The sequence below is a fragment of the Salvia hispanica genome, chromosome 3, assembly GCF_023119035.1.
Source record: "Salvia hispanica cultivar TCC Black 2014 chromosome 3, UniMelb_Shisp_WGS_1.0, whole genome shotgun sequence".
Classification (NCBI taxonomy): Eukaryota; Viridiplantae; Streptophyta; class Magnoliopsida; order Lamiales; family Lamiaceae; genus Salvia; species Salvia hispanica.
Genome location: NC_062967.1, coordinates 6,985,350 through 7,053,690, shown reverse-complemented (window position 1 = coordinate 7,053,690; position 68,341 = coordinate 6,985,350). Strand labels below are relative to the sequence as shown.

Here is a 68,341-nt window from a genome sequence, read left to right as displayed (position 1 = left end):
TGAAACCACTAAAAGCAATATAAGATGAAGATGTAAAAAAATTATGAGAACTGAGAGCTAACTTCATTTCGAATGTTTCACTTTGCAGGTGGAAGTAGAAGTACTTCGTGGCGATAAATTGGAAAAGATCCCTGTTGTCCTTGAACCAAAGCCTGATGAATCCTGATGTAAATTGTAATTCATATTTATATTCATATCGGAAGTGTCTATTGTTCTGTAGTATTATTTGTCCGATTTAGCCCTCAACGTTGTACATAATCTTGGATCTTGAAATGAAGCTACTATATCAGAGCGTTATTTCCGTAGTCTGTGTTGTAAAGCTATTATCCTTATGAAAGTAAAACTAAACTAGCTGATCTTCAATCATATTTGCATGTTTGACTGCAACGTATACACAATATCGCTGTATAGGTAATGTAGCAGCCCCTAAACTCTGTATTGAAGTTAAAGTTGAAGTATTTCGAAGCACGTTTATTTCATTCCACTGTTACCAGAATATGCTCATAAAGGAATTGAATCTCTTATCAATTTTACATAATAGTGTGCTTTGCAGGTAGGACTGTACAACAAACAAAAGGAGGACCACTGGAATTGCATTCTGTAGCAGAAACTACCAGGCAAACTGAGGGATTCACGTTCATAGAGATACAGGTGGAGAAAGTCTGAAATCGAGTATCTATTAAATTTAACACCTTAATAAATTTAAAAGTCAAGTCTCTATTACAGAAAATAAGTTGTGAATGTTGGAAATATCAAAGTATTAGAATCGATTTTCGACGACTGAATACTTGATCTCAACTCGGTTTGGCATCAAAACAACGTCTTAAAAAGTCCTAAGACATACTAATTCTTAATAGTTTGATGCTTCAGTTCAGATATGTATTTTCTTTAGATTGAAATATAGTTGTGTAAAAAAGTCCATCGTCTAGGTACTTGTAAGGTGTGTTTTAATAATCTTTAACCAAATCACTGAGGGTGACACCCAAAATGAAAAGATTCATTATCCCTTTGTTTTATAATAGTAGTTGACAAATGACAATCAAAATGAAATGATTTATGTTCCCTTTATTATAATAGGAGTATGTTTTACCTTGTATAATGTGATAATATATAAGAATGAAGGGGACAAAAGTTTGAAGGTGGTGAAATCCAGATGTAAGGAGAGAGAGGAAAGTATAAACCATGAATAAGACATAACTAAAGATGAAGCATTGAGGGTAACACTAACACATGTAACACAATTTATGAAAGCAAGTATGTCATTGTGTAAATCATGTCCACTCAATCCCACTAAGCAACCATTTTGATCAACCACGTTTTCTAAACTTCGAGAAAATGGATGATTATCTTCACCTTCATCCATTTTTATCAATCACTATAACTGAATAATGCACTTACTATTGGCATATTATGTGCGTCACTCGTCACTTAATTTTATGTTTCATGAATGTTACATCTTAAGGAGTATTTAATTTTACCAATTCGTGTCACTCGTCGTCGCTTAATTTTATGTTTCGTGAATGTTACATAGTATTTAATTTTACCAATTCGTGACGTCTCGTATGATTTTTGTTGGAAATTAATTAAACGATGATAGAGAAACAAAAACCAAAACAATAAATTGGAAAAAACAACTAAAAACTAAATAAATATGAAATAAATAATTAAACAGTAACATGCCATCGCTTCTCACTTAGACGATTTTTTGAGTATCATGCCATGCCTCTACCTCTTCGATTTTTTCAAGAATCATTAAAATATTATAATGTACAACACTCAATTTTGTCTAATGAGTGTATGAAAATTATGGAAAAAAATTCCAACTCATAAGCTATGTTGTCAAGATTGGATTACGTACATTTAAATTGCTCCGTTGTTATCCCACAAAATCTACATCGAAACTTCTTTTAGTTACATGTAAATTGCTTCGTGGTCAAAATACTTGGATTAGAAGATATGACCGTCAATGTTGAGAAATATTAATTAATGGCGGCCTATCGACTAATATGGCGATTCTAAATTAATCATGAATAATATATGCTTAGACGTGACTAATCATTTAATCTCAATAGCGATAGATATAAAATATTACTCCTATGTTTAACTCATTTCGATTACAATTGTTTTGTATATTTATTTTCCTTAAATGAGTGATTATTCTGTATTCAACTCTGGAACAATTAATCTTGAATTGGTGTGACTAATGTGATCTGAACTTAATACGACTATACGAGTAATTATTTACTAGTAGTAATTTTCTTTTTTTCTAGAGTGGAGTAGGGTTTTCTATTCCATGTTCAATTAAACACAATAAAAACATCAAACTAGTTTTTTTTTCAAACACAATTAAAAAAACACATCTCCTGTCAAACTATCTTTTTCAAACACTTGAATAATGGTCTGTCAAGCAAAAGAAATGTTTCAATCAAATATTTGCGTAAACTTTAAAACTAAGAATTTATCGTACAGAGTGGATGTCCTAATCCAGTAATTTTCAAAAAGTAGTGGGTAGATTTGTTAAGTGGGATTTAGTTTTCACGAGAAGTGTTACTGTGTTACAGTATCTGTTGTTGGCTTGTTGCAATAAAATCCTCACTGAGTAATGCTTGACATTATCATTTAAATATTTTGACCCTTTTTACACTACATTTGTCTTATTTTTACTACTTCAAGGGACTATTTTGGGGTGATGTCACTGACAATGTATGAATAATGCAAACAATTGCACATTTTCTTGTGCAAAGTATAAATATTATTGTCAAACATTTATAACCATTGATTAACACAGGAGTAGCTGATAGTGTTGAAAAATCGAAGAATTGATTCAAAAAACTAAGCAATCAATTCATGTTCGCGTTTGGAATCAAAATGAAGTGTGTACTTCTATTTACAATGGTAGATATGAGTACTTGATAAATTTACCAAATCGATGCTATAAATATTAAATTTAATTAAAATTTGTTCAATAATTATTAAATTTATGATATGAATTAATTTATGCATGTTTACACCGACCATTTTGGGAAATGGCAAAGAAAAGAAACTAGCCTTAAGCGTTGTCTCTCTTCTTTATTGCACATGATTCCAAAATCCTTATCTTTCGGTTATTATTTTACAACTAATATAATCGAAACTGTTTGTTTATTGTTTCCCGGATTCTACCTCAATGTAGGAAGGACAAAGAAAGAAAGGCACATAATATGCTAATTATATTTTACAATAAGTCAAGCTTTTCTTGATAAAATTCATAAAATATAAACATCACTACAAATATATTTATTTAGATGTTTAAAGTTGGTAGATCAGTAATAAATAAAATAGGCAAAAATCCTCTGTACAGTAAAACTCCAATTCAATTGGCGTGCAACGTACAATCCTTGGATGCACGCGAGAAACTCGTGCGCACACCGCTCACGTTAGCGAAAAACCCGACGAGGTCTCTCCGGTACGGCAGATATGATTTCCTCTTATCCTCTTCCTTCATCGCTCTGTTCCGCACGTAAAACGCCTCATGCGCTGACGCCGCCGCCGCGGAATTAGATCCTTTACCTCGCCCTTGCTCCGGAGATCGGAGCATCAGTTTCACCGGATTCTCTTCGCGCTGCTTCGGCGTCAGGAACACAAAACTCTCCTTCCCGTCGCTTTTGCTCCGCCGCAGCAGATCTCGGATCTTCCACCGCCTCGAAGCCGATCCAGTCGATTTGCTCTTCTCGCACTGGCTCGGCAGAGGCCTCCACACGCAGTACGTGCCTGCCGGAACGTTCTCCAGCTCGTCAGCCTCCGACGAGGAACACGACGGCTGAGAATCGCGCTCCTCGTTGTCCTCTTCAGCGAAAAGTTTTCTCAACGGAATCAGATTGTTCGACTCCGGCTGCTCGATTCCGCCGCATTCTATCAAATCGCGGTTAAATACGGGGAAAACCGGGCCGTCGTCCGCGGCGGAAACCTCCTTATCTTCGCGTAGCAAAGCGAATTCAAAATCGTCGTCAGCGACTCTGATTGCGATCTCCGGTAATCGATCTGATGAATAGCTGTTGAAGCTAGGACATATGCAAACATCGTCTTGAGCGTTATCCATATTACTGTTGTGAATCTCAATTATCACTATGCAGTCTACTTTTAGGAGTGTGTTGAGAGAGAAAAGTTTAGAGGAGTATGGGATACCAGAAAGAGGTTGAAGAGGCTGCATTTATACGGGATGAGTCAGTTATGGTTTACTTGCCTCGCACGAGTGATGTGATGTGAATTACACAATTAGATCATCACACACGTATGCACTATGCTTCCATAAACAAACCTCTTCTCCACGCCTCTGCACTGTGAACATATCTTACTTTTAGCCCCCCCAAAAATATAAAAATTACATCATGGACTATATATTTCCTTCTAGAAGCGATATTTGGTTAATTAATTTCGAATAAAAGTAGTACTACTACTAGTTTCATCGAATTTTTCATTTCAACAAAAATTTCATTTTTCTACATATGATCAACCTTCATTAAAAAAAGAATACTCCATCTATCCCGAGATAGTTGAATCGTATTCCTTTTTTATTTATCCTAAGATAGTTGAGTAATATTTTTTTTAAAAAAAAAACGTTATTTTCTATATTACTTTACTACTCTTCTTCTTCTTCTTCTCTATTTAGTTACTCCACTTTATTTCCTGTCTTAATGTACTCTCTTTACTTTAACTTTTTAATAAATTAATTTTTTTAATTTCGTGTTCAAAAAAATGCCCCAACTACCTTAGGACGAGAGAGTTTTAACAACTTTAATGCTTGAGATTATAATCGAGATGTTCAAGATCAAACCCTATCATTCCCTCATCCTAAAATACAGAGAATGAATTATTCTGTTTCTCTAGTTACTTGACTTAATGATAGTAACGTATAAATCTAAAATACCAACAGTCTATTAATTAAGAATTTAAGAGAACGTAATTTTCTTGAATTGGGGAAATGCAAATTTCTAGAAGATAGCAGCTAAAAAATACGTTTGAATTTGGAAAATGCAAATTTCTACTACATAACAACTGTCATCGATGATGTTGATTGAGTATTTTATATTTTTTGAACCGGAAATCAATTAGCACTAATAAACTATTGCTTAGTTAAGTTAGTTTAACATACTGCCGGTAAAATCTATAATAGCATATATATAGTTCGTTTATGCTTTTATTTATTTCTTTTATTATGTTTAATCTTATTCGTCATTTTAACGAATCTATATCTACTCACTACTCTCATGAGGTGATTGGTTAGTGGTGTACGAATGGTCTAATGGTCAAAATTAAATTTAATTGCATTACATATATAAAGACTCAATCAATATTTTCTAAATCGAAATGCTTTACGTGCATCTACAACAACGGCTAAGAGCATCTCATATTTTTTGCAAGTTACAACATAGGTATTGGAGTGAGTATTGTTTAGGGTCCAATAAAAAACATTAAAAAAATGAGTTTAGGTGGGTGAAACAATATCTACCAAAAATAACAAAATAAACGGATCGTGCTTATGATTAATTTAATTGAACATGGGTAGAACAAATAAGTGAAATTCGGCCCCATATAATGATAACCTGATTTAATTGATTTCGGGCTCGACATACATTTATCCTTAGCCCTTTTTGCTTCCAATAAAAAAAAAAAGAAAGTGAGTAATTAATTACTTGCTAAGTCCGGAAAACTCTCACCAAGTCGTCATTACAAATGGGTCACTCACCCCTTAAAAGGTCTTATAAAGGGGAGTGTTATCCACACTTATATAGATTAGATTGGATCATCACCAAGTCGATGTGAGACAGAATTTAGAGAATTTAACACGCCGCCTCACGTGTAGGCCAGAACGATACATCGGACTTCCATCGCGTGGGTAGGCAAGAGAAGAGATAAAGAGATATAATCCATCATCGACTTGAGCCCTCTCTGATACCATATTAGAAATGAATCATTCACTCCTTAAAAGGCCTTATAAGGGGGAGGATTATCCACCCTTATATAGATTAGATTGGATCAACATCAAATCGGTGTGGGACATAATTTAGAGAATTTAACATATATCGATAAAGTATGGCTATAGTGCAACTAAATTTTTGTTCAACTTTCATAAATCCCCTTAGTTTTATTTATTTAAATATAAAAAATGAGTGACATTTTATTAGTAGTTAAATAGAAAAGTTAATAATCTCAAAAACATGAGAAGCTAGGCAATGTCTGTATTATACAGATACTGAGAAACGTGAGATTTGTTTACCAACTATGAGGACTGAGGTGAGAGTGAGAGACACTAATTAAATTATTGAACTAAAATTTCACTTTCATAATTTATGGGATAAGTGTAGTTTCTGTTTTCAATTTACAGAAACCTATTTTTAAAAAAATCTTGAATTACGATTCCCAACTTTCAAAATAGTTACAATTTTATTTTTTATAAGAGACATTAGTACATTATAATAATATCCTAACTTCAAAGATAAAGATTTATTTGATAATTTGTTCATAAATTGTTGGATATTTTAGTGTAATTGGAGTAACTTGATTGATCGGTTATTGTTATAATGATACATCATTTAAGTATGGAGGTGCGGAGTGCACGCTTATTTGAATTCATTATGATGTTAGGGGCGGAGCTCCTGAATAGATGAACGGGAGTCCGGGGGCAGCGCTCCCGGGTAGCGGGGTCCAAGGGGCGGCAGCCCCGCTTGGGGTCGATTTGTATTAGAAATTCATCCGAAAATATAATTTCTGAAAGTCAAAAGACTAATTTGCAATTTCGGAAACCTTTTGAAAATCAGTTATTTTCGGTTAATATTCCCAACGGATGCACTGTTTCGTCAACAGCTGCACCGGTTCGTCTTCTTCAAAATCTGATCAATTCTTCTGGTTCAAAAATCTCGAATACACATGAATTTTCTGATTTCTCTGAATTTTATCCGATCAAATAAGTTTAATAGAACCACCAAAATTAATTTGATTTGAAAGTGATTATCACGACTTTAAGATATCTGTTTTTCTGTTCAATATATTGAATCTCCCTAACATAAATTGAGATTAATTTAAATTTGCAGCCTAAAATTCTACATGTAGCTACATAACATCAATCATTGGAAGTTGACTGTAGTCAGCTATTGGTGTCCATACTAATAGTTGACCAATCAATAATCATATTCATCGTGGTCCCTGTCACGTGAATCTCTCATCATGTCACTATACATATATAGAGTTACTCCCTCCGTTTTCAGATTTAAAAAAAAAAAAAAAAAATTAAAAATATAAAAATCAATAAGAAAAGACAGTGGAATGTGGATCCTATTTTTTTTTTTCTCTATTTTTTTCAATTATAAAACTCTATGTCTAAAAGAAATGTCTCACATGTAATGAGATGAAGGGAATAATGTTTAATAATGGTATAAGTTATAAGTAAATAATTTGTTGTACAGATAATAAACTGGGATAACTTTAAAAAATAAAATATATTGTATATATTTTGTGACATGGACGAAAATAAAAAATGCATGTATTTTTATGAAATTTATGGATTACTTTTTTATTTTGCCTTTCAAATTTATAATGAACCCAAAGAGTTTGACAGATGTACTCGTGCTTGTGTGTTGTGTATATGTATGTGTATGTATAGGATTATGCTTTTAATGCATTTTCAATAATTAAATGGCGGTTTTGTTTCTTTCATAATTGAATCGTGTAGGATTATATGCCACACAAGCTCAGAATTGAAAAATTAACCAAAAAGTAAAATAGGATTATCTTAGTCCTTAGAATTAGTTAAAAATAGACATTGTTATCTTTTGTGTTGCTTTTTTATTTGGTTCATCAAAATCTTACTCCTACATTTTTGTTTGTCTTTTGTTTGTTAGGATTAGTCTTAGAATTGAGTTCTCCTCATGGATGAAAAGTATGAACAATTTTATGTTTACCATAACTTCACGCTATATTATGTTCCTATATTTTATTTTTAGGAACACTTTTTGTTTATGATAGTTATGTTTTACGTGAGTTAGATGTTTGATTGAGTCATCATTTAGTTGTAATGGGTAAGTTTATTGATGCGTTAGTTGTTTACGATAATTATGTTTTACGTGAGTTAGATGTTTGATTGAGTCATCATTTAGTTGTAATTGGTAAGTTTATTGACGCGTTAGTACAATGTGTACCAGTTTTGCAATAGTATAAATGTTTAATTATATTATAGGAGTAGTTCCTAATATTCATGTACATCAAAATAAAAAAAAAATAGTAAAATTTACAGGTATCATTTTTGTCAATTAATACTCTATAAAACATGACAGTTTTAGAACATGAAAATTATAATACCAATAATATATTTAAAAATAATTTATTAATATGTTACATTAATATAAAGATATTATTTTTCAAAAACTGTGTATTACGACTGTTGTTAAATCGTTGCCAAAAGAATATGGAGTACTTAAATTTTCTACACTAAAGTATAGTTTTTACAAAAAAAATAGAAGATGATTTTTAGGTGAAGTTTGGAGAAATGTGACGTGTAAAATGGAAAAGCAAATTGATATCTAAAAGGATATGAAATGTGTCCATATATTATACAGTAAAATTTTGTTGATTAAAATGTTAAAGGTCCCAAACAATTTATTACTACTAGTTTATACTGGTACTATATTTTGTATATATATTTAACTACTCTTACTTCTCGTCATATTTTTTCACGAAGTATATTACTCCCTTCCGTCCCAATTTAAGAGTCACTTTTAGAATTTTCCATATTTGGTCATACAATTTTACCCAATTCTTCGTCAAAATTACATAAAAATGTCATTATCTACATTAAAATAAATCATAACAAAAATCAAAAGTCAAAAGAGACTCACCTTCAACCAACTCCATCATCTTACTTCATTTATTACACATTCTGTCATCTCACTTTATTTATTACACACTTCATCATCTCACTTCATTTATTACACACTTCAACTATTTCTTAAAACCTGAGCCATAACAATAAGTGACTCCAAATATGGGACGGAGGGAGTAAGTTTTAAATCTACCCACGCTTCAATAGAACTAAATGTTAGAGTTTGTATACTAAAAATCACGTTTCGAGTGATTGAATACTGTAAACTCTTATTTTATTTCCAATGAATAAAACAGATTATTTTTATCATAATGTTGTTATGTTTTACATTTAATGGATGTTAATGCATGATTAAATGTATAAGTTAACTTAACAAAGTCTAAGTCTTTGTTTTAGTAGACCGGTTGTGGGCGGCGTCCACTTTAAGGTAACACGGTCAATTTTAAACAAAAAAAAGATGAATTTCACAACCTAGTTGGAATTTGACTATCCATCGAGAAAGGTTGCAATGTCGGTCCGCATATTTCTAAGTCTTACCGAAATAAGATGACATTGGTGTGGTATAACACTGAACGGATCTAACAGCAAGACTTGTCCTTATGCTATCTACCGAAAGGCGAGGTCTTGATAAATATTTGTTTCTTAATCAATGTAGGTTAGCATTGAGCATACGATATTGATTATGCATTACTTTGACTTATCAAATGGTGCGGGTTTTTCGTAACCCAATGATCCCGATATATTGGGTAGTGGTGATCAATATCTAGCGGTGCCAGGATTGCTATTATATTGAATCGTGCACGAGCTGAGTCTTGTTTGATAATGTCCTCAATAGGAGTGCTAAACAAGGTTTTATTATTCGGAACCTAGCTAGTTGGAGTTTGATTACTCTATGAATAATAAATAAGTGTTTCATGCCGAGTCCACTCTTGGAATTAATAAAAGTTAATTAATTAAGTCCATACCAGACATTAATTAATTAATGGACATTTTTATCTTAAGCATGGGAAATGAAAGTTAAACGGAAACCCGGATTACTTGTAATTTCGGATTTGGATGGGGAGAGTTCAATATTACTTCTGTAGTGGCTGCTCGTAATATTCCAATTATAACTTATATTAAATTGTGGGTTCAATTTAATTAGTAAAAAGTAAATTGGATGAGCCCATATCCAAAACCTTCCATAGATCCCTGTCTGGGCCCAAAAGGAACTTAATATAAATAGGAGAATAAAGGAGACACAGAAAATCACAATTTTTATACTTAAAATTTTCGAAATTTTCGAATCCCTCTAGTTGAAGAGGATTTCGAAATTCACTCCTATTCCCAAAATGATTTCTTCTGTCTTCTTTATTTAAGTCCTAGTATTCTGGTGAGATCAGCCCACACTGATATCGGAGTACAGTTCGGAAACCAGAGAGAAGATTTGTGGTCTAGTATTCAAAGCGTCACGTGGAGAAGCAGCTAGCCATCTTCAATTTTTTGGAGAATTAATTAGGTATATTTTTGCTTCGTAGAAAAGCAAGTTTTAGGTTTCAATATTCTTAAAGCATGATTAATTCAAGTTATGAGCATGATACATGTAAGAATTACACGAATAGATTTTGTCTAAATAATCTGCTAAATAGATCTGATTATTATGATTTATTGGTGTGATTAATAATTGTTAAATTATGTTAATCCATGCAACACCACTTCCGCTGCCAGTTCCATCACTAAATGCAGTGACTAGTGACAAAATTTTAGGCATGCTTGGTATGATGGAATGGAATGGAGGGTGGAATGAAATGGAGATAGAAATGAAATGTCAATTTCCTTAAATTTCCTTTGCATTTTCATCAATTTACTCATTCATTCCATTACATCAAGCAAATTAATATAATGAAAGTAGAAATCACATTCCATTCCATCATACCGAGAAGTCCCTATGAAGTTAAAAAAATTTAACAAATCCCTCTACAGTTATTTGTTTACGAAAATTCACAACCTTCCACTAATTTCGTAAAATATCTTATAAATCAAACTTAATTTCGTAATTTTGTAAAAAATACGTTATCTATACAATCTTCTTTTCGCAGGTAATTTTAAACAAAAAGATACATTTATTTTTTATTTTTGGTAATTACCAAGGGTATCCACTGGCATTTCCGCATGTAATTTTAAACAAAAAGTTATTGATCTCCTGACCATGGTTAAGGATGAACGAGTCCCGTGCCATTCGACCACATCCCTTGAGTTAAAGATACGTTTATTTTAATACAACAAGAGACTTATAACTTGGTCCAAATAAAGATACGAGTCCATTTCATAGTTGTCTAAATTAGTAAAAAGAGGAACAAACATCATTTTGCAAATTTGTAGCTTTATATATATAATATGTTCCTTGAAAAAGTAAATTGTGATGTAAAATTTGCTCTGCCTTATAATTAAAAATATCCCAAATTCCCAATAGAAAAGTTGCTTCCCTTTTTAATACGATATCCCTTATTAATATGGTTGCATTAATATGACAGATTTATTTTCATCCCTATCCATTTTTTCCAAAATGAAGCAATTCGATTCATGATAAAAATGTAGAATAAAATCTTGGATTTGATAAATACTCCTAATATATAAATGTAACTAAATATAGGTGACATGATTTTGTAAGAAATAGTAATTGGATTAGAATTCAACCATCCATAAAACTACGTGGTGAAGATTCATTCAACCGTAGAGACAGGAAGAGTTTTACATATCAATATAAATATATATATATATATATCTCTATATATCAATTGGTGGTTTTCTCGACGACGTCTATGGCGGAGAAGTCGAAACGACGAAACTAAACGACGCCGTTGTTCTCCTCTCTGCGTCTTTGTTTCCGTCGTTTTTGGATTTTTCGTTTCGCCTCCGGAGATTATCCGGCCTGGAAACCCTAGGTTAGTCTGCAATGACAATTTACAGCTCTTTTGGTTGATGCCGATTAGCTTTGTGATTTTAGCTCGCGCGTGTTGTTATCGCGTTTTAATCTGTTGGCTTGAATGCTAGAGTTTACATCCAGTGCTGGCGCAAAGCTGAATTGTGTTGTTGATAGACGTTGTTGCTGTGATTTGATTGGTAGCTTTGTGAGAGAATGTGTTTCGAGTTTCTGCATTCTGGAATGGTACTTCGGAAATGTCGATTTTTTATTGCTATCCTTTTCAATCTCGTTACATTTTGTAGTGGCATATGATTAGTTGTGATGTGATGATAGAAGATCTGGATTTGTACCGAGTGCAGTTGTTTGATTCGCCGCTCAGAGATTAGGTGTACAAGCTCTAGGTTTTAAGCTTCGTGGATTTTGGGTTTATGAAGTCATTGTTTTGATGATTTTGACAACAATCAGTGACTTGATCCCAACAAGGTGTGGATTTCATCTGCGATGACAACTAATTCTGAAGAGTGGATTTTTTCCTAAACTACAGAATTATTTCAGAATTGTTAGTCAATGTGAAGTAGGATTTGTAATAACATTACAATAAGTAACTCACACTCATTGAACTCATTTTGAAAAGTTGATATGGATTGCATGAATGTCACGCATTTTCATTTATATTCATCTCCCTGGTTACCTAACTGCATGATGTGATATCCACCTAACACTTATTATCTAAATTCTGCAGATATATGAAGTTTTGCTGAGTTTGGTCTGGCAGTCTTTACTGAAGTTCTTGACTTCATATTTCAAGTTTCATAAGAAGTGTGTAACATGATCTGATTTATAACGGCTTTCTGTTCATAAGGCGGATAGATTTTCACTTTCTCACAAGTGTTGAGAAACAACTATGTTGTTTATCTACAGGTATGTGGTGAGTCTCTGTTAGTGATATTGAAAAATTTCCATGGCTGTCGAACAAAACAATTGATGACTGATTTTTCTATAAACATCGAGTCAAATGGGTCTTTTTTTTATTTGTTGTAGCTGCAGATATTGTGTTGGCAAGGGCCAATGTTAAGTTGTTTTGTGGGAGGGCAACATTGTTTCAATACCAGCCTTCTCTGTGTATATCCAGCCGATGTTTGTTGGGACATCAATGTGTAGAAGACTATTCACTTTGGTATAAGGAATCATGTCTCAAGAACCAGCCAAAAAATTTCCTCTTAATGCTCAAGATTATGAGTTATATGAGGAAGTTGGAGAGGGCGTCAGTGCTACTGTATACAGAGCTCTTTGTATTCCACTTAACGAGGTTGTTGCAATAAAGGTTCTTGATCTTGAGAAGTGCAACAATGACTTGGTACGTCATTTTCTTGTGAACTTATTCTAGTCTGAAATTGAATACTATCCCAATATGTCGTAACATGTTGGCTGTTGCCTTTTCGGTCCATGATCACTACTTCCCTGATAATGTTTTTAAACTTTCAGTGCTTCACTTGTTTCTTTTTTCTTCTGCTTAACTAAGACCTAGTTGTTTATCCATGTTCAAATGAGTTCCATAGTTTTTTTTTTTAAGTTACATATTTAATGCCTGAGAATATATCTTCTGTATCTGCATCTCTCATTCTAGGAAATGCAATTTTCTGTAACTTTGAATAAGTTTTTGCTTGAGTCTGTGGAAAAATATGACATGCTCTACATAAAACATCACTATCTCAGACAATTGTCTAATAGCTGAAATCTTACGTTAACTCCATTGGGTTACTAGCCCTTTTCAATTAAAAGGGTATTCCATAAGATGGGAAATACAAAAAACATCTAAGTACAAGTCAATGCATATTTTTAGGATTTATGACATGGCTTTAAAGATTACATGTTTGATTTTGTAAGTGTATGATGCCTGTGATTGATATCGAGTTATTAGCTGGTTAGATTGGTGGGGACCCCATCTGGGATTGAAAATATTTTCAATTTGTTATCATATATCGTTGTTCGGAGTTATTTATTCCAGCAAATAAGAAGAAAGTTGCCAACTTGGGGTAAAACGATAGATGGAGTGCATTTGAGAAGAAGGAATTTGGAAGTAAAGAAGGAATTTGGAAGTAACTAATTTTCAACTGGAATCTATTTTGGATAATTGATGAATGATTGCGAGGCCCAAGTCCAATCAATATCAAATGATTCAAATTAATAGTTGTCTAAGTTATATAAAATGATGAAAATACAAGCTTTTTAACATGACCTTTGACACTTCCACAGCATCGCACTGAGTGTCAACCACTTACGTTGTGTTGGCGATCTTTCTCTATTTTAACAAATTTAACACCCAAATGTAGTTTGGGCACCATAATGCGAGTTGGCATGTTGGACTCCTACATGTAATTCATACGCAGATCAAAATAATATGGCTGTAAGTTTGTGCCTGGAGTAAAAAGTTATTGCACAACACACAAGTTATGCTTTCCACCTATAGTGACACCATCATTTCCTACATTTCTCCGTTTACCATTCTCTCTTCTCCAAATCCTTTTCATTCAAGTTGATTCTTCCTTTTGTTCAAACAATCATGCATTACTTTTGTAACCATTCCTATGTTTCCCTAACATTCACTGGAAAGTGATTTCCACTCTCGCCAATGTGCTGCTGTTTACAGCGAGTTCACAGCCCTATCACCATCAGGATGTCACACAATGTGCGCCATCCTCCTGAGTAGTTCTTGTCACACATTGAAACTTATTCCATCATTTCCACAGTTGGATTTTGAACAGTTCTAATGGTTTGGATTGATCTTAAAGAATTTCGAACAAACTTCATCATCAGGTATTTCTACTGCAAGCTAGAAAATCTGTTATCGATGTAGACGCTGATGAAGGCGATGAAACTCATGGTGGAAGGACTAGAGTTAAGAGTGTTGATAAAATACAGAAGAATGCCGATCAATTGTTTCTATGTTCCCATGTACATCTCCACTTTTATCTGCAACTGCTTTTAGAATCACGTAAAGCTTTGCCACCACCAGGGGACCATGCCTGTCACTGACATTTCCTAAAAGCGTCACATTGATTGGGCTCAGATTTTTATTATTTCCACACAAAATGTGACCATTTAGCAAAATGAAATGTAGGAATCTTGTGTGTCATCTCAGCTTCATGGTGCCAGAATGTTGACGAGTGTTTGCTTTGTTAAAATTGTGGAAAGGTTTGTTACCTCATTGTTATTAATTGAAGGTTGGACCTTTTTGTTAGAGTCAAGGTCAGGTTAAATCTTCCCCCAACTTACCTTAAGAATCTTACTGGCAAAGTGGTACTTCAAGTTGTTGCTAGTTAATTATGCCCCCATATTGACCTTATCTTCAATTTTTTTTTTCTGTTTGCCTGTATCATAATAGGATGGCATTCGGCGAGAGGTGCAAACCATGATTCTGATTGACCATCCAAATCTCTTGCGGGCTCACTGCTCATTCACTGCTGGCCATAATCTATGGGTTGTTATGCCTTACATGGCAGGTGGATCTTGCCTACACATTATGAAATCATCTTATCCGGAAGGTTTTGAGGAGCCTGTTATTGCTACATTATTACGTGAGACCCTCAGAGCTCTTGTGTACCTTCACAGCCATGGACATATCCACAGAGATGTGAAGGTATGATAACTTTTTCTCTCTCTTTGTTTACCTCATTTAGCTTCTATAGTTCTATTTTGTCAATAACCTTGCATGTTCTTATTTCATGTTTGATTTAATTGTTGAGTTAAAAACCATTATCTACTTTTGCACTTGGAATCATTACTGCACTCTGCTATCTAGTAGGACTTCTTAAATTTAAAGCTACTTTTAAATATACTATAAGTTGATCTGGCTTGGATGTTTACTAGTATTTCACATCCAATACAGTCTCATGTGATGTGATTTTTTTGCATTATGTGCTTGAAGAAACAATCCTTCTTTAGTTATGCCAATTCCGAATTTGTAATGACTTGATGTATCTCTTTTGGTATGATATCACAGTCAGGGAACATACTGCTTGATTCTAATGGTGCTGTTAAATTGGGAGACTATGGAGTCTCTGCATGCATGTATGATACTGGTGATCGTCAGCGTACACGTAATACTTTTGTTGGAACACCTTGCTGGTAAAATATCTCTATGAATGAAATTTTTATCAATTATGTTCTACAGGGGCTAACAATTTTTTTTTTAAATTTTTTTGAGCCTTTTTATATATCTAAGTATATATGTATTTTGTGTAACAGGATGGCACCCGAAGTCATGCAGCAGTTACATGGTTATGATTTCAAGTGAGTATCTAAAGAAGGTTATTTATCCATCTTGACTGTCTTTTATCTTTCTCAAGTTGTTTGTTGATTTATTTTATAGAGCAGACATATGGTCATTTGGAATCACAGCACTTGAACTTGCTCATGGTCATGCCCCTTTCTCCAAGTACCCACCTATGAAGGTTAGTAATAATTTATATACTTATAATCGTTGTTCCTCATGTTAAATATGGTGAATTATTCAGTCTTATAATGCTACATTCAGGTTCTGTTGATGACGCTACAAAATGCACCTCCAGGTCTGGACTACGAAAGGGACAAGAGGTTCTCTAAGGTATAACCTTTTGTGCTAGATACTTGGTGCTGTTCTTTTATTTAGTGCTAAGATACAAGTGTCAGCAGTCTTTCAAAGAGATGGTCGCTGCCTGCTTGGTGAAGGATCCCAAAAAACGCCCCACCTCAGAAAAGCTTTTGAAGCATCCCTTCTTTAAACATGCACGCTCAATTGAATATTTGGAGCGTGGTATCCTTGCCGGCATGCCACCTCTAGGAGAACGTTTTAGGCTGCTTAAGGTCTAACATGCTTTCTATTGTCTCGTTTGTTTACCTTCAATATCATTTATTACAATTATGTCTAACTATTGGAATGTTTTTCGAGGATTGCTATTACAGGCAAAAGAAGCAGATATGCTGGTGCAAAATAAGGCACTATATGAGGACAAGGAACATCTATCGCAGGTAAGGAATGAACTGTGCCTAATCTTTCCATATTTATCTTAGAACAAATATGCATATTATAATATGTTGAGAACCTAATTACAATGTTTAGGGACATTTGGTTGAATTATGAAATTGATAAGCAATGGGCTATCCATTTTGCGAAACAGAAGTGTGGATTCATCATCATATCTACTACTATACAGCTGCTATTGTTTCATCTTTAAAATCTGATTAAATCAAGAAATGGTTCTTCTAAAATGGAGCCCATGTTATCATTTCCCATTGTAGTTAAATCTTGAAGGTATTAGCCAGATTGAGGCTTTTTTTTAATGATCTAAAAGACGAAAGGCCCTTTTTTTTAATGATCAAGAGGCATTTGATTGTTCTCATGTTCCTACTGTGATTAAATCTTCTTTCTACTTCTCTCCAGCGGCATTTTTTCTTAAATCTAGTAATTTTGATATGATATTTTTATCCTCAACTAATATGTGAGAGGGAATTGCCGGAGAAATCAAGAATTTTAATCTTAAGATAAAAGGAAAAGTTAATGATCTCGTCAGATTTTTTTAAATAAGGATCTTGTGAGAAAAAAAGGGTACGAGGACGTATTGAAAAAAAAAACTAAAAATACAAGGACTTTTAAATGTGTTTTGTCTTATTAGAAATTTAGAACGTTAAAGTTAAAACTGCATGTGTTGTACTTGTTGAATTTGAATGAATAAAGTATTAACATTGGATATGAGGAAAATTGGTACTAGTTGTTTGGTGGAAGCGCATGTCAGTGACTGCTTTTGATGCTGATATTGCATTATGAAATTTGTATTCTGACGGTTTTTTGTTAAAAAGAGTGCATTAATCAGCTAGTCAGTAGAGTAGAATATTTAAGAACTAGGCTGCAAAATTACTAGATTAAAATGTTGGTGATATTGGTAGGAAGACATAATGTGCAATTTAATTTATTTACATAGATTTGAGTGTAGTTTTATGGATGGCTGATCACAGGATGTTTGACTTTGACATCATGCTATGATATGCGCATATAATGTCAGACTAGTTGCTTCTGGTGTCAAGTTTTACTTATAAAAAACAAGGATCAACATGATACGATTTATTGGAAATGTGAATTTCATTTATGACAGTATCATGCACTTGTATGATGATTCTAGCCATCCCTCATCTTGAGCTGTTGTATGCAGCAAGAGTACATTCGAGGAATCAGCGCCTGGAATTTCAACTTGGATGATTTGAAGAACCAAGCTGCCCTTGTATGCCATAGCCTCTAATAAATTGGTTTTATTGCTTGAATTCTTACATATTCTAGCTTCTGAATATCTCTTGATGCTAGCAGATTCCAGATGATTTTGTATCAAACTCCGATGATGCAAGTGTTAGTGGGAAGTATGCTGATGGTCAGGAAAGTTTGTTCTCTGAGAAGGATAGTGATTCCAAAGCTGTGTCTAACTTGGAGGTATTGCTTCTGTGCTGATTCCTGGTTTTCATTTTGTAATATCAGCTCTAATTTTTTTTATTTTCTCCGTCCATTTTCTTTCTGATGTTTGTAGTTATTTTCTTTTTAAAAATATTTGTTTTCTATCTTCTTAGGATGAGCTCAATGATTTACCTAATATGGAGGATTCTCTTGCTGCATTTCCAATGAAACCTCTTCAGGCTCTGAAGTATGCTATCAAATCTATTGACCTCCGCTCTTCTTTCTGTACTTTAAGAATGATTTTGTTTAAACTTTAGGACTCAGTATGGTAGGGACGGGTAATTGCTAACAGCGCTTCTTGTTGGGAATCTTGGGATGCATGGTCCTAATATCTGATCTTTATTATCAGTGATCTTGAGTGTTCTGTTAGCTGTAAAGAGTGTTCCAAAAGATTATGCAAGAAAGATGAAAGTATAATAATGGCTTGGTTTTCTTGATCTAGGCCTCTATCAAGTGCTTCAGTGCTTATAACAAAATTTAAGAGATATTAATGGCTTGCATCGCTCGGTTTTCTTGTTGGATCTTTAAATTGACGTATTTTATTTGTATGACATCTATGTGCTCAAACCAACTTATTACCAACTCAGAACATTCATCTCCTCATATTAATTTGTTTTGGCCGTAAATATTGACAGTCAATTCTTGCTTGAGGTGTTCAACTCCCTTTTGTTCAATACAGGGGTTGTTTTGATGTTAGTGAAGATGATATTGCTGCTACTAGTCCAACTTCAAGAGATTCTGTTCCTTCAGATTTTGAACAGCAAAATCCACAACAGTCATCTACAAGTGCTGTGGATCGAGAAGCAGGAACAGATGATGGTTTGGATCCATCTCATTCTTCTATTGCAGGACGCAGAAAATTTTCCAGTGGCTCACTGCTACAGGAATACGTGCTTTCCCCAAGAAAACTTATTGGTAATGGGGATAGGTAAATATTCTTTATCAGTAATTCTAGTACAAAGTTGAACACCTGTATTTTGGTAGTTGCCGTTATTGAACTTTGGTTGCCTCTAATGTATTTTACCCTTCAAATTTTTCTTCACTAAAAGCCTCTAGTTCTGTTAAGCTGTTCTGCAATCTCTTCTTATACTTCCACAACTATCTGGAGCCAATTTTTGTAAAATGCATCTTTTGTTGAAGATGCCTAATATTTTCGCACTCTAATTTCTATTTCTTCTATGACTTTTAGTTTAGCTCTATTGAAACTGTGGACAACTAATATCTTTGAGTGAGATCAATTTCATTTCCCTCTTCCGCATTAAAAACCGGAATCATCAAATTGCTTAGGGGTTCTAGCTCTCCAGCATTTACTCCATTTGCTAAAAGATTACTACATGGGAATGTCCTGCATCCTGAAACATTCCTATATATTCTTAAGGATATTGGAAGCATATTTATTAAATACATGTTGAAAATATAGCTAAATCATCTTATTTCTCCTTAAATGCATTGTCACTTAACATTTTGAGTAGTTCAATTTTGATTATAATGTAGAGATCATCTGCAACCAAGATTTCAAGTAGATCGGAATTCTAGTGGTCCACTGCAGTATCGTCACAAGAAAGATTTCAGTATTCCTAATGCAGGTAATTTGTAGACTGCTGTATTGTTTGCTGATTGATATGGACTCGACATTCTTTTTTTCTGTCTTTTTTTAATCATATGTATCCTTGCAAATATATTAATGCATCCGTTTTAGGCGAGGATGCATCAGAAGGTGCTATAGTTGAACGGAGAGGACGTTTCAAAGTCACATCAGCAGATGTGAGTCCCAAGGTACCATTTGTGGGCTCATTACTATATTATGTGCATGGATGGTGCCAAGATGGGCCCTCTATATGCCATTTTCCAACCATTGTTGTGTTTTTTCTTTCTCTTCTATTTGTTTTTGCTTTTTTTGTTTGTTTTGTTTGAACACTTTTTTTATTGTACGGTGTAAACCTTAGGTAAGAAGCTTCCCCCTTTAATGTTGGGGGTCTTCTTAACTGGTTTGCATAGTTCACTTAACTTGTAAACCACTGTGAAGGGCATCAACTCTACTTTCTACATGCATTGGCTATGAAAAGTGTGCTGCTAGTTGCACCCAGCTTTTAAGTGGCTTTGGAATAATGACACGGATTGTGGATGTTTGCAATTTTTTTTTTGATGGATACCTATCTCTTCACTTAGGGTTCAATGAACTTGGTAAGCCCAGTCTCTGGTGGTTCAACAAGCCCAACAATACCAAGCCATTCAGGTGCTTTAATTCTTCCATCATTGCAATTCATCCTGCAGCAGAACACTGCACAAAGAGTAAGCACTGCTTAACTGAGTCAGATCTTCTTTGATTATTTGTTGCTGTAACATTTCCGTTCATCTTGCCAGGACGAGATACTTAAACTGATGAAGATGTTGGAGCAACCTTCTGGTAACCGTTTATGCTATTTTAACTTTTGATTGCGTACTAGTTACATCTGGCTAAATTTTATCCTCCCCCAATACAATTCTCTTTTGTCAATACACTCTCTGTTGTTGTACAGAGTTTATTCAAAGTAGCTGATATATGCTCTGTGCAGGTAATGGCACTGAGCTAACTGAAGCTGGAACACTTTCACCGGTAACCATTCATTGATATATAGAGTTGTAATGCTTGAGAAAAATAATATTTACTCTGTTTTTCCACTGTTACAGATAAACCCGACACTTAAGGAGCGAGAGTTGCAAACTCAGATTATGCAGTTGCAACAAAGGTATGAGATCAAACTCCTGGATTCCAATGGGTTGTGTTGTATTTTATCATCATCTCTGCGCTAAAGTGAGTTTCAAATTTCAGCATTGGAAGTGTGGTGGATGAGCTCCATAGAGTAAAGGCGAAGAATTCTCAGGTTTGTCTTTGCATAGCAAATGCTGAATAGCTATTTCCGATATTCAGATTGATGCAACCTCTCTGCTCTATCTTTCGATCTACAGTTGGAAAGAAAATTAAACGCAGTACTCAAGCAAGACGACAAGGTACAATGATATGGAGTTTCTAGGAGAAAAGGGCAGTGAAATGATTTATGATGATGACGTCGACATTCCCCTCTCGCAATATGTTTGATCTGTTCCTGCAAAGGAGGAGGAGCTCTTGGCATCTCATAATTTTGTTGTGGGGATATGTGATTTGTGCAGCATAGTGTGAATACTAGTAGTGTTGGTATTACCAGTTGCGAGTGGCATGTGTTGTGGTATTTCAAATCGTTGTTCCATTATTGTAATTAATTAATTTGATCCAATATTGAGAATAATTGTTATGGCGCCTAGTTGTACCGCTGCTGCATGCTATTTTATTTCATTTTTTTAATCTTTACACAATGCTTTGGTGAAAATTTAAAGGTTGGAAGTTAAAAATAGAACAATGATTTAAATGTACAGAGGTGTTTCGGTTGGGTTCAATCGATAATATCGTCCAGAAACTTGACCGAATGACTGCAACTTGAACTTAATGTTCTTGATTAGTGTCCTTCCTGTTTCACACAGTAGGAACACATGGTTATTGTACTCGGAATCGTTGTACTACAGCATAATATTCGGAAATTTTGAATGAGTATTAATTTTAGGATAAGATATCAATATAAGATTGTTTAATAATTTTGGAATACAAATTATTGTGTAACGCATCCATACAGACTTGGGGCCACGGAGGCCCTTTTTCTCTTTCAAGTTTCAACTGACAAGGACTCAGAAGGGGACGTGCAACTTAATAATTTTATCCTATCAACCTATTACCTATATGAATATAAACTTATACGTATAGCGAGTATGTTCAATTCTTCAAATTAAAATCTAAGAATCAACATAAAATATACTTCCAATTGTTCCACGTACTGATATTTTCGTGTTTGACAACTTGAAATCAGTTAGCAATTGGTATGGTTTGTGCTTCCAATTAATAAATTGTCATATTTTCAATTTAAGATCATTTTTAGTTGGTAGCATTTATTTTAATTGGTCTTAGTTTAGGCGTAATTAGAATATGAATTCATAATTAAATATATTAAATTTTAATCGGATCGCATTAGTAGTTAAAATTTTACTCCTATTAATTAATGAAATTTTAAAATTCAAGTAACTAAGTTAAAATAAGACTATTAGCTAAAAATTTTAGATGACGATCTTGAAGATTCTCCTGACAAAGCATTACGTGGTAATTCAGTTTCTAATCTCGATTTATTTAGTAATTCTATTTCTAGAATCTTTTAGATGTAAAAATAACTCCTATTATCTAACCTGTCCCAATAAATTAGTCCGTTATTCGTTTTCACACATATTAGTAATATATTTACTGTTAACGGAATTTAGAAAACATAGTTTATACTTCGCGTTTGTTAAATTTGAAAACTCTAACTATTATGAGTATTTAGTAAATTAGGATGAGTGTCAAGGTAATATAAAGATTAAATCACTGGAAATTCTGGGACGGGTTTTAATTACAATTAAAAGATTGTATACTTATTTTTACATTTTAAAAATTAATTTGAAATTCCAAATAGAGTCAGAAATTGAAATTTTAAGTAAAAATTATCTAGTTAAATTATTGCGAGACCTATATCTGTTCTATAAATTCATGTGATTTACCTAACTTGATAGTTATGTAATGTTGTTATAGTATTACGTAGTCATCATGTGAAATATAATTCCACTATATCATTCAACCATCATACATGCTTAATAATTTTTTTTCATTTTCTTGTATTCATATATATGGGAATCTGGAGTCATACTTTTAGTATGCACTATATAAAATTCATACAGTCCATATTTGAAAACTTCAATGTAACAAGCTTTTATGTCATTTGAAACTGAGAATTTTGAATCTTGAAAACTTCATCACTAATCTACTCAACCTTTAGTCCATTTAAAGAGACACTTTATAATGGAAAGAGTTGCATTTACTACATATACATTATTCTCAGTCAATTTCACATTTCATGTCTGATTAGGAAGCAATCGATCTTGGTATCGGTAATACATTTATTTACATACTACTACTACTACTCATTTTTTATGGTATGCAAACTGAGAATGTAAGAAACATTTTTGAAAGATCCATTTGAAATGACTTCGTTTCTGGTTTTATTCAAGCACTGTATGACCTAATTAAACACCTCCAATGTGTGATGAAGCATATTTAAAAACTACTATAAGTGGTAAAAAAGAGAAGTAAAGTATGGAAGTATTCTCCTCCTGTATAGATTAATTAAGATAGTGAGAATTTAAAATGGTTTGGTGTAGTCAAGATTTACAAAGCATTATAATATGATCTCACAACCAGAGAGCCACAGACAGCGGCAGGTGAAATATTATATAAAATACATTAAGGCAATGTATATATATATATATATATATATATACCACCATTAGTTCATTACACACATAGATAGCCATAGAGAGAGAGAGAGAGAGAATTGATATGACAACCCAAAAGGCGTAAACGTGATGAAAGGTTTGTGGAGAAGTGAAAAAGAGAGTTTATGAATTGGGGAAGAAAGGTGAAAATCTGGAAGAATATTTGCGAGGTACGTGATATCTTAATTACTGAATCGTGCGTGCGCCATCCAATAGGAACATCATTTTCAACAGATACTATTTACAGTTGGGAATTTGATGGATTAATTGTTTTTGGGGGGCCATCACCCATGCCCATCAAATACTCCTACTTTTACCTTGCCACTCTCAATCAAGAGCTATGAGTTTCAAGTTAGTTCCCGGCACATATATCGCCTCTTAATGACTTGCACGTTCCCCCCCACCTTATACTATTATTCCATTACCTCAATTAATAATACTACTCCTTCACAGATGAAACCACTAAATTTTATTTTACATTTGTGTTTCTAAATTATAATATAAGTACCAACTTACTTATTTACTGTTGATTCACATTACATGCTAGTATATTAGTAGTAATATAGTAATTAAGTTCAGACTCTCTCTCTCTCTCTCTCTCAGTATTTATAGTACTATTTTGTTGCACATATTCTGTTTTTTGTGTTCTCTTTTATTTTTTTGTAATTAGAATTTACCCAAAGTAAACCATGAATTAAAGCTGCTTTTTTAATTTGACTTAGAAAGCTAATCTCAATCAATGGCCTATGATTTTTGTTATCAATCACACACACAACACATATCGTAATTTTCTAATAAGCGTAATGTGATCACAAGAATCAGAGTCATCACACTTTCACCTTTCGGCCCCAAATATATTATATTGGTATATAGGAGTATTTTAGTTCTTGATCATCTCAGATAACAAATAAACTTTTGATTATAAACAGTGCGATAATTAATTAGAATCCTTATATATTACTTAATGAACCTAGCTCCAACAAAATGCAGCATAAATATAGAATGTGTAAACCAAGTAAGTGTGAATAAACATGCATTATTTATCTAAATTAATATAGATGGTTGTTTTGACTGTGTTATTCTGTAATAGTAAAATATAGTCCTAGTATTAATTATTGTGTTGATTTGAATTTAATTTTCAGGTGCTGACTAAGCTGGAGAATTTTAATTACTACTACTACATAATAAAAATAGGAGGACTGCCAGCTCAGTATGGACTTTAAAATCACAAGCTAAAGATTAACTCAAGGTAACCCCATGTGGAATCTATTTACGAATCATTCATTGGAACTTGTTCTTTTTTTTAATGGAATTTTCTGTCATGAATTAAACCTAAGTTCCACTTAAAGTAAAAAATACGAATATTTATGCATTTGTTGGACTTTGAAGTTAAGTTAAGTTAACTATCAATAAATATCATGATCTTACATGATTCTATTGTTACATATTATATGCAATTCATAGTACATAGTATTTCCCTATCTATATATGTATAAACTGATAGATACATCCTTTAACTAGCTAGAACATTATAGTTATGTTTCATTTCATATCTTCTGTGAAATTAATGGATTGTGCATGCTTTTGAGTGACCCAAAAATTTTGGTTAAAAATCGAAATGTTAAAGTTTGGTTAAAATTATAATTGCATCAGAGTTCTTGGCTTATTTGGCTAATGCTAGAGAGTCAAAATTAGTTGAGATTATAATTGGGTCAGAATTCTCGACTTATTTTTGTACTCCATTAATTACCTGGGCTAATGCTATTGAGTCAAAATTAGTTAAAATTATAGTTGAGTCAAAATTCATGAGTTATTTGGTAATTACCTAATAGTATAATACTAAAACAGTACGAGATCTTGTAGAGTTGTGTGGGTTTCATAAATAACTTTTCAAGTTATTCTCCTTGGAGAAAGTTAGACATGATATTATAAATAAGGGATTTCAAGTACCACCATTTTGATTTTAATTATGCAGCAAGATATGTCAAAGTTCCATATGGTAAAAGATCCTTTCCTTCACTTATACTTAAATTTAAATCTTCCCTAGCCTGCCTGCCTGCACTGATCACTACAGTATATGAAAACTAACACACTGAAACTATTAAGTACTCCTATTTTATTTACTACTACTACTTGAGATTGGAGTTGTGTTTTGCACCCAAAAAATCATTGGAATTAGCAATCATGCACCAGACACACGTTATGCTACCCGAATGGCTTCGATATTAGTAATCCAATGCTTAATTGATATTGATACTTGTACAAAAAGTGCATTAATTATTGTTATGATTATCCTAGATTGGTGAGGTAGGTCTATGGTTTATTGGTTTTGGTTTTGGGGAGTAGTGGTAAAAACCAAAAGGTAAATGTTAGAATAGGAGTAAATTATATAAAATGGGATACCAATATGATGGGCAATTGATAAGATATAGGCAAGAAATTAGAGAAAGGTCCCTATTTTTGGGCAAGACAAACTAGAAGCAAGCATTAAAAAGGTTTTGATTGGCAGAAGGCATGCATCTACCATTACATGACAACATTCTACATTTATCCTTCATTTTCACACATTAGGCTTCTGCATTTGCCTATGCCTTTACCTTGCTGCTCCATCCCTCTCTCTCTCTCTCATATGCTACCTACACATAATATTTTTTCAATCTTTTCTTTCATCTTTTTGGCCATTCCACACTAGTATAATTCCACCCACTCATCAACCACTCTCCTCCCTTTAGTGCAGTGCTTTTCACGCTCCTTTACTAGTACTCCTATTAAATTTTGATAAAAGTGATTTAATTTACACATGAAATGAAGCCAAAATCGTGAAATGCAATATTTAGGTAAAGGCATTAAAATAGTCATTACTTTATAGCAGTGGTAAGTATTTTTCAGTGTAAAATCTACACAAAATTAACCGAAAGTAGTCTGATATTTCCTCAGGTAGGGCTACCTAGCTGCTGTGCTACCCTATTTATAGTACTATGTTATTTTGTGTCCGTGCGCCTCACGCGCTGCCCTCTGCGCCTGGGCTTGCCTTCTACTACTATTCTTATTTAAGCAACTCTATCAACTCTTGCCACACTAAATACATGGATCTCTGCACTTCTATGGAATTATAAGCATAATTGCATGGGAAAACCCCCTCTCTTTATTTGTTTATTATTCTATCCTAATAACAATAATTTTATATACTTAAGAAAACCCCTCTAATTTTTTTTTTATAAAATTAGAAATATGTAAATAAACATAGCCTCTAGTCATGAGCAACAGTGGGAACGCCTTAATAGATTGCTTCAATTGTTTGTGAAAATGCGAATCAATGCTATATAGGAGCATTTTCTGAGCTCGTTGTGTGGGCGGATAATTTTCGGTGATTATTAAGTGATGTTGTAATTGCGGGTATAGATTAATGCGTTAAAGTAAATTAGAGTATAAATTTTAAAAGAATTGAGTTTGGCCTAAGTCGAATTATAGATCATGTTGTAAGCTATAAAGGGCAAACTTGAAATTCTTTAATTTCTCTTGTTAAAGTAAATTAGAGTATAAATTTTAAAAGAATTGAGTTTGGCCTAAGTCGAATTATAGATCATGTTGTAAGCTATAAAGGGCAAACTTGAAATTCTTTAATTTCTCTTATTATTTTTGAATAATAGAGACGTATAAGGTTATGAAATTATAATGAGGTCATTTATGCATCTTATAAGTACTCCCTATGTATATGTACAGTTTCATGTTCCTTTACGCGGCACTGTTATGCTACAGTGACAAAAAGAAAAAGAGGGAGAGAAAAAAAAAAGAAAAAAGAAAACGTTTCTCAATTTCTGTTTTTACAGCAGAAATGAGAGAGTAAAAAAAAATTCATTTTGTTTTTAGCGTGAAAACTTTTGCGGTGGTGTAAATGTACGTGGAATCTGTTGTCCTCGCAGCAATCGGCGTCCAATTTTAGAGCGAGAGCGAGAGAGAGAGAAATCAGAAAAATGTGCGATCGCAACGCATCCCCGCCTTCCTCCTCGTCGGCGTCGAGCCGGTGCCGGAGCCGGCATTCGGCGGAGGAGGAGGTCGGTTGCACGGGGAGATCGTGCCAGTCGTGCACGGCCGGCGTGATCGCGGACTGCGTCGCCGTCTGCTGCTGCCCGTGCGCGGTGGTCAACATTTTCACCCTGGCCTTCGTGAAGCTGCCGTGGGCGGTGGCGCGGAGGTGCATCGGCCGGCGGCGGGAGAGGCGGCGGCGCCTGGAGGAGGAGCGGCGGAAGCGCGATGGGGCGACGACGTCGGAGATCGTGGTGAATATCGGGGAGGAGTTGTTAAATGACGAATTTGGGGCTGAGTTGAAAGGGGAAGAGGTGTGGTTGGAGTTGTATGAGTTGGGGCATTTGGGTTTTGGTAGGGTTTCCTTTACGGGGATTCCTTTCCAAGACAAGGGCGATTAGGGAATTTCGCTTCCCTTTTTCACATTTCTTTCCCGAGGGAAAACCTTTACCATTTTTTACGGTCTTCATTGGTCCAAATTCAAAGACCGTTTTACCCTTATGGATTCTGAAAGTATATGTGTAGTTTAATTGATGCCTGGTGGCCGATTAGTACAGAAAGTTTCAAGAATTTCTCCCTCTCTTTCTCTTCCTTTTTATTACACATATCTGTTTGAATTATTTTTAAATTATATAATTGAGTATTTTCAAAACTAGTATATTCAACAGTAAAATAAATATTCCAACACTTTTCAATTTCAGCTATTTTTGCTAAAATCTTATAATAATGAGATATTTTGGTCGTCAAAGTTTTATCTGTAATTGGAGTAGTTGGTTCTTCTGATTATGAATCAGATCTGACTTGGCTTTGGCCTTTGGCTGTTTTAAAAATTCAATAGCCGAAGCATTTATGATTTCTTTTTGATCTGATTTTATTCCTTATTTTTCTAAATAACTAAACTCTGATGTAGACGCGTGGATGTGAAAATTAAACAGGTTTGATTTAATACTACTACTAAACATAGTTATTGACTTTTAAAACACGAATATCAACTTCAATTCGATTTGGCATCAAACTTTTACTTGTTAAACTGTTTTATCTTCTATCACAAGTAAAGAGCTTCTCTACTAGATTTGAAAACGACCTTACTTGATTTCGCTATCCACTCCTTTTTTCAATAAAATATGAATATATATTATAAATCACAATAAAACTTCTCTTACATTATGATTATTCACAATTAGAGTTTATTTACTCTTTTTCCCAAGCTATTCTCTATCAACTTAATTTTTAAACATCAATATCTTAATGTGAATTAACAAGAAGAATGAACAATCCAAATAATGGTTTCAAAAGACCTCAAACAACTTAAATTTGAACATCCTATAAATGTTTTACATCTTATATTTGATCATATGGAGTACTACATATAGAAAACACTGACGTAGTTCATTGTTTGGGTTGAATTTGCAATAATATATGTCCAAAGTTTGGGTATAAATATACGATTATGTCTAATTTAAGGGATTTAAGTATACAACTATAGTATTGAAGATTGTATGATGGATCCACTAATTGAATTCAATCGAGCTTCATTGATTAAGTTGGAATTTAATAATCCACAATCAATATTTATTACTAGTATTTATAATAGGAATTTACGTGTGTCTTTTATAAACGAACCGAAATAAGCTCACACCATACCTCTCCCCAAACTTCTAGATTTTAGGACTTCAATCAATTATTTGAATTTGTCATGGTTTATATAGTTTATAATTATAACCTGTACCTAAAACTATAGCCGCTGTCACGTCTAATTCCTAATTACTGCAATTTACAACAGTGTAAGATTTCTGCAATTTGAGCTCTACCTATATGGCTGTGGCTAGCTCCTAATTTCTCGCCTATTTTATGGCCAAATTCATTTCTCTTTCCTTGCTATTCTTTTAAGTATGTTCTAAAATTACAATCAAGAAGTTAGTATAATAGGAGTAGAATTCTTGGAGATTTCTTAAACTTAAGTGAATTGAATTATTTTTATTTAAAAAAACTAGTAAATGTTTTCATGGACTCCATTATAAGATTTGTATGGTCAAACTAAACACGGTATTAATGAGAGTTTTCTCTCTCTCTTATTTGGAAAAAAATTAATGTGTGTTTTTTGACCTTTTGTCTTAACGATGCGAGGTGACAATCAAACTTTAATTTCCAAAGCGGATATTTGACCTCATTTTACTGTATTATTGGTCTTCTAACTAATAATTAACTATAGAAATCTTTTGCTTTCTGCATATTTTATTTTTGCAACACCAAGAATAAGCAATTACTACAATACAACATCATAATTCTTAAGAAAATATGCGTTAAAATAGAATATGAATGAAAGATTCGTGATCCTCCAAGAATTTAATGACGTAACGCTATGAACAAACAGTTTGCATTCACATTATATTCATTGAATTGTTGTTGAAGTATAAAATTAACAATATTTTTGTATTATGTGGCAATACATTGTTGTGTTGTCGGCCAATAATTGAAAAGGATAATTTTGTTTACTAGATACAGATTAGATTTGTTTTTGTTTTTTCAAACTTCAATTATTTTATTCTCTCAATTTCACTATCTTCACCAACACTGCCACAGGACCACATTTGATTTCGTTTGATGGAAAATGAGTGCACGCAAATATTCCTAACAATTGCGAATTCCAAATGAAGGAAACTACAATTCATTCATGTCACGTACCAAGATTACATATATTTAGATTTGGCTATAATTGTTCTTAAATTAAATGATTAAATTAATCTTATACTTACTATTAAAGATGATGGATATTCCCCCTTCATAATTGATGCTTTTTTAGAAAAAGTTATATAAAGAGGACTGTAAATGATTGGTTTATGATGGAGTACTACATAAATTTATCATCCATTCTATTGATTATAACCAACTCATCTTTATCAAGAAATGATGACAAATTCGTCATCATATTTTACGTGTTGAAATTTTTGCCAAGGTGATCGCATGGAATAAGAAATAAAATACTCCATACTTCTTCCGTCTATTAACAAAAATAGTCTTAATAAAGCAAGAGAGAAGCATAAAATAAAAGAGAGAAAAAACATAATAGTATATGTAAACAGAAATTTCTCATTTTTAGAAATGAGACTATTTTTAGATTATTCAAAATTTATAAAATGAGACTTCATGGAATAATAATAATAATAATAATAATAATAATAATAATAATAATAATAATAATAATTTTTGAAGGGTAAATTCGAAAATATATGGAAACTATAAATCGAATAAATTGAAATGAAATGAAATAGAGAGTAATCGAGTTTTGAATTTTGATTGTAGAGTAGTCCACAATCTTTCTGCATTTGATTTGAGAGAGGGAAAAGAGGAGTAGTGAGTTGAGAATCGGAGATGGCAGCGGCGGAAGGTACTGCGCCGACTCGGATAATGGTGGCGGTGAACGAGTCAACTCTCAAAGGTTATCCCCACGCCTCCATAAGCAGCAGAGGAGCTTTCGACTGGACTCTCAACAAAATCGTCCGCACCAACACTTCCGATTTCAAGCTTCTGTTACTTCATGTTCAAGTCCCCGACGAAGACGGTACTAATTCTTCCAATTTTCGCTATATGTTGGTGTATTTTCAAGTTTTCGTACTTGTAGGCGTTTTGATTCTGTGATCATCGCTTCTTATTTGTCTACTTCATTGAGATTAAGTTAAACTATGTGCTTTTGGTTTAGCTAGGGATTGTATGTGTTTAGATTGTTTATGAAATTTGTTTGCCTAACGAATTAGCTGGAATAGGGAGATTCTTTCTTTTCCCGACTCTTCTTATTTGTCGATCTATTTCGCGATCAAGTTATAATCATTATTATTATTGTATTGTAATTGTTCTATTGTGCGTGGTTGGGAGAATTAGAGCAATCGGATAGTTGTGAGAACAAATCGTCGCCATTGTTATTAACTTCCAACCATGATTTTTGAATAATTATTTACCTAGAGCTGAGTTCGAATGGTTTGAATACTAGTAGTATAATTTTTCTATGTTGCGTATCTAACTTCTTTTTACTGTTCTCTGCTTATCTGTTTTTTTCTTCATTTTTGATACTATTTGTTATGTTTCAGATTCCGAATTAATAGGTACTTGACTTAAACGATGATCAATTGCTTTAAATGTAGAATATCTCATGAATGATTCTCTGCCAATCTTTGTTGGGGTGCATATGTTTTCAAGTTGCTTTTCTTCCCTGATTTTGATGTTTACTAGAGTGCTGCCAGTTATCTCATTGATGTGATCAATTCGCGAACATCTCTGAAGTTTGCCTCTTGTTCAAAAACAAAAGAAAAGCTGAATTTGTAGATGTGTGTTTTCTTAATTTATTTGTTGAGCAGATTAATGAAAAATGCTGAATTACTCAACTCGTATAGGTTTCGATGATGTGGATAGCATATTTGCCTCCCCAGAAGATTTCAGGACGATGAAGCGAAGAGATAAGATCAGAGGTCTTCATCTTTTGGAGTACTTTGTGAATCACTGTCATGAAATTGGGGTACAAAGACAATCCGACTGGCTATTTGAAACTTCCCCCTCCCCTTCCATATTGTTCATTTTAGTGTATTTTGGCTCACCTGCATGAGTAATGTAGTTATAGTAACATTTTTGTAGGTTGCTTGTGAAGCATGGATAAAGATAGGTGATCCCAAAGAAGTCATCTGCCATGAAGTTAATCGTGTCCAGCCAGATTTTCTTGTTTTGGGAAGCAGAGGTCTTGGACCTTTCCAGAAGTACGTATGCTTATTGTGATTCTATTCCGATATTCATTGTGAATTTTCAATTTTCCCCAACATGATGGAAAATTATAGTAGTATATAGTTTGAAGATTCGTGACCTGTTTTGCAGGGTGTTTGTGGGAACTGTGAGTGAATTTTGTGTGAAGCATGCTGATTGCCCTGTGATGGCAATCAAGCGCAATGCATCTCAGACTCCTCAGGATCCTGTTGATGACTGAGTGCTACTGCTGCCTGTTAATCGGTGATCAATTGGGACATATTAATCTATTCTATTCTTGATGTTGTTTCTCTGCTTTCCTTGTGCATTTCTGGTACTGAGTTGAGTCTTGACCATTTTTTCGTTCCTCGTATATTAAGCCAGTTCGAGTGCCTTGTAAAGTATTAGTGAGCAAGATTTGTGATTGTGGGTGGACAATATCATTGTGTATCCGTGAGTATTATTTCTCGTCTTTTAAGTTTATTGAGATGATCGCGTTTAGGTTTCGTATGTTGATGATCGACACTCATTCTTCTCTCTCATTTCAAAGCTCCAGCAGCAAGAGCTGAAACCAATTATTGTGCTCAAGCTTAGAATTTTGATAATACATTTAAGGAGCATTGATGTTTAGAATTTTGATATGTACAATTATTTTTAGCTTGACGATAAATTGGATATAATCATTTTCGGAGCAGAACATTACACGAAAAACAGAAAATGCAAATAAAAAAACGAATAAAATAACAAAGTGAAACCTAGGTTTATTAGAATGATAGAGCAGGTGCAGCAGCAGGGTATACCTACACCCCTGTTTATCCTATTGCCAATATACAAAAGGCTAACATCAAAACAAAAATAAATAAAATTGGTGCTCTCTCGTCTTCCATCAAACTCAACCAAAAACATCTACAACAATTGCATTTGCAGACCAACACTAGATCACGATGAGCTTTTCTCAGCAATAACTCTTACCATGTCGCCAACTGTCTCAATCTTCTCCATCAGATGCTTCATTTCGTCCTTCAAACCCGACTCGTCCTCCAATGAGAATTTCGAACGGTAGTTCTCCACAATGGCCGTTGTGATCTCAAGCTTCTGCTTGATGGTATTGAGATCCGAAACCAAGTTCTCAGCTTTTCGATTCTCAGGAGCTGTATTAGGAGGCGGCGACGCTTTTAGATGAGATCTACGCGACTTTGAACCAGCAGGAGACCGCTGCAACGCGTAGCTAACATTCTCTGAACCAAATGGACACTGGCTTGCTGATGATTTGAAGGCTGCTTCTGCATCTGAGTCCTTCCTGTACACAATCTTGATTGAGTTGCTATCTTTTTCGACCTTCGTTTCTCTAGTGCTGAGGCTCCCAAACTTGGCAAACATCCCCACAACCTCTTTCTTTGAAGGCACAGGAAATCCAGGTGTGAAAGACAGATTAAGGCATGGCCAAGTTTTGCCCTTTTCAGATTCTTTGCTACTTTTCGCGACACTTGCCTCAACAGCTTTCTTGGACTTCTTAGGCGTCTTTGATGCTACAAGAATATCCTGGTCGGGCGATTTGTTGTCTGTTTTCTCCTCAGTTAGTTCGTTGCTTACATCCCTTAGCTCAGACGGCACTGATTTCCCTTTACCTGTTTTGCGATTGAGATATATTTTATAGTCCGATCCGCGCAAGTAGGTTGAGTTTCTGAGTGCAGAGATAAATGCCCAAACCGTATCAAGGGAACCTTTCTTGCTTAGGTAAAATGGATCGAGAGCTGCGTGTTGTATCTCTAACAGCAGTTCATTAACCGGAAGATCAACATCAGACACAGAGAAACTCAGCTTCTTACCATCCTTGACTATCTGCGTATCAGTTTCGACAGAGGTACTAACAGTTCCTGTCAGCCCGATGTCCACAGACTGAGACGTACCAGTTTCCCGTTCCTCTGTGCGCTCTCCAGCCTCAGCCGTCTTGGTAGATACACCATTCTCAGCTTGTGCTGCAGACTTAAAACTCGCGTTACCCACTCTCCATGCAAGATTTGTATACGGAGGAGATAAGTATTTGCTCTTCTTCCTCTCCCTCGGGGTAGACAATGTATCTGAGTCATCTCTGGCTTCAGAAGCATCTTCAGTAGCAGAAACATTAATTTCCTTTGGTTTCAGTGACAACTTGCCTCCGTTTACACCATCTGCACTGTTATCTTTTGCATCTGTTATCATAGGGGACAACACTGAGATATCTGCCAATTTCTTCCTACCTCTTTTACCTGTTGAAGAAGGGTGCTCACTGCCAGCTCCCTTAAGTTCTCCATTGTTATCCTTCTTCCTCTTCTGGGTGGTCGTGGACTTCTCGACATCTGTGCCCTGTTTATCTGAAGCTACCAGCTTCCTACTTTCCGGCTTAAAATTTTTGTTTTCTCCCATGAGCTCAGCCACACTTCTCTGCTTCCGTTTATGCAAAACCTTATTCTCCGACGGAGAGCGTGAGTTCACAGAACGAGCTCTGGGCGTAGAGAGCCAGTCATCGTCCTGTGGGCCAAGGATAGGGACTTCAATCGGAACACTGAAATCAACCCCAGCCCCATTTCTGCCTTGATTCTTGTCTTCCAAACCTTCAATATGAAAGGGCTCGTGATACGCAGACAGCATATGACCACCTTTATAATAATAAAACACAGACAACCAACTCCTCAAAACAGCAAGGTCGAGAGCATTTCCCACAGAAACCACATTTGCTAACTGCTTGACTTTATCCAACACATCTGCAGGTTCATACTTGGGGAAGGGAAGTCGACAAACATCTACCTCGGGCAAGACAACCCCTGCGTTCAATCCAGAATTCGTCACCTCTGGCTTAGCAAGACTGTCTTTCTTCTCCTTAGAGATACACTTACTTCTCATATCTAACTCCAACAGCCTACCAACCTCATCCGTAGCAGACTGTACAGCATTAAGAAAGCTCTTAGAACTACTACCTTTCGACATCTCTGAAAAATTATCCACAAAGGGTATCAGCTGTGACGGTGAGCACCAAGAACAAGAATTATCCCCAAAAAAGGCCACTAGGAGACGACCCTCTTGTTTACGAGCCATAGCAAACTCTGAAGCATATTTTGGATCATACACCTGCCCGGGCCACCACGGATGACTCTTGATTTTACCCCAAACAAAATCCCCCACACGAAACCCGTGTTCCTCTTTATTCATCTCCAAATCATTCATCTTATCATCTTCAACGCCTCCTTCACATCCATCTCCGTCCACATCCATAACATCAGTCCCACTTCCATCCAATTCCTTATCACATTCCCCCGTTTCCTCCAAAGAATTCTCACCAATTTCATTATTTTGATTGCAACCATTCGCGTCAACGGTAGACTCCACAATTACATCACTCTGCACAACTTGTTCACTAACAATAGCATCAGGATCAGAACCACCATCGCATTTTCTCAGATTAGAAGCACTAGTTCGATCTTCTTTCGGTTTTTCGGAGTCAGGATCATCAGAGAGGATTTTTGTTGCAGCAACAATATCTTCTAAAGTTGCCATTTTTATACTCAAAATCCAAAAAACCCCCAAATTTCTCTTCGTTCCAATATATTACCCGAAGCTCTCGGACATTTACAACTGCAATAAAATAAACCAAAAATAAGGAATAAAAACCGAATAAATGGAAGTAAATTGCAGGTATAACTAAACATCAACTAGCAATATTACCAAATAAACTGAAATAAAGAAACGCCCGAGATAATGTTCAAATCCTAAACTAACACAGAGGCACAGCAAACCCCACTAACACCAAAAATCGATTAAAAAAAATTAATAATAAATCATATCCAAATCAGTACGAGCTAAATTCAAAAGAACTGAAGCAGAGAAAGAAAAGATTTTTTTTTCAAAAAGAGGGAAAGCGGAAATTGAGCTATTAACTTACGTTGTCAAATACTCAGACACGCATCTTCTCCCAAGAAAAAGCTACGCAGAGAGAAATTCTAGGAAAGCGTTTGTGAGTGTAGCATGAGTTTAACATTTAGGGTTTATGGAGATTTTCTCAGACAAACTGAAATGAAAATCGATAATAGTTTATTTATTTTCGAGAGAGAAATAAATAAAGGATTTTGTAATAAATAAAAGCTGAGGGATATGTTTGAGTGGAGCGCGGTGCACCAGACACAACTGATGAGTTGGATTATTTGAATATGTTGAAGTGCTATTGGAAGATATCGTTGACTATGCAACAATACTGCGACGGTGTCTTGCACCAGCTGCAGTGGAACCCGACCCATTTTAATTGCAGGCGGTGGTCTTCCAATGCCATTTGATGATTTCCACATGTCATAATTATGATTAATTACTCAGCAGTGCACCCCTACTAATTTCTAATTAATTACTCATCCTTCTCATACTAGGAGTACCGATTATTTCAACGTAAATTTTAAGAAATACTATAAATTATAATTTGTGAAAAAAGATAAATGAAATATATGAATCTCATTTATACATACTTCAGACGTGCCTGGAAATTTGACACTTATTTTCATTTTCATCCGTCCCTAAAAATTTGTCACATTTCATATTTATTAATTTTGATAGTAGACAACACATTCACTAACTCATTCTCATTCATATTTTATTACAAAACTAATATATAAAAGTAGTATCCATATGTCACAAATTTTTTCAAACCACTTTCTTTTACATTTCTTAAAATGTGTGCCGGATCAAATGGTAATAAATTATAAGGAACGGATGGAGTATTAATTTATTTTATAATAAAATGTGAGTAAGATGAGACTAACAAAATATAGGTTTATTAGAATACTCATATTCATGGAATGAGATATCAAGATAATAAAATTTGATTGAAACTACATTGTTTTTTATTATTAAAATTGAGCATAAATAACTGAAATTAATTTCAATAAATGCGTTTTTGATATTTAGTGTAATTTAATTTTTTTACTTAAGAGCATCCACAATGGCGGTTAGCGCACCGGCTAGTCGATTCGCGTCGTTAGCCGATCGGCTAGCCGAACTATTGGAATCGGCCAGCGCCTTTTCGGCGAGAAAATAGGCGAGCATCGCCGAGCGATCGGCCAGCGCAATTTTTTATATTTTATTTTTTGAAATTTTTTGAAACACTATATATACGCGATTTTTGTATTAACGAGTTTTCTCTCTCTCTAAATTTCTATACAAGAGCAACATCGAGCGATGGACAACAACAACGAGTCCAGTCCGGCGACGAGCGGATCTCAAACTCCCACGTTACCCATGGGGTCTGGATGGGGGCAGATGGGCCAAGGGTACAACAACCCTTGGCAACAATTGATGGGGTTGATGGCGGGCGCGCATGGGGGATGGCGGGCGGGGGCGCAGGCAACGCCGGGATGGGGAGGTATGCCCCGGATGCCGCAGCAGATGCGTCGCAACAGATGATGGGGATGATGCCGGTATGGCGAGGGAGGGATGCAGCCCGGGATGCAGGGGTCACCGGGGGGGAGACACGGTCTATCGTCCCACTCTTGATTTTTTGACGGCTTCGTCTCACACGTCGACCCCAGTGGAGACGCAGTTCAGTGGGGACGACCGTTTCTCATTACATGAGCTGGGGATCGATATCGGGGAGGCCGACACTGCCGTTCCAGCGGGGGGAGTAGAGGGGCGTTGTCGGGCCGCGCCGAAGAAGAAGAGCAAGGTGGTCGGCGAGTCGTCGTAGCCGGCTGTTGACGACTCGCCGACACGGAGGAAGTGGACGTAAGAGGAGTACGTCGCCCTGTCCAAGGCGTGGTTGCGGTTTGCGAGGACGATCCGCTGGTGCATGCGAACAACCGCCGGGATCGGCCAACACGTGGGCTAAGATTAGAGCAGCCTACAAGAGGTACCTGCCCGCACGGAAAGGACTACGTCGGGGAGGAGTGCCGGGAAGGATGGAAACGCATCGGGGCCGCGGCCGGCCGATTTTCGGGCTGTACGCCAACGCCTCCGCATGATGGAGTAGTGGGCGACCGAGGAGGATCCGCCGGAGGATAGCGGAGAGTCGCTTCCCCAAGCCGGGGAGTTCACCTTCCTCGGAACCGCTATCTCGGTGTTGAAGGACTTCTAAAGTTCTCGGGCGAGGGTCGACGTTGGGTGGCCGAAGAAGCGAGGAAAGCTGAACTATTCCAAATAGACATGGGCCGCGGCAGCAGCTGCGGTTCCCACGACCTCCCTCGGATGCCGAGGGAGTTTCCGTCCCCTCCATTGTCTCGCGAGCCGCACTCAGCCCGGTTGGCCAAAAGCGGGCGCAACGGGCGCGCGAGGGGATCCCCCTCTATCGCCCCCGGAGGTCCAGTTGGCAGCCCCTCGCCCCCCCACCTGCGTAAACCTTCTTCTCGCGTCAAAAAACGCGGGAGCAGATGTACACGGTCTTCCAAGATTGGAGGGCCGCCACTGAACCCACGGAGAAGAGGTTTCTTCACTCGATGCTCGAGAGCATGCGGGTCGATTTGGATGTTGCGAGGGCACAGATGGGGGGTTCAGATGCGAGCTAAGATGCCACCGATGTGGAGGTCCCGGGTGGCGGCGGCGATGAGGAGTAGAGAGAGGCGGAACTCGTGTGTGGAATCCCGGTTATGTACTTTTTTTATTTATGTACCTTTTTTAATTTAAATGAAATGAATGTATTTTCCCGTATATGTCTCGTAAATTTATTTCCGTAATTTATCGTAAATTTAATTTCGTAAATGTAGTTGTTTTTGAATTATTTTTATTGCGGCTAGCTTGTGGCTGGCCTTAGGCTAGCTTATTTGATTAAAATGATGATGTGGCAGGTGAATTTTTAGTGCTGATGACGTGGCAAAGAGAGAGAGAGAGTGGCTGGCCTATTGCCATTGTGGATTCTCTAAGTGGAGAGCTTAGAGCATCTCCAATGCAAATAGGCCAGCCATAGGCCAGCTACTCTCTCTCTCCTGCCACGTCAGCAATACTAAAAATCCACCTGCTACATCATATTTAGGCCACCCATAGGCTAGCCATAGGTCAGCCGCAATAAAAATAATTCAAAATATACTATATTTACGGAATTAAAATTACGATTAAATTACCGAATTAAATTTACGAGACATATACGAGAAAATTCATTAATTTTATTTAAATAAAAAAAGTACATTAACTAAAAATCAAAAAAATTACATAATAAAAAAAAATATGGGCTTCCACACACGAGCCACCGTCCCACTCTACTCCTCACTAATTTATTAAAAAAATCCATTACAAAATGTTAGTATGCCTTGAATCTGTTATAGTTTGCGACGATATGACATGTTTCTGTTTTAGGTCTTAATTTTGTATTGGGCTAGTTGTTGTTGTCCATCGCTAGATGTTGCTCTTGTACAGAAATTTAGAGATAGAGAAAATCGCGTTTATATAGTTTTTCAAAAATTAAAAAAAATGAATTAAAAAAAATTTAAAAAATAGCGCTGGCCGATCGGCACGCCACAATGGCGGCCAGCGCCACGCCATCGGCTAGCCCACGCCGAAATTTTGGCCGATTTCCCGCTGGCCTACTCCAATGGTTCGGCTAGCCGACCGGCTAACGACGCGAATCGGCTAGCCGGTTGGCTAGCCGGCATTGGAGATGCTCTTATATTTGAAATAACTTTTCTTTCCATAAAATAAGATCCACTTGTCAATTTTTTAATGATGTATTATGTAATGTAGTATACAATGCATGAGGTGATTCCTTCCAGTGATAAATGGAGTAATAATTACACGTACTTGCTCAGTGCATACAGCCATACATGAGTTTTGTCACGTCAAATTTGATTTTTCATTTTGAAAAAACTACTAAAGTCCAAATTTTATGTATTTGTGTTAAAAAAAAATAGAATAAAAATTACTCCTAGAAAATATTAAAAGTAATAATCCTTTATTTAATTCCACATATAGAGATGCCGTAAGTGAAGGGAGATTTTAACACAAACTGAAAAGGTTGACTTGCATAGGAATATAATTTTGTAAACTTGACAGAGTTGACATATTGAAATTACCATCACTGCTGAAGATAGTAGGTTAAATTCACTGACTATATTCATAAGTTTAACAATTAAAGAAGATAATTTCTTAGAGCATCTCCAACGGCGGCCGTCGCGGAAGTCCGATCGGACGTCTGCCATAGTGAGCAAAATGGTAGGACACGGACGTCCGATGCTCTTAGGAATTATGGTCATTATTGAACATTTGAACTTAATTATCTTTTTGGCAAATCTCATATAAACTTTATATTTTTTGCTTACTTTCCAAGGTTCTTTAAAGGGATCAACTATAACTTTAAATGTATTTTGTGATAACATATTTTCAAAGTCTATTGCATCGAGAAGAAACGTTTTGCAGTTTACATTGATTTTTATTGCCTTGACAAATTCTCCAATTGCCAGAGACTAATTCTCCCGTTGATGGCTCATTGCAACACTTGAATTGACACAGAATTTTTTATGTGTACATGCTTGTGCAAAAATATAAAGCTACAAATTCAAAGTTCACAAATTCTCCAATTTCCAGATAATGAATTATAGAAACACAAGGGACAATGGCTTCATCTTTATAACAAGTTTGCAAAAATATTTCAACCCGCATTCAGTATCCAAATGCCAAAATTCATAATCAAAAGTAAATCAAAGGAACAGAAATTACAAATCCCCAATATTACTGCATCTACATCTGCTACCAAATTGAAGAGAAAAAAGTGAAATTTTACCGTGAAAATCACACAATGGAGACCTTGGCGCCGGCCTCTTCGAGCTGCTTCTTCGCTTCCTCAGCCTCCTCCTTGGAAACTGCCTCCTTGAATTTCTTCGGCAAGCCTTCAATCAGCTCCTTCGCCTCCTTCAGCGCCAGATTCGTCAGCGCCCTAACCACCTTAATCGTCGCGATTCTCATGTTGCTCGGCACATCCTCGATCACCACATCGAACTCCGTCTTCTCCTCCACCGCCGCCGGCGCCTCACCGGCCGCGGGAGCCGCTGCCACCGCCGCCGCCGGGGCGAACGACGCGGCGGAAACGCCGAGCTTGTCCTGGAGGTACTCGACGAGCTTCTGCGCGTCGGCAAGGGTCAGATTCGATATCTGGTCGCCGAGCTCGACGACCTTCTCGGGGGCGTCGACGGCGGCGAGGGGGCGGACGAATTGCGCGCGACGGCGGAGGGGTTTGGGGGCGGATTTGGAGAGGAATTCGAGGGGCTGCTTGGGGAAGGTGGCGGAGGGGAGTGTAGGATAAGCGGCGGAGCGGAGGGTGGCGTAGGATAGCGTGGTTGAAGCCATGGAGAGAAGAAGATTGGGAGCGAAAGTGCGATAGGGCGTAGTGAATGAAGTGCGAGGAGAAGATAGGATAAGGATTTTGGGAGATGAAATACTGTTGCTATTTCCAATAGGTATTTACTAAATTGCCCTTCCGATTTCACAAAAAATGCACTGGCCCGAAGGCAAAAATCAAGTTGTCAGGGGCATTCCGAGAATCGAACTCGGGACCTCTCGCACCCAAAGCGAGAATCATACCACTAGACCAAATGCCCACTGTTGCTGTATTTAACATTTTTTTATTCTTATATGGTGTTTTCAGATAAAAATTGTAACTGTTGTGCAACGAAGAGTCCAAAATTTTGGATTCATCACCAAATCTAAGCTATTACAATTGGGAAAAGGATAGCATTGATCATATACAAGATTATACACACCTGTTTTCATAATCGACCGTATACATTATATGTATTTTTAGTACTAGTATATTTTTATCTTCTTTGTTAGGAACTGTCCAATAAACTGTTGATTATCATCTACTTTCACTTAAATATCAGCCCAACAAATTAAGCTCAAATTTTAATATTGTGACAGTTTAGTACTACATCTTAGGATATTTCAAAGTTTTATTGAGCAAAAGATATAAGAGCAATTTTCAGCTCTTCCGCTACATGAAGAAAAGAAGGAAAATGGAAAAACATAAAGCAATCTTCTGGCCCGCTTTGATCCATATGATACTGCTACTATAAAAGCCCAAAATGAAATTTCTTCACTTTCCCTCACTTATTTCACATTAATCACTCTCTATTTGCTATAATCTCTTTATCTGCATTGAAAAGGAAAACACATATTCTATTTCTTTTAGGCTGGTGGTAGTAATCTAAGTTTAGTACCGTGTTGTAATTAGTTTTAAAAAAACATAAATGAATCGCCTTACAGTAAGTATTTGATTTATGATGCCAAACTTTAAAATTCAAACCTAATGGATATTAATCTACTTGGTTCAAAATATCCAATACGTTTTTATTGAATGAATTTAAAAATACATGTAATCAACTTAAATACAAAAAAGAAAAATTAGTGTGAATTTGTGTATCCGGCCAAACCACATGAATATTTCCCTATGAGGGATTTCGAGTTAGGCAAATGTCGAACTTAAATATTTGCAATGCCATTGGTAATCATGGTCCAATTTAAATAAAGCAATTACTCAAAATTCCCATTAATAGATTTCCCACTGTTATACGTGTCTATATATCCCAAATTTAGTTCGGTATTTGCTTCCGACATGATCATGGAAAATGAAGAAAATATTAGCATAATTCGTTGTGAAACGTGGACCTGCCCAAACCAATGAAATGTTATGTGAGCATTTCGAATTCACTAGAGTTAATTGTTGTATGTTAACTAACATCTCTCGTGACAAATTTTTTACACTGGGAAAACTTAATTGCATGGTTGGAAATGAAAATATGAGTTTTGCTAGATTGAATATTAAATTTGCATTGAAATCGTACCCTACTATTTGGAGGAGTATAATTTTTCAAATGATGTGAATTGTTATTAGTTAATGTACATGTATATCTAAATCAATCTATAGTAACATGATTTGTGAGTACATTGCAGAAAAAATTCACTTTCAATTTAACTTTTTGTTATTATGTCTCACAAATTTTGACTATCATCATTGTATCACCAAACCCATGTCGTAGGAATTTTTAGGCAAGTAATTTATGTGGAGTAGTTTTGTTTGAAATTAAGTTTGTGGCTAACTACTATATTTAACTATCTATATATTTTGACTATCTTAAATTTTATCTCAATTTCATACAAACTAGATGCGAGATAGGTGTTATTATATGGAGTAGTAATGTGCAACAAATCGATCAAGATAAATAGTGTGATTAGCAATGCAAGAAGATGCAAAGTGATTGCAATACATCCAAATACATTTGATACTTATAATACTCCGTATTAACGATATTAGATTTCCCAATCATGTGCATATATACCTTTATGGCTTCGCAAAAACAATCGGTTTAATTTAAAACGTAAGTCAATATATACATGATTAACTCTGTCTCCACCTAGTCGAGGCAATGTATTAAACGAAAGCGAATATGCTAAAAATATAGTAATTATTAAATAGAAGAAAATAATCGAAATGGCTCAACAACGTACATTTGTCCATAATGAAATAAATATAAATATCAATGAATTAGTTTCCATGAAGCTACTGCATCGACCAAAAATCCTCCATGCTCCAAAGATTTTGATCATTTGATTGAGTAGGAAAATTATGTATGCTTCCCTGACCGGAAGAAGTAGCAACATTGGGTTCATATGATTGGCTAACTGCACTGGGGAGAACTTGGTCCATGAAGGTGAGTTGATCGACATTGTTTCGAGGTAGAGTAGTCAATTTCTCAGATTGTTTTACATGCTTTTGTATCCTAGTTCTCCAGAAATTTTTAATCTCATTATCAGTTCTACCGGGCAAATGCTTTGCAATTTTTGACCATCTGCCATATTAAACAAAATAAGTAATATTTAGCATAATAAAAATATAGTAATCTTTATTTTATTTTTTATTCATCACTTCCATATTAATTTATGCTTATACCGGTTGCCCCATTTAGCATGTAGCTCTAAAATCAAAAGCTGTTCCTCCGCCGTGATATTGCCCCTCCTCACATCCGGCCGGAGGTAATTCAGCCACCGTAGACGGCAGCTTTTTCCGGTGCGCTTTAACCCTAAAATCACATATCAATTTGATTCATTTTTGTCCCACTATGGAATGTTAGAAAGTGGAATATTAAGCTATTTTATTAAAAATAGCTAGCTAGCGGAAAGGATCACCTAATACATTTGGTAAAAGAAAAAAAAACAAAGTGATAGACGAACCGGCAGATCGAGCAAGTGAATTCCAAACACCTTCACCATGATTAGCAATGTAGTTGATGAGAATGAGATCCTCTTCCATAGTCCATGGTCCTTTCCTCACTTCAGGCTCAACTGAGATGCATGCTTCTTTCTCCATCTTAATTAGTCGTTAGTGTGTATATGTGTGTGAGATAGTGGTGGAGTATTAATTTGTGGGAAATTAAAAAGTTGGAGCTCAATTTATAGAGATCGGTTTATAAGGCCAGTTAAATAGCTACTAGAAGACGTATGAATGATTAGCTTTCAACCTAACTTTCATTTATTAAATTATTGATATACTCTCGACATTGTGCATTAAGCAACCAAGTTAAATAACCACATCCCGAAATTCATTAAATAGATCAATATTAATATTATTGTTAATTAGCAACCGAATTAGTTCAAATGGACTTGCCCGAAATATGAACAACATTTAAGGTTAGAGTTGAACATTTATAACCCGATAAATTCCAGTTTGATTTACCCACAATCCAAGTACTACTATTGACCCAAAACTCGGTGAACTTTGACCGATTAGGAATTAAGATTTCATATAGGAGTATCTAAATAATACATTTACATATTTATGTCGCATATAATTAGACTGCCTGGAATCATTGAACCGTACAACACAATGCAAAAATAGTAGGTATATATAACTACACAAAATGGTTTTCAACTATATAGATACGGATACACTTGTGATCAAACCTTCCGTATAGTATGATTACGATTAAGATGTGAAATAATTAAATTTTACAAATTCATGGCTACGGCCTACGCATATGATCTCAAGAAGAAGAAATGCAACTCTATATAAGTATACCATCAAATATTATTTCATTATTTATTTAGGAGTAGTTTTCATGTGGCATTGCCATTTATTTTTCCAGTAATGAGCCCCCTTTTTCAGGAGACGAGGTGCATTTCTCAATGATATCAATGCTTGGCTCTCCAATAATCGAAATTATCCAGATTCACAATGTATCCATCTTGATTCAATTATTATAAATTAGATATAATAAATTTAGTGAATTTTATTTGAAAATTCCAATACACACTCATTTTTTCATATATAATTCACTCGTTTAACTAAAAGCCACATGGGAATAAATGTAAACCTTAATTTACCATCAATTCTGGCAAGTGGAGTATTTTTTTTACATATGGCCTAATAGTCATATCATATGTATGTTAGTTTTAAGTTGACTGGTATCTTGTGCTAAACCGTACAAAATAACATTGTTTAGATCGTCACTTAATGCGGCCAGCTAGTTGACTCATTATATTGTTGTTGTAATATACTCCTAGTACTATGAATTAGGACATAAATCAAACTTCTTATAAAGACTTGAGTTTTTATAGAGAAAAAAAAAAAAAAAAAAAAGTAAATTTGGAACATTTATAAATTTGAACGCATTGTTTGGGACATAAACTTTATTTATACACATTCATTCCATAAATGAATTTCCATTTGTGGATTATTTGGACCCAAAACAATATTGATAAATCATACGTATGGTACAAGACATTGTTATAGACTTATAGATAAGGGACAAAATCGATTGCATATTTGATCACTGAAAGGGATTCGTGGCTCATGCTTTCAGCTTTTGGGGTTAAGAAATTAAATCAACTTGTAGACTGATTCCGAATATTTTAATACATCAGAAACATCAAATTTCATCTTAATCTGATAGTACTACTACTATATAGCAAAGGTTATAGTTTAAACTTTTCACCCCCATAAATTATGGAGTATTTAATACAATTATATAGATCCTGAGTTGGGCCAACCATTTTAGTATGAAACGTTGGCATCCAAGTTTTTTTTTTTTACGCGCATATTCTATTTTTCGTAGATGCATTCGATAGTAATCATTAGGTGCAGTTTCTACTTGTGTTCGATGTGTGGTAGTTGTAGACTTGTAGCTGGATGTGTGCTGTGTGGTTTGAATGGTTTGAATTATTAACTTTTTATAAATCAATCAATTAATTAACTAATTATAACTGTAATTTACATTATTTTAATTTAAATGAACTAAATATATTTATAATAATATTCACTCTGTCCCATTAGAAATGAAACATTTTTTTTTAGTTTGTCCCATTAAAAATGAAACGTTTCCTAAAATGGAACATCTCTATCTCTAATTTTTCATCTCTCTATCTCTTCGTTAACTCATAAAACAACATTATATAAAAATTGTGCCAATTTCCAAATGTTGCATATTTAATGGGACGGAGGGAATATATATCGTTATGATTTAATCACACTTTATCCATATTGTACGATACAGTATCGGAATTTAAGAAATCGAGCACCTACCTAATGTTGAGTTTTGTCACATGGAATGTAATCAAGTGGGAATAAAGTGTTTTCCATTTTAAGAAGAATTTCAGATTTGTGACCACTTTTATTGCTGAATAAATGGGCTTACTCAATTTTCCTCATGTGGTCTCTCGACAAAAGTTAGACTTGAGATTATGAATATTTATGCAGTTTTTCATTTCGATTATTTGTTGATTACAAGTCCAATTTGTGGACAAAAAATGAATTAAGTGGGCTTGCGCCATTATGCTTTCACCTAAGCCACAAATTTGACCAAATTTTGTACGGGGCAATCAATATATTTCCTTGAAATGAAATCAAGAAAATATGTCATAGGCAATGTAGTAGTATTAAACAAAAATCAAGTAGATTATATCTTGATTTGAGTAACATCAAATTCCAACAATAAAGTTGTAGAGTGAATTACCCAAAATTACAAAATGATCAAAATTACAAAAAAGCATAAGCATGAAGAGCTTCGCCGGTGAGCCTGCATAGACTCCTCCCGGTCAATATCTCCGCCCCAAGCCGCTCATAAAATGCGATGGCGTCCACATTCCAGTCCGCCACCACCCACTCCACCCTCCCCCCGCCCATCTCCGCCGCCCGCGCCGCCACAGCCGAAAGAAGCAGAGTCCCCATCCCCATCCTCCTATAGCATTCCCTCACAAATATATTCTGAATATAAAATCCTGGCTTCGCCAAAATCGTCGAGTACTTTGGAAAAAACAGCACGAATCCGGCCACGGTGGACATCTCCTCCTCTCCGTCGTCCACGGGGAGCTGGAGGTGGAAGGACTTGAGGAGGGGCGCGAAGTGCGGGTCATGGGATGGAGAGAACGGCGACGTGGAGATCTCGAGGAGGAGCGTTGTGAAGGAGGCGAACGGCGGCGGCGCGGCGGCGGGGAAGAGCGTGGCGGAGAGGGCCGCTGGGGTGGCCTGGAGCTCGTGGGTGAGGTTCTCGTAGACGGCCAGCTGGTGGATGAGGCTGTGTATGTGGGGGATGTCGGCGGCGGTGGCGAGGCGGACGCGGGTGAAGAGAGGCGGTGGTGCGCCCATGATTGCTTCACTTGTTTTAGTATGCTTGTTTCTCTCAAATCATAAATTTTATACTACATTTTAGTAATTCATAAATCCAACATTGTAATTTAAATCATGTTTTGTTTGATTCATATCTGCATTATTGATTATTGATTACCTCACAGATGTGGCTTTCAAATTGTATTTGAATTCTTTATAAGGTTCGGTGCATGTGTGTTACAAACTCCAAAATAATAATTCAGAGTGTTTTCCACTTGGCCTGGAATAAACTTCCAGATACAACGGTTCATCCCCACCACTTGTAATATATATAGGGCATAATTACACTAAAACCATACCTACATCACTGAGCCAAATGGATGAAAAACAGAGGATACATATAGATTAGTTACAATTCATTTCTCAATATTTATACATGACCAATAGTTCTTTCTTCTTTACAAGATTGGATAAAATTTAAACAATTACTAATAATTAATGTGGGAATGTGAGGACATCGTATCAAACATACTAAAATGTGTTACTACTTTAATTGCACTTAAAAATAATATTTGAATTAATTAACTGCATTCATTTTTCAAGGAGATGCATGTGTCCATCAATCATCTTCGCACTATACATGTTGAAAATGATTCTCATGTTTTTGTGATAGAAAACAGTTTTTTTTTTTTATATAATAAATTAAAGTAACAGTAAAATTTAATTTCGAAAGTAAACGCCGAAAAGCAAGAAAAAAAGACCAACTTCTGTTAAATGATTTCGATTATGAAGTTTATTTTATTTCTAATTGTGAAGATTTACGAATTAAAATTACGTTATTTACCGTGATTAAATTATGTAATTTTTAAACTGATTAAATTTTTAAATATAATCATTTATTTTAATTTGTAATTGAATAAATATAGAAATTGTAGATTAAAAAAATGATGAATTGAACAGGTGGGATTCAAAATTAGTAAGCATATTTAGTGAGTTTTTTGTTGTGCCAATATTGATCTTTTACTTTTACCCGATGTTAATATGTCGCGGTTTTTGTTGCACAATGTTAATTATATGTAATGCAACGTTAATTGTCGTAGTTCATTATGTATTTCTGTAGTGCATACAATTTATTTTTATCGTAGTTCATTTTATAATTGGTTTTTTATTATGAATATAAAATTATGTGTAAATAATTTTTATTAAATAGAAGATGTCACATTTTAATTTGCATGTAGACTAAAATAAAAAATCTAAAATGTATAAAATATTTTTCTTAAGGACTAAATTTGAAGTTCACGCTATTCATAAAAGTGAACGTGGAGCTTTACAGCTAATATAACATAAGGCTATATTATGCTGTACAGATATGATATGCATAGGTGTAACTTTGACAGTGATATATTGTCAAAGTTAATAAATACTTTAAAAAATAAATAAAATATCAATCACTTTTATTAAGCATCATCAGTTTCAAGAAAAACATTTGCCCACACCTGAGTGTATAGAATTCATCTTATTCTCTCCCTTCCCACTGCCACACCTACATTTTTGAAGTGGTCAACTAATGTATTTCGTTGTCTTTTTTCCAAAAACGAAATAAAGTTGATCACTCGTCCAACTAAATAATCAAAACAATGATCATAATATATGAAATCTTTTCATAATTAACTTCAATTTACATGTTTTTTGCCTTGCACTTGGCGCGTGGGTTCAAAATTATATGTACGTAAAATTACTCCTAATTTCATGAAGTAGTGTGGTGGGAGGAATCTCTCTTTTTATTTTTCATCTTCTGATTTTGATTTTACTCCTCCCCCAAATTCTCTCATTGTATTCTCTCAGTTTCGATTTTACAGGTTCGTGCTTCTGTTCAATTAGGCGAATCATTTCGGGTCTTGTTCTCTTTTACTAATTGTTTCATTCGTTACATTCGTTTTGAGTTGATCTGATTGCGTTTTGAATTTACTGTACAGAAGAATTTATGTCATTCGGATTTTGTTTCAAGAAAAGGAGTGAAGAGTTAGTGTTGGGCGTTTGGGAGTGAAGTGGTTCGGTGAGCTCCCGTCTCAATTACATTCAAGTTTCACTCGTTTTTCTTTTTTCCAATTTGTTTTAGGCGCATTATGAATGAGTATGTAGCGGAATTACGACCATGCAAAGGGTGAGGTTGTTGAATTGGGTTAATTTCTAATCAGTGGTGTCACTGGAAGGTGTTCAATTGAACTTTGGTGCAATGTGCTAGTTTTGCTTTTGTTCATTTTTTTTATTGTGTAGTAGTAATTTTTTGTATATAATCAAATAGGTTCTCTTAGGGATTTCCAATTAGCTGTTTATAGTTGACATTGTGGGCTGATTTTGTCTTGTAGGTGCCTATTTGAATATAGTATAAGATTCAATACTTTGTTAAAATTGATGTGCTTACTTCAATTAAATGATAGTACTATATTGAACAGGTTGAGAGCTTTGTTCACAAAATTTGGGGATCATGGTACCTTTTTCTCCATTTTCTTTTATATTCTATGGATAACTTGGAGATTTCATAATTTTCATTATGTCATTAGCATGACTGCATGAGATACTAATCGCTTTTATGAGCTGTTTGACTTAGTTTACTACATTGCATTCTATGTCCCTGATGTTTATGTTCAGGATGCAAATGTATCTGGAGGAGATAGTTCTGATGTTGATTGGACTTCTTCTGATGAGGAGTCAGAAACTCACTTGGAAGCAGGTACATCACCACAGCCAACTCGTACTGAAACTATTGTTGGCAATGAGGAGGTAAAGCTGCATTCCCGTATTAAACGCCGACTCACTATTATTTATAGTCTGCATTGTATTAAATGTGCAAGAATAAAGAGTCTTACCTTAGCTGCATGAATGCCTTCTCATATACTATGATTGATGATTTAACTTCTTGTTTTTGAAGGCAAGCTCATCAAATGCCACCCGTTCCAAGTTGATCGGTCAATTTGTAGGAATGGGGTTTTCAGAGAAATTGGTCTTAAAAGCCATTGATGAAAATGGTACAGACTATTTTATAAAATGACTAAAATTTGTTTGAAGTAACTGTCGCTGTTTAATTCTTTTAATTGCCTGTTGTGCAGGAGAAGAAGATCCAGATTCTATACTCAATTGGATCTTAACATTCTCGGTGAGTGATGTGTATATATAGTTATATACTACTAACATGTTGCATGAATTTTTAATCCTCTGTAATTCCTTGGTTATGTATAATTGGTTTTTTTCAGACACTTGAAGAGTCTCCACCACAACAGCTGAGCACAAATTCTGATCCATGTTCTTCTGATTACAATGAGATCTTTCCATATGATCTTTCAGATATGGACAGCTGGTCCGAAGATGAAGCAGAAGTATGTGAAGCTGTACTAGTCCTTTTATACCTCACTTTCTGTCCTTATGCTTTCAGGTGTATGCATGAATAAACTTTTCGAGCAACTCTTAAGTGCATTTGTTATTTAGGTCTGTTGCATTGCATGGCTACCTTTGGCCAGAATGCATTCTTAAGTTAGTTTCTCCTGGAATATCGTAAATTCACGTGCAAAATCAAAGACCTTATGCTGGCATTGGTCTATATTGTTTAGCCGGTTTTGTTTGGAAGACTTATTTTACATATGGACCTCACTTTATAGCATCTGAAATTTCCTTAAACGATTTCCTGTCTTTTTGGTTAGTTTATTTAATCCTATTATTTAACTGGATATCTTTCTTCTTAGAGAAAATGGTAGAATTTTGGGAATACCATTCTCTAAGAAGAAAGGTATCATGTTAAATAATAAATATACTAGTCAAAAGGACAGAAGTCATTTAAGGAAAGTTCAGGTGATCTGACAGAACATGAACCAGTGAGACTGGAGATGATATGTGTTCTATTTACTAAAATCTTGAAAATACACATGGTCTTCAGTTATTCATGATTTTACTCATGTTATATAATTTCTAGGGTATTGTTTTGACAGTTACTTCATCATTAAGGTCTCCATGCAAAGGCATGTATATACTCTGCATGCAGTTACAATCATTGACATTTAGTAATTAGCATTTGAGATGATTTTAGTGTGTTTTTTACTCTTGCCATGGCATGTAGGACTGCTTGAAGGATAATGGTGATTATAAATCAGAGAAGCACAAGATGTTGTTGTCTTTGGCAGAATCTGGATCGTTGTCAGAGAAAGAGACAAAATTGCTTGCCTTAGCAAACATGGGATACGCTCTGGAAGATGCGGAAATTGCTCTGGAAAGATCTGGTGCGTACACAAATGTGCTAACTATTGTTTCTCTATTTTGGGGCACGATCTGTGATGTAAATTCATTTCCATTTCATTTTTTTCTGAACAACCTTTTTGGAACTTACTTAAAATTTTCTGAATATTTTTCCTTTGATTGTGGTGGACTGGTGGTATACAAATTTGAACATGTAACTTTTACCTTGTCTCACGATAGTATCACCACCACTGGGGTCATTTTCTTATGAAGTCGAAATTGCTTGCGTGGTTTAATGTGGGATGGTAATTGTTACATGTTCCCATGAATTATAAGTGAGAAAATGTGTGTTTCATTCTGATATTCTCACCATTGCTTGAACTTTATGGATTATGTGATTAATAGTGTTTGTTAGATACTGTGCTTGTATCCGGCCACAGCCCTTTTCCTCAATCTTGATTTTATTTCAAATAACACATTATTTTTTGTTAAAACAACTCCACGTCCATAACATGGACACCTCAAAATGACACATGAATTCCAGCGAAATATTTTTTTTCGCGATACAAATGCTAATTTAGAAATGTTGCGTACTCTTTTAAAGTTATGCTTACGTTGGGGCATATCTGGGGCCAACATAGGGACAATAAGTGATATTTTCCTTTTTAATTCATGAATGTTTTTTTAGCCTCATTATTGCATCACTGTCCCTATGTTACAGGAAAAATATCCATGGACCATGGTAATCCTTAGTTGTTCTTAAATTCTCAAAGACATGCTTGATCTTAGACTAGTACTTACTTGCTGCCACTGTTCAGGGCCAGAAACCTCAGTTGATGGTTTGATCGAGTTTATATGTGTTGCTCAAATGGCTAGAGAACAAGACTGCTACTTGCCTGAAGACGGTCTCAAGGTCAACTTTCTCATATGTTTACTGTTTAAACCCATCTTGATTGAGCTGTCTTTATTTTTGCTCCTTGTCCTCATTATCCATTAGACTTTAGCAACCTGTTATTGACCACTGTCTAACACTTCTAACAGGCAAGGCATATTCTTAATGGGAGTAGCAAGAGCAAGAAAAGGAAACTCTCTGAGATGAAGAAGAAGGTCATGGAGGAGTCGATACAGCTGCCTAATCCAATGATAGGATATGGTGTTCCTTCCATGCAGCCACCAGAGCGGGTGCATCGTTCCTTGCCAGAAGAATCAAGAGGCCCCCCATACTTCTACTATGAGAATGTTGCCCTTACACCAAAGGGGGTCTGGCAAACCATCTCAAGGTTCCTCTATGACATTGAGCCAGAGTTTGTCGACTCAAAGTTCTTCTCGGCTTGTGCAAGAAAGAGAGGCTATATTCATAATCTGCCGATTGAGAATAGGTTTCCCCTCATACCTCTCCCACCCCTTACCATCCAGCAGGCTTTTCCCTTATCAAAAAGGTGGTGGCCCACTTGGGACCCAAGAGACAAGCTGAACTGCATCCAGACTGCTATAGCGAGTGCTAAACTGACTGAGAGGATCCGCACTGTGCTGGAGAGGCATGAAGGTGATGATGACCCACCAGAGGCTGTCCAACGCTATGTTATGGAGCAGTGCAGAAAGTGGAACTTGGTTTGGGTGGGAAGGAACAAAGCTGCCCCTCTAGAGCCTGATGAAGTAGAAATGCTCTTGGGCTTCCCAAAGAACCACACGAGGGGTGGTGGGATTAGTAGAACAGACAGATATAAGTCTCTTGGAAATTCCTTTCAGGTAAATAGTGTTTAACTCTTTGTATTTTAGTTCAATTTTTATAATCGATATTATCCTTGATTGTCAATTGTTGATATTTGATTCTTGATTGTTGATCCTTGATTTTTGGATGCATTGATCTGTGTTTCCAACATAGGTCGATACTGTGGCTTATCATCTGTCTGTGCTCAAGGATATGTATCCTCAGGGCATCAACATGCTATCCCTCTTCTCTGGCATCGGTGGAGCGGAAGTGGCATTGCACCGACTTGGCATCAAACTGAACAATGTTGTCTCCATCGAGAAATCAAAAGCGAATAGAGACATAGTAAGAAGCTGGTGGGAGCAGACCAATCAGACAGGTAGCCTGATTGATTTTGACGACGTGCAATTGTTTGACGCCCCCAGAGCTGAACAGATCATTAGTAGCATCGGCGGTTTCGATCTGGTGGTCGGTGGAAGCCCCTGCAACAATCTGGCAGGAAGCAACAGAGTCAGCCGAGATGGTCTGGAGGGTAAAGAGTCGTCTCTGTTTTATGATTATTTTCGTATATTAGATTTAATCAAGTGTATTATGGGCAGCAATAGGGCAGTCTAGATGTAAAAATAGGGCAGCAATTAGATGGTTCTACACTTTATGCATTATTTTGGGAGATGCTACAATTTGTTTTCCCCTTGTAGTGAATGCAGCGAGCAAATGAACATGAGCCAATCAATATTAATCACATTGGAACAAGGAGTTATTTTGAGTTTAATGTATATTCGCCCTTTTTCTCTGATTACAGAAGCTGCATAATTTAGATGTAAATATCCTTAGACCATAGTTGAAATAGGCTCTCCACGCTTATTTTAGGTGCAAATACAAATGCAATTGAAATGTGGTTATTAATTTCCCAACATCATTTTATTAATATAGCAATGCTGGGATGCTTCAAGTTTTTCTCTGATAAATTGACTCATATACACAAAGTTCTCTTATCCAATTTACATAACCTTCTTTCTTCTCTTGGGTATATGGAACTTCATATGAGTAATTTAATAGCTATCCTTCACAGTTTTTATTCATGTGATTTAACCTAAATGCTTGATCCATGTTTATTCTGTAAGAGTCTCACTGATAGTTTCCTTTTATATGCTACCTCATGTTAGTCTGCCAGAAACATATTGGATCATATGCTGAGTCATCCAACTGTAGCAAAAAGTGTGGTGCATAAACCCAGAGTATTTTAAGTCAAGATTTTGCAATCTGCAAATTTCAGAAACCTAATATAGTGGTATATGTTTAAACTTTAACATTTGAGACCGCATAAGTGAAAGTATAAATTATTATAGTTATGGTGTTTCTTTTAACATAATTTGCAGAGTTCCATTGATCTTCGTTTTGTTTTGCTTTACGTTCAGTCAAGTTTGAACCTACATATAATCAGATGATATCAAAGCCTATATAATTTTGGCCTCAAGTTACTATGAACTTAGTCTATTCTTTAAGATTAACTCATCTTTTGTAAGTCAAACCCACACAACCCCCATAAACTTGTCTAGACATGTTTAAGCACAACTTGCATGTTTGTTCCACATGATATATTGATGGTATTTTATTACTGATATTATGTTCTGTATGCATTATGTACATGAGTAAATGATAAGAGAGCCTCTACATATCTATTTGGATTGTGTTCTTCTTAAAGGAGTAAGAAGCCTAGCTGGAATGCATGTTATTCCGGCAAAAATTGAGCCTGCAACCAATTCTTGCAGTTTATTCGTGCTCTTGTTCATCCATCTCAAATCTATCATACCAATATCATCTTCAGTTTAAGCAGCTTTCGGCTTCATCTTCTTTGCTCTGGAATACAAGAAGACTCCGGCAAGAGCCAAAGCAGTTCCTGAGTTGTAAACACATGTCAAAATGTGAAATGATCTAGGAAAAGTTAGATGGGAAATACGAGTGCGATAGATACCTAATGAATTTACGGGTGAGACAGGTGTTTGGAAGAATATGACTGACGACACAATCACCACCACTCTCTTCACACTGTTTCCGACAGCATGTGTTACCGGATTCACCATGCCTAGTATCATGTAGGAAACCTGGCCATAGCAAACTCATCAGTCTTCTCAACATGTTACCTTTTCATCTATTTGGGATACGGAATCCATGACTATCGTAATTTTGGTAACTTTCTTACCTGCTGGTAAGTATGGAAGCACAAACCAGATAGAAGAGCTCTTACACACAACTCCTTCACATTCAAACCTTCACTTGCCTAAATCAGAAGTAGATAAATCAATAGTATCATAGAAATTATTTAAACTGAGCTATTCCAGTTTGTTACTTACAGCATATTGCAAGTATGAAGGGCTGAACTTGACACCTTCCAAGAAAATGGCAGCCGGTGCAAGAAATAAGAATGATATGATTGTTATGATGGAGAAAAGATTGATGTTATCCAAGCTTTCCTGTCAATTCCAGACCAAGAGAATTTCTCACTTATCCAACCTTCATTTATACATTATAGCACGGTATACAGTAGTGTACTAGTACGTACATCGTTCTTGCGCATCAACTTTTTGCTGAACACGTTACGCGTCTGGTTGGTGAGATTCGAAGCCATGGCAGTGCCAAAACCTATCCTGTTCGCAGAGATTTGTTGTGAAACAAGGACGCGAGGAAATGATCTGAGAATGGTATATATTCATACCAGTTGAAGGAGACTTCAGTGCACGATGCCAACGCCACACCACCAACGATGGGAACAAGAGAAGAAACTACCCATAGAGATGGCCTCTGTCTTATCACACTCAAAACTCAATAAAACTTGATGAAATACTTATAAAATCATGAATGATCTAAAATTCAAAATCTTGGTTTTAAGTGATAAAAATAGATTGAAAATTGAGGATATCCTAAAGCCCTTGAAGATGAAATCTACAAATCATACCTCACCAAAGAAAATGGCAGAGAGCAAGACTGTGAAGAAGGGCTCCATTGCCTTGATGGTGTGTGTGAATGAAACTGCCACTTTCCCCAAACTGATGTTTGTTAAAAGGTTTCCTATGGTGTGCCCAACCGCAAGCAGAAGTATTTGCAAGAACTGCACCAAAATTTATAAATTAACTCATGTTAGTTAGTAGTACTATTGAAACACTTCATAAAACGTGAGAAACACCATAATTGATTTTGAAGTAAATTTTATAACTAAATTAACCTGAGACTTGGTGATTTTAGGTTTGGGGTAAAGATTCAAACCCCACATCACAAGTATCATAACTGTCCCACATCCGAACTGAAAGGCCGTTAATGTTGCCGGATAGTGGTAAACCTTCAACACCTGAATCCCCCCAAAAAACATCAATACAATTCACATAGTTAAATAATAGTATTACAAAAAATTAAAGAGGACCTGACCTGTTTATTAAAGATGTTGAAATATATATTCAACAAGTACCAGACACCAAACATGGCTGCGAGCTGCACTGTCCTGACCAATTTGTCGGCCTTGGCTGCCTCGTCTCGGCTATCCGGGGCAGCTGCTGACCGGAGCTTGAAATCGGGAAGCCTCCGGCTGCTGCACAAGTTTTGCACGAGGTTTCTGCTGCTGAAATTTGAAAAAATGGCATGTTTTGCATCACAAGAGGTGGGAAGTTGGGACTGATTGATTGCAGGAAATCCACACTGAAATGGTGATTGCTTGAGACAAGTGAAGAATGGCTTTGGGGTTGAGAGAGCCAATGCATAGTTAGTTGCCATTTTTGTTTGAAAATAGCAATTAATTATGGATTCATGCAGATTGAATTAGAAGAACGTTTTATGTGGCGTGGAGTGAGAATAAATAGCCGCCATAAATCGCGTGTGGTTTCAAACTCGTGACACTCTTGTTTTGTGGGCTCTCAAACATACAAATTATATCCATCTCTCATTTTACAAATTTCTTATAAATCCAAGTTTGTATTTAGAGTTTTTCAAACAATAGTATATTTCTATTTTGATTTATTTATTTACTCTTGATTTCTACGACTACGCTACTATCTGCTGTTTATCAGTACTTAGTAAATAAATGAGCACTTGAATGCCTATTTTTAGATGAGATGCAACATTAATTAGTAAATTTAAGACACCTTTTAGAATGATCATAGTCATAGCAAAATAGAGCATTATGCTAACTCTATTGAAGTTTATAATTGGACAAAAATATCTTGAAAATAAGAATTTGGACTTTTGTGGTGAGTGGTGCTGATGAATTTGGATTGCATTGATGGAAAAAAATTTGAGAGAGAGAGAGAGTGAGCTATGATAAATAGATTCATTTTTGACCATATAAATGTGTGAAACATTATACTCGAAGCTTTTACTAATTCATTTTATTATTGGAAAAATGGTGACGGCTCATTGAAGACGACGCCTCCTCTATATGCTACTCCATATTTGATATACAACCATCCAAATTTTAGTGACAAAAAATTGTAATTTCCATTATTATAAAATGTGACAATTATATAAAATGTTAATAGTTCTTATGATTAAAAATGAAAGTTATATAAGCAATTGTCGTACGTAATGAATTAATACAAGGGACAATTATTCCATATAGATTTAACAATATTCCAAATAACAATGTGGTTATCTTATAATTAAAAATGACGATTGTCAAATTTAATTATAAGAATTTATGAGGATTCATTATGCATTTTATGACGCACACATATACACTCACACACAAAATGTATAATTACATTTATTGAATTAATATGCCAATAATATAATATGACTATTATATTATTTAAAGATATATATATAAGTAATTGTCGAAATGTCATGATCATGCCAATTCAATATAGGTCCAATCCCCTATCGTTGAGTGCAAGCTTAGTACTACTGCAATTGATATCTGTCCCTTAAATTACTTACTTATATTTATTTATTTTGGTGTTTATCATATTTCAATGTCTTTATTTTTGGTCCGCACCAAATAAATCCAAGTTTTTGTATAGTATTTGAAAATGATATGATAGACTCACTATATTTGTAAAATCAAGTATAAAAAACTCAAGATATTAATGAGGTGTTCATATATATGGATTATTTTCGCTTTCTATCCCTTGTTTATTTAATAGGGCTGGCCTATGTTTTGAGACACATCTCTACCACATTACCTACCTTTAGAACTTGGCTATCTAATACATAGCCTAATTATGTTAGACTTGGTAATTTTTCGAAAAGTTGTGCATAGAAAATTACTGTATATACCCAGATTGGGTTATTTAAGAAATAATCTAGTTAGATACCAACTTAATTTTATGACCATTACTTCCCTAAAAAATAATACTCCATCAAAATGCATCATGTAAAATGACACGCAATATCTTACTCTTAACAATTAACATCAAGATTCTCTTGTAGAATTCTTGTATACAACTATGTTACTATGTATAGTTTGTCATTAGATTTCGAAAGTACAAATTTAATTCAAAACTAAATAGATTTTGGAAATCCTTCGATTTATTTCGATTTTATATCCACTTCCACCCCACCCCTTATCCACAATATTAGTGTTCTGATTTTTCTTCTATATTTGGTTGAGATGGGCTTTTTCATCTATTGGGCCTTCTATTTATAGACAGTTGGGCTCAATCCAGTCAAAATTCTATACATGACAAATTATATACTCACCTTTAATCTACTCCTATTTTTTTGTGCTTCATCTCAGCTGACGGCCCATTTCGACAATTTAATTTACTGTATAATTTCAGTTTATTAAGGGAATAGAGTGTGTAGTAGTTATAAAGAGTGGGTAATTTTGATATCTATCTTAACAATTAAAGAAGTGTAATTTTGTATAATTCCAATTATTTCAATTTAACTAAAAAGGTGTACGTATTAGTGCCCGGCACTGCTTTCCTCACATATTAAAGTATTTTTCCAAATTAATTTTCAGCATTCTCAACTTGCTCTCAATTGTTGCTCTAAATTGCACCTACACCATTGGACTCGCAACATATAGTACTATAATTTTGTAAAATCCAAAAACCCTTTGAAGACATTTGAATATTTATTTATACCACGCGTGGAACACTTTATGAATGAGAGAGAAAGTAAAAGAGACAAAGCATATTTTGATGCAGAAACATAATCTTCTCCCGTGAATAATCACTCATCAATCATCTTCACCAACCCTACCCCAAATTAAACCATAGTCCCCCTCCACTAGCCTACCATCCAACCCCAAATTGTGACATCCATTATTTAATTTAATCCGTCTACATATTTTCAAGAAAATTGCACTTTAATTTTTGTAGGCCCCCCTTCTATAAAAACATGTGTTCATGGTCATCATATATGGTAGGGGTCCCCTTTTAATGTAAATCACTCATTTCCCCCCCAAATGATATTCAAAGATTTTGCTTCACTATATTCAAATTAATTCTTTTCGTTCTTAAATATTTATTGTTTCTTTATCTTTACATCTATGAGCTAGGATTGATAATTCAACTTCAAACCTTATACTTTACCTTTTTTAATTAGTACAATATGTGTGTCATTTATAATTCTAAATGATTAAACTGTAAAAATGGACCCATGAGAAATTAATGATCACCCGAAAAGTAGATCTTTTACTATTTTTTTCGTCTCAAGTCTCAACTATAAACAAATGATACGCGCGTTCATAATTATTCTTTTACACGAATTCTATACTGGATATTAAATAGAGCAACTGCTAGAACAATTTACTAATTAATCTTTAGATTATGATTATATTGGACAAGCGAGTGCTGAGATGCGATAGGTCCTACCGTCCTAGCAATAATTAAGCAATCGTTCCATAATTCCATTCCCATTTTAGACAAAATATTAGTTAAAAAATTGGTTAGAAGTAGAAGTATATATCTATTTATATAAAGGTAACAAGGTAGTGATAAAATGCAAACTCTATATACCGTACAAACTCCTCAATAGAGTATTAACACAGTTTCAACACAATATCAACATAGTGTAAAATTTCAAGATTTTGATGTGAACAAAATGTCAACACAGCATCAACCGTTGACACTGTGTTGACATTTTTTGTTGCAATTATTTTGCCATCTGTTGACATTTTCCAACAGTTCAGATCATAGTTTGAAGTATCTATAATCATTTTTTGTTATGAACAACAACTACAGTCAATATATTATTACAAAGCAATTAACAAATATAAGAAACACTTAATTCTATCATTAAGCATCCAGCTACTGAGAGTCTGAGACCCAATTATACGCTTTAAAAACATGAACACCTCTATGAATATTATAAGCAGAATGCAACAAAAAACTGCAGAAAAATTGTTTTCTCTATGCACATGCTTGATGAATCACTATTAGTCAAAATCTTGGAATGAACCACATAGCTTATGCATATGGATTGCTAACTAATAGAGACATCACACTGCTCCAGAATCATAAAAACCCTTACATTAATTATACCTATCACTCTTTGCCTCTAGCTAGTTTCCAAAATCACAACTCCTTACCCAGAACTGAAGCTCATAGAATATTAACCAAAGTTCAACAGACAAAATGGAGCAAATCCCAACCTTGGCTATAAAATCAGACCTCCAAGCTCCTAAGGCACCAAATGCTCGCCCTAAACCCTTTGCAGAGAGGCGTGATTTCATACTATATACTCCTACTTATTATGACAAAAATATAATTAAACCTGCATTTTGTGATGATTGATTTCGTGATTTCATACTATATAGTGTACTCCGTACTTACGACAAATTAGTTGATATACATCACTTATTAATACTACTACTAATAGATATGGGAGAAAAGTTTTCTTTAGATGCTTTTGAATATTATTGTAGAAATGACAATCATAGTATTTAGTATGCAGCATCAGCATGCACACATCAACATGACCATTCATCACCACAGCCATGTATATTTCTTGGAAATAAATAGGATAAGAGGGCATGCATGAAATTGGATCCTTATATAAACATTAATCAGTTTTTATACACCTAATCTTCCATGTTAATTAGTTTCATAACCACATGTGACATGCCTGTTCCAATTTCTGCATTTCTCGTCCTTTGTCCATATATACTTCTTTATAAATATGTTTCTGTGATTCAGAAAAAGAATTTTTTCCTCTACACAGAAGAAAAAGGTAGACTTGCATTATTAATTAGTAGTATTAGGTATATATACGTGTGTGACAATATTATGTCGACATTCATCAAGTGAACAAAACACAAAATTAAGCATAACAAACTACTATAACTGACCCTGTGCAAATCAGCGTCAATTAGTAATCCATCTTAACTAAAGTACCAAAATTTAATGAGATAAAAGGCCATGAGTTGAAACCTCACCAAATGCACACCTTATAGATCGAGTCCATCACATCTAGCCGTTTTTCCAAGTATAGTTCGCACGTATGATTTGCAGGTTATTGCACGTGAACAACGTGAAACTCGAATAGATAGCCACCTAAGTTAATCCAATCTATATATGTCGAGTTCGGTACCATCTTATCCCACAAATAAATACAAACCAAACACATATTATATATATACTGACCCCAAATTTATACAAGGCCAGATCACAATGATCAAAAGTATTTTTATATACTAACCTCCCAACTCCCTCATTTATATATCCTTATATATAGAGACACACACAAACATAAATATCATAGTAAAGATCATATAATCAGTTGGTGCCATGACCAGGGTTTTCCCCATAAGAATAATAACCCGGATTCGGGTTATACGACCCGACTCCTGATCCATAAGCCATCCTTCTCTGGTGATGCACAGCAATCTCATTGCTTGTGTAACGCATCAAATCTGCATTGGTCGCCTCGAGCTCTTTCTGGAGGTGAAGCACCTGCCTCTGCAGAACGGAGATGGCGCCGATGCAGCCGTAGATGGGGTCCTTGAGCCGAGCCTCAGCTTCATATGCAAGAGAATTCACAGCATCCTCTCTTTGGTGAGGGAGAATCTCGTTTAGCAGCTTGCTCACGTTGCTGGCGCCGAAGATTCTGTGGACGTTCACGAATTTGGTGGGATCCTCCGGCGGAAAATAGGGGGCGAAGACGCAGCCGGAGAGGCATTTCCGCCGCAGGAATTTGCAGGCGGCGCAGGGAGGGTTTGAGTAGCTGCTGCTTGATGAGGCCATTCTTTTCCTGCAATCAATTCAAATAATAATACTAATGCTTTACAAATTTAAGTGTTAATCACAAATACTAAAAACTATACTTTTGGTTCACAATTTGATGTGACTCTTATTACAACAAATTGCAATACAAGATTATTGAAGATAGGTTCAATTTCATTTCAGGTGCTATAACTCATGATTGATGGTCCCAAAATTGAGAATGAAACAATATACTTAAGAAATACTAACACATTTAAATCGGAAAAATTCGAATTTGGGGTTAAGTTTGGAAAGGACAAACATGAAAATTGGGAATTGACTAAAAACAAAAGCATAGTAATGAAATCATGGCAGAAGCAAAATTTTCCATATCAACCCCTGAATCTCAGCAAATTGCACTATCATGAAACAAGATCGGATACCACATAACTAAATAATTTGGATTATTCAATTTTTAACGTCGTGAATCTTATATTCTTGTCTAATCAATGTTATGCAGAAAGGGAAAAATGATTAATTTTCTTCACCTGTAGAAATGTTTCCAGCGAGCTAAGAATTGGAAATGAAATAAAATATGAATCTTTGTGTAGGAATCTGAAAAGCATACCTTCCTTTGATGAATTCAAACCGATCTTTTCGTGGAAATTAAGATTTGTTGAGGAAAAAACAAGGGTTTCTTACATCAGAAGAAAAGCCTGCAGATGCTGAATCTTGAGATGATCTTCCTCTTTATTTATGACACTTTTTATAGCTGTTTGTGACACTAAACCATGATTCTTTTAAGGTTGATTGAAAAAATCAGCCATGAAATTAGGCAGAAAAATCAGTTGGGAAAATGGAAAACCCTAGAAGCAGCAGAGACTCGTGTAAAAGTGATGAAGCATTTTGGAGTGAATGGTGGTGCTAATGTAAAGCAAAAGCCTCTGCCATAATTAATATGGCTAAGAATACAGTTTAGATAATGAATACTCTTTCCTTTTATCAAAAGGACACAAAGATACATTATTAAGTTACGTAAATTATATGATACTCCTATAAAATAATTTGACCCATAAATAATCATTTCGGATTTAATTTTAAAAATTGAAAAGTAGTTGCAAATAATAATTTGCATTCCTTGTAGCAAATATCAACACTAGTTTCTTGTCATGCATTTCTTTCTCTATGTTTTGTTTTTATTCCTTTTTTGTCATCCAAAAAAAAATACTTTTAGCATTATGTAATAGGCTCGGCTCATTTACTAAGAACGTATTGAACATATGACAAAAATTTCATAATCATACTATCGAATTATATACTATATGATTGAATTTCATTGTTTGAAGAGTATCAGCTTATATATATAGCTACTTATTTCTTAAACCTTTTAAATAATTAACTTTCACACAACTCATTCATAGTAAATTTATAATTTTGAAATAATTCATGGTTCATATTATAAGAGGAATTTGTAAGATAAACTCCATCTATATATAGAGAGATAGATGGTATGGTCATACATAAAGGCATAGAGGAAGTATCACATGTTGTACTTAATTCTTTCACTTCACTTCTCTTTTCTCTTCTTCTTTGCCGACATGTCGACAACTTGTATGAAATTAGTATTTGTCAGAAATTTTTTGATTTTATGGACAAATTAAACATGTTTGGTTATAGTGTCATACTTAATTCAGACGTGTATGATACAGTATATATTAGATAAAAGTCTGATTTTGATGAGGGGTCCTCTAATTTTCGATATCATGTAGTTTCCTATTCCATTGAAATTTGACATGTGTATAAATATATAATGTACTCCCTAGCTCAACTTTGATCATATATGGGACAGAGATCAGAATATCAAAATTGTGTATGTTCTCGTAGAGATTTAGATGCATGTACTTAAAATTTGAACTCCTTTTGAAATCTATCAGAGACTGTATGTAATGATGCCAAATCTTAGTATAAAATTTGTATATATGGTACAATGTACATACATAACTGAACTATCAATCATTTGATTCTAGTGAGTACACATGACTATCTTTATCATTCACGCTCAATGCTATTCAAGAATGTCTTATTATGACTATTGAGATTAATTAAAGAAAAAGGGCGACCGCCCTCTATAAGGATAATTAACTACCTATGCCTATTATTTTATTAGCTTCAACCATGTTGAAATGTACTGCTTAATTAAAGTCCTAAACACGGTTGCTTAATTTGGATGTAAATGATGCAAAAGTTCAAACACTACTATAAAATAACGTATAGTTTCAGCAATGATGATGCGTATATGTGTAGACATATATCACCTATAGTAAATGAGGCATTATTAATGCAAGTATTATTTTACTAATTTTTGTGAACAAATAAAAATGAGAAAAAAAAAAAACTAGTAGTACTATTAGTTGTGAAAGGAGAAATATATTTTGGCCTCTCTCTAGTCATCCACCACACCACTAATTGTGTGTCGAAAATCTTAATTATGTTTATCAAAAATGTAATTATGATTTTTGTAAAACTTAACTAACCCATAATTATCATAAATACATTTATTTAACTCACAATTATCAACTAATTAATATACATTAGGATTGATATGTACAAGAATATGGCCAAACGAAAAGGAATAATGTTAAGGCCCAATCAAGTAGTGGTGCTAATGATTAGAAAGCCTATTATTATTCGTTTCGTCGTTTCTATGTTCATTTTAAACATCGAATTGGCGTATCCAAAAATAGTTTATTTGATCATGGAGAATCTAGGGATTAGATTATGATACTCCAATAATTCTCAATGCACACCTAACTGTTGTATTATAAAAAAACAATTGGTGATAAAATATCTTACTCGCATATTTGAAAATTATTGAGGGAGTATGGGTGCAACGATTTCACATTGAAAAAGAATTGGGTTTCTCGATTCGGAATTTATATCTATTTTATAGGATAAAAGCTGCAAAATCATTATTGTATAATCATGAAGGCCACATTATTGAAGCCTCCTCGAAAACCAGTACATGCACTACTACCTTTACTTGAAAAGAAAGAGTACAAATTATAATAATCTTCACTTTTTTGTTGTAAACTAGTAGTAGTATATTTTGGTTTATCTATTCATGTAATTTAAATAGCATAAAATGCAGCACATAAAATTGCGATAAAGAATTACATTTAAAAAAAAAGGATAATTGAAAAATTGACTATGCTCTCTTCAAAAGCCTAGCTAGTGAAGGAATGAGATTTAATCATCTTAATTGTTTTATCATAAACCTTTAATTTTCGCTATTTGTAGGGTGGAAAAGAAAAGTTATTTCCTCTATATAATGAAAAAGAGTGGTTGAAAAAAATATGGAGTGTGTACCTAGTCATTAAAAGGAAATTAGTCCACGCCAAAAATGAATAAATAAATAAATATAATTCTAGACATTCATTGAAGTATTACTCGTAATCATGTGACGAATTATCATTGTTTTCCTAAAAAAATGTTTCCAATATTTATGTTTTGAATTCCAAAATTCTCAAACTTGGGATGAAGTTTGATTTATCGTCTTTAATTTGTTTTCATTTTTATTGCAACCTTGTATTTTGTTTGACTGAGTATGAATTGTGTTTTATTTTGTGTAAAGGTGATGGAATTTGAGAGAATTTTTTCTTGAATTACTAATTGAAAGGCGTTAGTAGAAATTAGAGTTCAAACTTTGAGATGTTTGATCTCAATAATACACAATCAATGAATTGTTATGGCAAGTTCACTCAAATTCCTCTCCAATGCAACCTTTTCTCACCCCTTCATCCAATAGTCATAATTTCTGGAAGGCCCAAAAATGAGAAATATGGGCCAGCCCATTAAATGTGGAAGAAAAAGTCACGAGGGGAATCAGAGGCGTTGATATCCAGCTTACCACAAAACTGGCGCCAAACTCCGAGTCGTAACTTTCAGCTGCCCGATATTCTCTACGGGCAGCTTTGGAAATTACCTTCCATTTCCCACTAAAATACGCAACTACCAAACGTCTCATAAAATCCTTCATTTTCTTCCTTTATTCTTAATTTTTATCCTCCAATGCAAATTGGCTCTAAAAAAATTAAACTGCATACATGAAGTCAATCAAAAAGATAAATTGAATAGACCTAAAAAGAATTTTTTTTAGAAAAAATAGTAAATTGGGATTCCCAAAGAATACGTCACAAATTAGGTCTAAGAAAATTTATTTATTTCCCGCATATAAAAAAGACATATTCCCTTCACATTTTGCCGCCATTGCTGCTTCCCATCTCCCATTCAAAGTTTTTCCTTTTCAATTCCGCACAAAACTAACACTCATACAAACCTTTTCTCCCTACAAAAAAAATCCCTTTTCTCCCCTCTCTTCATTTATCTCCGCGGAAAAAAAAAAAAAAAAGTAGTCTTTGAGCTGCTTTTTCGAATTTCAAATGGGTTTCTCGAAGAAGGTCGAATCGACGAAGGAATCGGACGGCAAGAAATGGGTCATCGCGATTAGGGCTCCGCTGAAGGCGGTGTCGACCAAGGCGAGAGGCGGCGGCGAAGAGAAGGAGGAGGAGGAATCGACCACGCCGACGGCGCGTGAGTCGAGGATTCCGAAGAAGGCGGCGTGCCCGGCGGCGCCGAGGAAGCGGCGGCCCACCTCGAGTTGCCAGGTAGTGAGAGAGTTCTTCTATCCGCCGGATTTGGAATCGGTTTTCATCTGCCGCCGCGCCGAGAGCGCCAACTGAGGTGGTTGCATTTTGAGGTTGGGGAAATTAATTAAGCTTAATTTGGTTCCTTCAATATTGTATTACTGCTTTAGTAGTTTAGCTTAGTTTTTAGTAGTACTGCTAGTTAGTTAAGTTAGGCTGATTGTATAAATATATTACTCCAGATTGGTAGTTTAGTATTAGTATGAATCTTCTATCTCGTTTCTATCACCTCTAAATCAAATTTTTTTTTCATATTTTGTTTATTGAAGTGGGATGTCTGTTTTAACTTTTAACTGCATAAGTTGCATATAAGCTTGTTGATTTTGAGGATTAATGAGTTTCCAAATTAGGTTTTTTTTTTTTTTACTCCACGAGCGTGTTCACCAAATTTGATGTGATTGGTGATTTCCTTTTACTACTTGATAATTACTACTATATTAAATTTGAAAGAAATTTCAATTTTGTGTTGCTTCTGTCACAGCGCTAACCTTAAACCTGGAACCCTAAAAAGGAAACCACAAGAAGCAAAAGTTTTTAATTTATTTTTAAAAAAAAAACTTTTTGTGTTGTTTTGCATGTGGCCGATCCAAATAGAAAATATGTGAGGGTGTTTTTGAACTAGTTAATGGGACTGAAATTAACAGTAAAAAATGTAAAATTGAATCACTTA

At 35.0% G+C, this 68,341-nt stretch overlaps 13 protein-coding genes and 1 non-coding gene across 29 annotated transcripts in view; 6 read left to right on the top strand and 8 right to left on the bottom strand.

Annotated features, from left to right (window-relative positions):
* The window catches only part of LOC125209030 (protease Do-like 1, chloroplastic), a 4,112-nt gene extending 3,807 nt beyond the window's left edge, over positions 1–305 (top strand). Inside the window, exon 8 of the mRNA XM_048108612.1 lies at positions 89–305. Within this exon, the coding sequence (XP_047964569.1) occupies positions 89–166 (78 nt within the window). The 3' untranslated portion in view covers positions 167–305. The remainder of the gene's footprint in view (positions 1–88) is intronic.
* A 3,047-nt stretch (positions 306–3,352) lies between these two features.
* LOC125209157 lies at positions 3,353–4,189 on the bottom strand. Its single transcript, XM_048108765.1, has one exon. The coding sequence runs from the start codon at positions 4,187–4,189 to the stop codon at positions 3,353–3,355; it is 837 nt and encodes a 278-aa protein (XP_047964722.1).
* Positions 4,190–11,611: 7,422 nt separating this feature from the next.
* Positions 11,612–21,521, top strand: LOC125213944 (serine/threonine-protein kinase BLUS1-like). 8 transcript variants are annotated; one of them, XM_048114759.1, is made up of 24 exons: positions 11,612–11,778; positions 11,888–12,002; positions 12,119–12,242; positions 12,502–12,680; positions 12,801–13,116; positions 15,145–15,399; positions 15,763–15,887; positions 16,008–16,052; positions 16,132–16,213; positions 16,297–16,365; positions 16,434–16,604; positions 16,704–16,769; positions 17,948–18,016; positions 18,100–18,219; positions 18,354–18,427; positions 18,920–19,168; positions 19,735–19,826; positions 19,940–20,004; positions 20,410–20,532; positions 20,605–20,647; positions 20,796–20,836; positions 20,911–20,969; positions 21,053–21,104; positions 21,190–21,521. In XM_048114759.1, exons 5-24 carry the CDS (start codon positions 12,949–12,951, stop codon positions 21,238–21,240), a joined length of 2,019 nt encoding a protein of 672 aa, XP_047970716.1. In that variant the 5' UTR covers positions 11,612–11,778; positions 11,888–12,002; positions 12,119–12,242; positions 12,502–12,680; positions 12,801–12,948; the 3' UTR covers positions 21,241–21,521. The 8 variants fall into 8 exon arrangements, with proteins under 8 accessions (XP_047970716.1, XP_047970711.1, XP_047970715.1 ...); XM_048114754.1 differs by having other exon boundaries at positions 11,615–11,778; positions 11,901–12,002; positions 19,940–20,016; XM_048114758.1 differs by having other exon boundaries at positions 11,615–11,778; positions 12,807–13,116; positions 19,940–20,016.
* A 5,411-nt stretch (positions 21,522–26,932) lies between these two features.
* LOC125216355 lies at positions 26,933–28,203 on the top strand. The gene has a single exon (XM_048118045.1). The coding sequence runs from the start codon at positions 27,582–27,584 to the stop codon at positions 28,032–28,034; it is 453 nt and encodes a 150-aa protein (XP_047974002.1). The 5' UTR covers positions 26,933–27,581; the 3' UTR covers positions 28,035–28,203.
* A 2,694-nt stretch (positions 28,204–30,897) lies between these two features.
* Positions 30,898–32,871, top strand: LOC125212991 (universal stress protein A-like protein). The gene is made up of 4 exons (XM_048113314.1): positions 30,898–31,195; positions 32,022–32,143; positions 32,260–32,378; positions 32,494–32,871. Exons 1-4 carry the CDS (start codon positions 31,006–31,008, stop codon positions 32,600–32,602), a joined length of 540 nt encoding a protein of 179 aa, XP_047969271.1. The 5' UTR covers positions 30,898–31,005; the 3' UTR covers positions 32,603–32,871.
* Positions 32,872–33,102: 231 nt separating this feature from the next.
* On the bottom strand, positions 33,103–36,417 carry LOC125212990 (PWWP domain-containing protein 3). Its single transcript, XM_048113312.1, has 2 exons — positions 36,281–36,417; positions 33,103–35,973 (listed from the first exon to the last, which is right to left on the bottom strand). The coding sequence occupies exon 2, from the start codon at positions 35,893–35,895 to the stop codon at positions 33,301–33,303; it is 2,595 nt and encodes an 864-aa protein (XP_047969269.1). The 5' UTR covers positions 35,896–35,973; positions 36,281–36,417; the 3' UTR covers positions 33,103–33,300.
* A 4,478-nt stretch (positions 36,418–40,895) lies between these two features.
* LOC125216345 (50S ribosomal protein L12, chloroplastic-like) lies at positions 40,896–41,714 on the bottom strand. Its single transcript, XM_048118036.1, has one exon. It carries the CDS (start codon positions 41,644–41,646, stop codon positions 41,092–41,094), a length of 555 nt encoding a protein of 184 aa, XP_047973993.1. The 5' UTR covers positions 41,647–41,714; the 3' UTR covers positions 40,896–41,091.
* Positions 41,715–41,825: 111 nt separating this feature from the next.
* TRNAP-UGG lies at positions 41,826–41,897 on the bottom strand. The gene has a single exon. It is a non-coding gene; the product is annotated as a tRNA-Pro (tRNA).
* Positions 41,898–43,729: 1,832 nt separating this feature from the next.
* Positions 43,730–44,701, bottom strand: LOC125216344 (MYB-like transcription factor EOBI). Its single transcript, XM_048118035.1, has 3 exons — positions 44,527–44,701; positions 44,246–44,375; positions 43,730–44,144 (listed from the first exon to the last, which is right to left on the bottom strand). Exons 1-3 carry the CDS (start codon positions 44,660–44,662, stop codon positions 43,856–43,858), a joined length of 555 nt encoding a protein of 184 aa, XP_047973992.1. The 5' UTR covers positions 44,663–44,701; the 3' UTR covers positions 43,730–43,855.
* A 2,525-nt stretch (positions 44,702–47,226) lies between these two features.
* Positions 47,227–48,008, bottom strand: LOC125216026 (probable acetyltransferase NATA1-like). Its single transcript, XM_048117628.1, has one exon. The coding sequence runs from the start codon at positions 47,933–47,935 to the stop codon at positions 47,327–47,329; it is 609 nt and encodes a 202-aa protein (XP_047973585.1). The 5' UTR covers positions 47,936–48,008; the 3' UTR covers positions 47,227–47,326.
* A 1,377-nt stretch (positions 48,009–49,385) lies between these two features.
* Positions 49,386–54,606, top strand: LOC125210966 (DNA (cytosine-5)-methyltransferase DRM2-like). Of its 9 annotated transcripts, XM_048110622.1 has the most exons (12): positions 49,386–49,621; positions 49,756–49,791; positions 49,873–49,952; positions 50,353–50,387; positions 50,549–50,680; positions 50,829–50,925; positions 51,007–51,053; positions 51,151–51,285; positions 52,008–52,167; positions 52,942–53,036; positions 53,165–53,872; positions 54,009–54,606. In XM_048110622.1, exons 4-12 carry the CDS (start codon positions 50,385–50,387, stop codon positions 54,447–54,449), a joined length of 1,818 nt encoding a protein of 605 aa, XP_047966579.1. In that variant the 5' UTR covers positions 49,386–49,621; positions 49,756–49,791; positions 49,873–49,952; positions 50,353–50,384; the 3' UTR covers positions 54,450–54,606. The 9 variants fall into 9 exon arrangements, with proteins under 9 accessions (XP_047966579.1, XP_047966584.1, XP_047966581.1 ...); XM_048110627.1 differs by lacking the exons at positions 49,756–49,791; positions 50,353–50,387 and adding an exon at positions 49,742–49,755 and having other exon boundaries at positions 50,549–50,630; XM_048110624.1 differs by lacking the exon at positions 49,756–49,791 and having other exon boundaries at positions 49,386–49,755; positions 50,549–50,630.
* Positions 54,607–55,398: 792 nt separating this feature from the next.
* LOC125211401 (phosphoenolpyruvate/phosphate translocator 2, chloroplastic-like) lies at positions 55,399–57,652 on the bottom strand. Its single transcript, XM_048111171.1, has 9 exons — positions 57,258–57,652; positions 57,058–57,180; positions 56,791–56,943; positions 56,551–56,636; positions 56,398–56,482; positions 56,189–56,308; positions 56,038–56,115; positions 55,810–55,939; positions 55,399–55,734 (listed from the first exon to the last, which is right to left on the bottom strand). The coding sequence occupies exons 1-9, from the start codon at positions 57,597–57,599 to the stop codon at positions 55,664–55,666; spliced, it is 1,188 nt and encodes a 395-aa protein (XP_047967128.1). The 5' UTR covers positions 57,600–57,652; the 3' UTR covers positions 55,399–55,663.
* A 4,659-nt stretch (positions 57,653–62,311) lies between these two features.
* On the bottom strand, positions 62,312–63,911 carry LOC125212903 (LOB domain-containing protein 25-like). Its single transcript, XM_048113194.1, has 2 exons — positions 63,597–63,911; positions 62,312–63,017 (listed from the first exon to the last, which is right to left on the bottom strand). The coding sequence occupies exon 2, from the start codon at positions 63,008–63,010 to the stop codon at positions 62,543–62,545; it is 468 nt and encodes a 155-aa protein (XP_047969151.1). The 5' UTR covers positions 63,011–63,017; positions 63,597–63,911; the 3' UTR covers positions 62,312–62,542.
* Positions 63,912–67,219: 3,308 nt separating this feature from the next.
* LOC125216087 (cyclin-dependent protein kinase inhibitor SMR6-like) lies at positions 67,220–67,923 on the top strand. Its single transcript, XM_048117708.1, has one exon. It carries the CDS (start codon positions 67,408–67,410, stop codon positions 67,705–67,707), a length of 300 nt encoding a protein of 99 aa, XP_047973665.1. The 5' UTR covers positions 67,220–67,407; the 3' UTR covers positions 67,708–67,923.
* Positions 67,924–68,341: the final 418 nt, after the last annotated feature.

What these genes read in the sequence shown, in the direction of transcription:
- LOC125209157 (XM_048108765.1), bottom strand. Translation starts at nt 4,189, where the DNA reads ATGCAGCCTCTTCAACCTCTTTCTGGTATCCCATACTCCTCTAAACTT.
- LOC125213944 (XM_048114752.1), top strand. Translation starts at nt 12,949, where the DNA reads ATGTCTCAAGAACCAGCCAAAAAATTTCCTCTTAATGCTCAAGATTAT. An exon ending in CAGCAGATGTGAGTCCCAAG is followed by an intron (nt 20,017 to 20,409) that starts GTACCATTTGTG and finishes CTCTTCACTTAG; the next exon opens with GGTTCAATGAACTTGGTAAG. An exon ending in ATTATGCAGTTGCAACAAAG is followed by an intron (nt 20,970 to 21,052) that starts GTATGAGATCAA and finishes TTCAAATTTCAG; the next exon opens with CATTGGAAGTGTGGTGGATG.
- LOC125216355 (XM_048118045.1), top strand. Translation starts at nt 27,582, where the DNA reads ATGTGCGATCGCAACGCATCCCCGCCTTCCTCCTCGTCGGCGTCGAGC.
- LOC125212991 (XM_048113314.1), top strand. Translation starts at nt 31,006, where the DNA reads ATGGCAGCGGCGGAAGGTACTGCGCCGACTCGGATAATGGTGGCGGTG. An exon ending in ATCACTGTCATGAAATTGGG is followed by an intron (nt 32,144 to 32,259) that starts GTACAAAGACAA and finishes ACATTTTTGTAG; the next exon opens with GTTGCTTGTGAAGCATGGAT. An exon ending in GGTCTTGGACCTTTCCAGAA is followed by an intron (nt 32,379 to 32,493) that starts GTACGTATGCTT and finishes CCTGTTTTGCAG; the next exon opens with GGTGTTTGTGGGAACTGTGA.
- LOC125212990 (XM_048113312.1), bottom strand. Translation starts at nt 35,895, where the DNA reads ATGGCAACTTTAGAAGATATTGTTGCTGCAACAAAAATCCTCTCTGAT.
- LOC125216345 (XM_048118036.1), bottom strand. Translation starts at nt 41,646, where the DNA reads ATGGCTTCAACCACGCTATCCTACGCCACCCTCCGCTCCGCCGCTTAT.
- LOC125216344 (XM_048118035.1), bottom strand. Translation starts at nt 44,662, where the DNA reads ATGGAGAAAGAAGCATGCATCTCAGTTGAGCCTGAAGTGAGGAAAGGA. An exon ending in TTCACTTGCTCGATCTGCCG is followed by an intron (nt 44,376 to 44,526) that starts GTTCGTCTATCA and finishes ATGTGATTTTAG; the next exon opens with GGTTAAAGCGCACCGGAAAA. An exon ending in CATGCTAAATGGGGCAACCG is followed by an intron (nt 44,145 to 44,245) that starts GTATAAGCATAA and finishes TTAATATGGCAG; the next exon opens with ATGGTCAAAAATTGCAAAGC.
- LOC125216026 (XM_048117628.1), bottom strand. Translation starts at nt 47,935, where the DNA reads ATGGGCGCACCACCGCCTCTCTTCACCCGCGTCCGCCTCGCCACCGCC.
- LOC125210966 (XM_048110622.1), top strand. An exon ending in AAGCAGAAGTATGTGAAGCT is followed by an intron (nt 51,286 to 52,007) that starts GTACTAGTCCTT and finishes CATGGCATGTAG; the next exon opens with GACTGCTTGAAGGATAATGG. An exon ending in AATTGCTCTGGAAAGATCTG is followed by an intron (nt 52,168 to 52,941) that starts GTGCGTACACAA and finishes GCCACTGTTCAG; the next exon opens with GGCCAGAAACCTCAGTTGAT.
- LOC125211401 (XM_048111171.1), bottom strand. Translation starts at nt 57,599, where the DNA reads ATGGCAACTAACTATGCATTGGCTCTCTCAACCCCAAAGCCATTCTTC. An exon ending in ACTGAAGTCTCCTTCAACTG is followed by an intron (nt 56,483 to 56,550) that starts GTATGAATATAT and finishes CTCTGCGAACAG; the next exon opens with GATAGGTTTTGGCACTGCCA. An exon ending in AGTTGATGCGCAAGAACGAT is followed by an intron (nt 56,309 to 56,397) that starts GTACGTACTAGT and finishes TGGAATTGACAG; the next exon opens with GAAAGCTTGGATAACATCAA.
- LOC125212903 (XM_048113194.1), bottom strand. Translation starts at nt 63,010, where the DNA reads ATGGCCTCATCAAGCAGCAGCTACTCAAACCCTCCCTGCGCCGCCTGC.
- LOC125216087 (XM_048117708.1), top strand. Translation starts at nt 67,408, where the DNA reads ATGGGTTTCTCGAAGAAGGTCGAATCGACGAAGGAATCGGACGGCAAG.